The 72089-nt window shown below is 39.1% G+C and overlaps 1 protein-coding gene across 2 annotated transcripts; it reads right to left on the bottom strand.

Annotated features, from left to right (window-relative positions):
• Nucleotides 1-27591: 27591 nt before the first annotated feature.
• tmem39b (transmembrane protein 39B) lies at nucleotides 27592-60471 on the bottom strand. Of its 2 annotated transcripts, XM_039739484.1 has the most exons (10): nucleotides 60298-60471; nucleotides 52762-52842; nucleotides 51270-51443; nucleotides 49729-49948; nucleotides 49474-49557; nucleotides 49248-49402; nucleotides 38054-38390; nucleotides 37737-37924; nucleotides 28234-28354; nucleotides 27592-27943 (listed from the first exon to the last, which is right to left on the bottom strand). In XM_039739484.1, exons 3-10 carry the CDS (start codon nucleotides 51395-51397, stop codon nucleotides 27707-27709), a joined length of 1470 nt encoding a protein of 489 aa, XP_039595418.1. In that variant the 5' UTR covers nucleotides 51398-51443; nucleotides 52762-52842; nucleotides 60298-60471; the 3' UTR covers nucleotides 27592-27706. The 2 variants fall into 2 exon arrangements, with proteins under 2 accessions (XP_039595418.1, XP_039595419.1); XM_039739485.1 differs by lacking the exon at nucleotides 52762-52842.
• Between the last annotated feature and the right edge of the window lie 11618 nt (nucleotides 60472-72089).

Raw genomic sequence — 72089 nt, 5'->3', positions numbered from 1 at the left:
TAGCTAAAATGCTCCCATTTATACACCCCTATGATTGCTGTACCTACATTTTTTGTATTAATTGCTTTTTACATTGTCTCTTTAAACAGTAAATCCACTTGAAAACAACAGCCATACTCAATAAATATATATTTACCCTCAGCTGAACTGAATGGTTTATTTACAGAGATGATTTTGATAAGATTTAGAGAAATCTCACCCATGTGCTGTATTTCCTCCTGGGCATATGCACATGCGCGAAATTAATTACTTCATCAAGAAATCGTTAATGAAATATTTAGGCTAAAAAAGATAATTGAGTTTACACAATAATATTAGGTTAAAGAATGAATGAATTATATTATGTTTAAGGAACAATTGCAGATTAAGTTAGTAACTTGACTTATTTACTGTAGATAAATAGCTAAATCTAATTTTCAGTTGTTGAATTTATAGTCGCAATTGTGCTGTATTTACAACTTTTCAGAATCATTTTTTTCAGTGTAATTTACTTTCAAATTATTACGTTTTACTATTTTTTAATATGGTTAATTACTTGCTGTAATGTAAAATATTTAGTTCTGCAAAGTATTATGCATATGTAACAGAAAAGAAAAATCTGTTTAAATCGTACATCCTCATACGTGAGCAGCAGAACCGCAAACAGGCTAGTGCTGGCCTGGGGGTTGGCGAAAGAAGCAAGCAGAGGGCAAAGCCCCCTAGTATATATATATATATATATATATATATATATATATATATATATATATATATATATATATATATATATATATATATAGTGGGAAACAGCCCGGACACAGACAGACGGACATTGTTTTTGTCACCCAACACACGTTTATTTACACTATTTACAACTGTTAACAAGTGCACAACCCAGTATCGCAGCACCAATCACCCCAAAGTCCAGGCATTTTTCCACAGTGCCTTTCCTCTCTTCAGGCTGCCTCTTTCCTCTCCCAGACCTCATCCTCTTCCACCTGACTCCAGCCCTGAATGAAGGGAGGCAGCCCCTTTTATTGTCCCCCAGATGTGCTCCAGCAATCTTCCACCGACATGTGCCAGTGTGTCCCGGACAAGCACTCTGGGTGTCCCTGCTCCTCTTCCCCCCAAAACTTCCTGGTGTGGCGGAAGTGCTGAGGTCCAGGGCTCTTCAGGCATTGGGGCGCCCCCTGGCGGTGACCACAGGCCCCCACAGGGTTGAGCTTCAAAGCTTTGTACCCATGGTCCCACAGCAACCAGGGCAGCGCCCCCTCATGGTCTGGAGGATGCGTGAGCCCTCCTCCGGTCCTCTTGGGTGTCCCAGCTGGGTACCACCTCAAGCAATGTACCACTATCTATATATATATATATATATATATATATATATATACACACATATAAATGACTCAGGCGCTGCCGCAAGTGGCAGCCTTTCCAGAAGCTCTGTGTATGACTTTATCTTTCTACCTTTTTCTCTATTTTTCTCTATTTCACTGATCACTCCTACCATTTTCTTTTATGTGGACTCATTCCCTGGACACTTTTTACTACTTGGACATTTATTTTTACACACCGAGACTTGTCTATTCAGGTAGTTAACTTCTAGCGCTTAGAACAAAGGCCCGTGCCAGTGTGGTTCCCTATTTACCCGACGAGGTAAGAAGATCGTATCGCGGCAGCAGAGCCGGCGCTAACCTAAAAGCTAAGTGGCTAACGAGAAAGTGGCGATATAAGCCTTCAATGCCTTCTGTGATCTTGGGAAATGTGAACTCACTACCAAATAAGATCGACGAACTGGCTGTGGTGGTGAAAAATGTCAGGACCTACAGAGAATGCAGTTTGCTGTGTTTTTGTGAAACGTGGCTAACAATTAACATCCCAGATGCTAACGTGGACCTACCTGGGTTTAGCACAGTTAGAGCGGACAGAGACGCAAATACCTGCGGGAAGTAAAAAAGAGCTCTCTATGTGAATACAACGTGGTGCAACTCTGGACATGTACACGTCAGAATCTCCACTTGCTGCAGGAACATCGAACTGTTGGCCATAAGTCTGTGTCCCTACTGCTTGTCCAGAGAGTTTGGACACGTCATTGTTGTTATTGCTTAAATCCCTCCTCGGGCAGACGTGGAGATAGCGGGTGACATCATCCATTCCGCTGTTGCTAAACTACAAACACAGCACCCTGAGGCGCTTGTTCTAATCGCTGTAAACTTTAACCATGTGACACTGGGCAAAACATTACCTGCCTTCTCCCATTATGTGGATTGTAACACCCGGGGAAATAGGTCTATTGACCTACTGTATGCAAACGTTAAAGATGCATACAGCACCACCCTGCTGCCTGTGCTTGGGAAAGCAGATCATAACATGGTTCTGCTTTAGCCTCACTACAAACCAAGAGTGAGGGAGCTACCTACAACCACACGCTTATTCAGGAAGTGGTCCCCTGAGGCAGAGCAGGCTCTGAGAGACTGTTTTGATACTACAGACTGGGATATCCTGCAGGGATCATATAGTGAGAACATTGAGGAGGTTGTTGACTGCTTTACTGACTACATCAACTTCTGTATGTACATTGTAGTTCCAGTAAGAACAGTACGCTGCTATGCTAACAACAAGTCATGGATTACAAGTGACATCAAGGGCCTTTTGAACCAGAAGAAAAGGGCTTTTAAAGGTGGTGATCAGCATGAGCTCAAGCACATGCAGAAAGAACTCCGAGTCCAGCTCAGGGCGGCGAAAGAGCAGTACAGGAGAAAGCTGGAGCAGAAGTTGCAGAATAACAGCATGAAGGAAATGTGGAATGGGATGAAGATCATCACTGTCTGCAGCTCAAAGCAGGGTGCCACCATCGAGAGAGACGTGGAGAGAGCAAAACAGATGAACAACTTCTTTAACAGATTTGACCACCCTAATCCACACTCACCTCGGAATACTGCACCCTCCACCCATCCTTCTGCTGATACCTGCATAGGAGAGAGTTTCTCCCCACCCACAATTACAGCAGCCCAGGTAAGCAGAAAGCTGAGGAGACTTTGTGCCAGCAAAGCAGTGGGTCCAGATGGAGTATCGCCACGACTGCTGAAGGCCTGTGCATTGGAGCTGGGGAATCCTCTACAGCGCATCTTCAATCTGAGCCTGGAAAAGGGGAGAGTCCCAAGGCTTTGGAAAACATCTTGCATCACCCCAGTCCCAAAGGTTTCACGTTCTGATGAGCTGAATGACTTTTGGCCTGTCACTCTGACGTCACATGTGATGAAAACCATGGAGCGGCTGCTGCTTCACCAACTGAGTCCACAGGTCTGTCACGCCCTCGACCATCTGCAGTTCGCATACCAGGAGAAGGTGGGAGCGGAGGATGCTATCATCTATATGCTACACCGATCCCTCTCCCACTTGGAAAGAGGCAGTGGTGCAGTAAGAATTATGTTTCTGGATTTCTATAGTGCCTTCAACACCATCCAACCTCAGCTCCTTAGGGACAAGCTGACAGAGATGGGAGTAGATTCATACCTGGTGGCATGGATTGTGGACTATCTTACAGACAGACCTCAGTATGTGCGTCTCGGAAACTGCAAGTTTGACATTGTGGTCAGCAACACAAGAGCGCCGCAGGGGACTGTGCTTTCTCTGGTCCTGTTCAGCCTATATACATCGGACTTCCAATACAACTTGGAGTCCTGCCGCGTGCAAAAGTTCGCTGACGACACTGCTATCATGGGCTGCATCAGGAGTGGGCAGGAGGAGGAGTGTAGGAACCTAATCAAGGACCTTGTTAAATGGTGTGACTCAAACCACCTACAACTGAACACCAGCAAAACCAAGAGGCTGGTGTTGGATTTTAGGAGGCCCAGGCCCCTCATGGACCCCATGATCATCAGTGGTGACTGTGCGCAGAGGGTACAGACCTATAAATACCTGGGAGTGCAATTGGATGATAAATTGGACTGGACTGCCAATCCTGATGCTCTGCGCAAGAAAGGACAGAGCCGACTATACTTTCTTAGAAGGTTGGCATCCTTCAACATCTGCAATAAGATGCTGCAGATGTTCTATCAGATGGTTGTGGCGAGCACCCCCTTCTACACGATGGTGTGCTGGTGAGGCAGCATAAAGAAGAAGGATGCCTCACGCCTGGACAAACTGGTGAGAAAGGCAGGCTCTATTGTAGGCATGGAGCTGGACAGTTTGACATCTGTGGCAGAGCGACGGGCGCAATCATGGAGAATCCACAGCACCCATTGAATAGTATCATCTCCAGATAGAGGAGCAGCTTCAGCGACAGACTGCTGTCACTGTCCTGCTCCACTGACAGACTAAGGAGATCGTTCCTCCGCCACAGTATGCGTCTCTTTAGTTCCACCGGGTAAACATTAACATTATACAAAGCTATTGTCTGTTATACCTGCATTTTTATCACTCTTTAATTTAATATTGTTTTTTATCAGTATGCTACTGCTGGAATATGTGAATTTCCCCTTGGGGTTAATAATGTATCTATCTATCTATCTATCTATCTATCTATCTATCTATCTATCTATCTATCTATCTATCTATCTATCTATCTATCTATCTATCTATCTATCTATCTATCTATCTATCTATCTAGCTAGCTAGCTATCTATCTATCTAGCTATCTAGCATTCTAAATGAAATGTGGTGTCCTTTTTATTGTAAGCCATCTTCAAAGCTGGTGGATTAATTATAGAGATACCCGATTTCACAATTGTACATATTGTCATGTAGTCTTGATGTAATTTTTCACTTGTAATATATGTTCAATTCTACAAAAATGTAAAATGAAAAAAAAAAGAAATTATAATAATAATACCAGTTTCTACATTTTTTCCAAAATGCCAGGCCACAAGGGTGTAAATTTCATTATACAAAGCATAATGGCAAGAAAGGGTTAGACATTCTAATTCTAAATGTCTGCATCTCTGATGATTCCATTGAAAATATCTTTGAATACTGCTATTGCATGCTGACCAATTTGCAGACATTCAGCGCTGTAAAGAATATGAATCCATCATGTAGCTACTATTCATGTTCATAAGGTCACATCTGTCTGATTAATTATATTTTTTTTAATTTTACAGATTTAGGCTAGATAATCAGGAAAATGGATGCTAATACAATGGCCTGGGCTGTGGCTTGGAAATGTGCATTTGCTTTTTTGATTCTTGTACACTCTGACTGTAGTTGCCAAACATGATCATAGATCTTTTATCCAGTATGGGATACCTCCTGTCTTTCATCTTTATTGCACCTTTTTGGTTGGTGGCACTATTAGCGTGTCCTGTTAATCACTCATGCTCCTTCCATCACTTGCATAAAACACACTGAATGTGAAGTGCAGGGAATGCTAAGTTAGCATACCTGTACAATTAATAAATATTGACAAATAAAAACACATGTCAATTGATTTCTTTTTTCTATAAAGTTCCCACATTTCAATCAAATTTGTCAAAGCATGTTTGAGATTTTGGGATTTTTAGTTTTGCTATTGTAATGTTTTTTTAAAGACTAAATATTGATAAATCAATATGACTTTTGCCTACTGCATTAAATGTACCAAACTGCCTAATTTCAGTTTTTTCAATAAACAGGAAATATTGTTTTTGTTGATGGATGGGTCAGTCAACCTTAAATTATACTGTACTAGCAAAATACCCGCGCTTCGCAGCGGAGAAGTAGTGTGTTAAAGAAGCAATGAAAAAGAAAAGGAAACATTTTGAAAATAACGTAACATGATTGTCAATGTAATTGTTTTGTCACTGTTGTGAGTGATGAGTGTTGTTGTCATATATATATATATATATATTTACACACACACACATAAACATATATATATATACATATCTATACATATACACATACTGTATATACATACATATATATATATCTACATATATACACATACATATACACACATATAAATACATACACACATACATATATACATACACACACATATATACACACAAATACATATATATATACATACATACACACACACATATATAAACATATATATACATATACATACATATCTACATATATACACACACAGCTATTTCGTATCAGTGCAATACGCTGCTTGTTAAAACGGATAACTCCCGCTCTTACGTGAAAGTCTGCGTGGATATTATGAACTATCGTATTTGTTCAAGTTCTATTTAAATTTTAAATAGAAGGAATTTTTATTTAGTCGACAGAAATATCTTTGGTAGGAATGGTAAAAACAGACAGGAATATTATTCGTGAATAAATCAACTCAAACCTTAAACAACTTATAATATTTTGCTCTCCATAAAAATATATCCTGTCTAAATTATACAAGTTAGAAATAAAGTAAACGTTAAAAGAACAAACATTCAAATTTCTTTACTCTTATGTACAACAACAACAACAACATTTATTTATATAGCACATTTTCATACAAACAGTAGCTCAAAGTGCTTTAAAAAATAAACTTAGATTTTAAATATCCCAAAAGATTTTGCTCTCCATAAAAATATATCCTGTCAAAATTATACAAATTCAAATATGAACATGCTGCATAACAAAACCTGGAAATATAAATAAAATGTGTTCCTTTCAGCAATAACAAATCAAATCATTCAGTTGTCTTTGCTCATATGTCATTTTAGAGCTGGACGCCTGGCATCTTTTTTTGGCCACAGGTTCGTTTCTGTTTGCTGTGAGGTTCTGTGTTGTGGAGATTCTCAGGATGGATTGCAGGTGCTCATCAGTGAGGCAACTCCTGTGTGCTGTTTTGTTAGTCTTTATCACTGAGAAGAGCTTCTCACACAGATATGTGCTACCAAACATGCACAAGGTTCGAGCCGCATGTAGACGGACTTTTTTTGTTCTTCAAAGTCACCAAAGCGCCGTGCAAACTCAGTGCGCTCAGTTTATCAGCAAAGTGCGTATTTGGGAACACCGTAGTGACGACTTGGTTTAACATTACTTGGCAACAGGGAAAGTGGGGCAAGGTGAACTGGTGCATTTGTGTCTCCCATAAAAGCAGCTTCACTTGAAATCACTTTGTGATTGTGCACTGGTTAAAACGTCCGCTGAAGTGTCAGATTCTTATTTAATTCTTCTGCTTTCTGTATCTTCTGCATTGCATTCAGGTTACCCTGATGTTTTGTCTCATAGTGCCGTCTTAGATTAAATTCTGTAATTACAGCCACATTAGCTCCACAAATGAGACACACGGGTTCAGTAAACATATACTCAGCCTCCCATCGGTTTTAAAGGCTCTATTTTCAGAATCAACTTTTCTCTTCAGCATCGTGTGAGCTAGCTTCGCAATAACTTGCAGCATCATAAGGTAGACTTGATTAACGCGGTAAGTGTTCGGCAAGGCAGCTGAAGCGCTGCATTATGGGATCTGTAGTTTATTGTGTTACCAGCGCTTCATATACCCGGGCTTTAATAACAATAATACAGTATATAAAATGATCTCGCGGCCGGATATAATTACATGCCGGGCCGGATGTGGCCCCTGCCCTTGAGTTTGACACATATGGACTAAATAGAACTTGAAAAGATATATTTTTTCAAATGTGATCGCGCAATTCAGATAGAGTTGACGCGCACTACAGCCTGCATGCCTCAATAAGTCATCCTCCCCTCGCTCTTACTTTTTTACCGTTCATCTAATGAATACACTGAGTATGGCTTTACCAAAACAATCATTGATGGCGAATAAAGTATCCATTATTCGAGTATGTAGATCGGGATATATATATATACATATATATATATATATACCCGCGTATCAGCGAGAAGTAGTGTGTTAAAAAGCTAGAAAAGAAAAGGGAACATTTTAAAAATAACGTAACATGACTGTCAATATACAGTATTTGTTTTGTGAGTGTTACTGAGTGTTGCTGTCATCAAGGATTTGATTATCATTATTTCTTTCAATCAGGTTCGTATTTGTAGGATGTGTTGTGTTCAAGTTACATTCCGTGTTTGTCAATCGTTGTAAAGATGACAGGTTTCATTCATCGATTCGTTTCTTACTGCATCAATAAACAGCTCGTCTTCTTCTTTATCTGAGACCTGACACACTGCATGCACGGGTTTTTTTTACACTGTCTTCCTTTAGCGGGACATTGACTTTTTCCAACGTGTGCTTTGTTTCCGCAGTAGTTGGATTTATGAATATGCTTGTATGTATCAGGCGCTTCATATTTTTGCTGCCTTTTCAATTGTGTAATTCGGTTTTGTTCAGTGCTCTTTGGAACTGTTGCTTTTATCTGTGCACTCGCGCCAGTTCACGTGAGCCGCCGGTGTACATGCATCGAAGGTTCCCAGCTGTGCTGGTGCCATCTCGTGCTATGTCCATGGCTGTATTTAATGTTACCTTAGTCCTGGCACTTAAAACTTTCTCTCGCAGTTTCGCTGAGTTTGTGTCAAACACCACCCTGACCATCTCATCTTCCTCTCCATAAGCACAGTCCTTCACCCGTGAATATTTAGTGGCAGTTTGCTATTGGATTGCCGCTGACGGACGGCCTTATATGGGCAGGCACTAAATTACAAACGCCAGCGCAGCCTGTCTATGAACTTAATTTAAAGTGTAGGTTTACATCGTGCTTTGTTTCCGAAGTAGCAGAACTCATGAATATGGTTGTATATGTCACTCGCTCGCTTCTTATTGTTTCGCTGCCTTCTCAATTATATAATGCATGTTTTGTTCAGCGCTTTTTTGAGGTCTTCCTGGTTTTCTATGTACTGCGTGATTACGTGGGAGGCGTGATGATGTCACACGAAACTCCGCCCCCAAGGCGTTGAAGCTCATCTCCATTACAGTAAATGGAGAAAAACTGCTTCCAGTTATGACCATTACGCGTAGAATTTCGATATAAAACCTGCCCAACTTTTGTAAGGAAGCTGTAAGGAATGAACCTGCCAAATTTCAGCCTTCCACCCACACGGGAAGTTGGAGAATTAGTGATGAGTCAGTGAGTGAGTGAGTCAGTGAGTGAGTGAGTGAGTGAGGGCTTTGCCTTTTATTAGTATAGATATATTGTGATGGATGGCTGGGGACCTTGCCGCACTGGGAGGCCTGGAGAAGCAGTGGACTGGGAGAGGGGCAATTTCTTCCCCAGGCAGTCATCCTGGATTGTGTGGGAGCCACGGAAGTGGAAGGCGTGTCACCCCTTTGGGGATCCATGGCCACCACCAGGAGGAGCCCGAAGGTCTAAGAAGCCTTGGACCGCAGCACTTCCGCCACACCAGGAAGTGCTGCTGAACCAGGAAGCTGGTACACCCGGAGTGTTTCTGGGCATAGACATAGAATTACTAGGCATCGCATGACCAGCAGCATCATACATCAGCATCGCCACCATATTGCGAGTGGCGCTGCTGTGGAGTGAAGAAATGAATAAAGATACCTCAAGTATGTGCTGCTTGGGATTTTACAAACCGCTGTACGCTCCAAACCAGATCCCAGGGGATTACATTTCATAGGTAAGGCTGAACAATTATTTTGGTTATATTTGGCCATTTGAAAATCCCATTTTATAATCTTAACTTTAGGTATGCCAGGCTAAGATAGCAAAGCTATGAATTCATGTGCTCAAGTGAGCCTCCAAACAACGTTTTGGCTAAATGTATTTAGTCACTAACTATGTAGATTGTTGTTAGCTGTTAACATTTCTCAAACTTTGAAGGTTTCCCAAAGAAAACCCCCTCAGGAAGCAGTGGGAGGTAGCCCTTAGACGGGATTTTGAGAAAGCTGTCCTGTGATGTGTGCCATGCTACTTTGGTAACAGATGCTGCACTGGTATCATATGATAGATAGACAGATAGATAGATAGATAGATAGATACTTTATTAATCCCAAGGGGAAATTCACATAATCAAAGCTACCACTTGCTCACATTAAAAAAGAGGGTTGAAGATTCCTTCTGAGGGTACAGTCAAGGTGGTCAAAGTAGCTGAGCGTGTTATCTGACAGTTGACATTAGGGCAAGCTGTCAGTGTATCTTTGATCAATCAGTTTGTTCGGGCTGAGAATGATTCAGATGATATGTTTTTTCTCAAGGAGCACATCGAGGAAACACAGTTTGAAATTGACAACCATCATTTTATGCTCATGTCTTTAGTTGTGTCTGTCTTCCACAAACTAAGGCTGCACCATATTGCCAGACTGAATACTCTCAAATTACAGAGTGGAAACACATGGAAAAAGCTATGCAAGACAGTTCTGTTTCAAGGATTTTAGATCCTATTCTGTATATATTTAATTAACTACATTGTGTGTGTGTGTGTGTGTGTGTGTGAGAAAAAGAGAGATTGAGAGAGGAATGAGTGAAATGTTTTCAGAATTTTTTAAGCCAATTTGTATACAATAAAATTGTTTATTTTTGTCATTGAGTGTATCATTTCACTGTTAAAAAAAGACCAGACTGCCAGTTGCACTCTTACTATTTTGACCTTCAGACATTGGTCAAGTTTTCTTCTCAATAATTAATAATAATAATAATACATTTTATTTAATAGGTGCCTTTCTTAGCACTCAAGGTCACCTTACAATAAAACTGAACAACATTAGTAAATTTAAAACAAGAGAATGATATATCAAAAAGTAATACTTAGCAAACAAACAAAGATAACTGGCAGTAATAGTGCAAAATTCACAATTGGTATGCCAGTTTGAAAAGAGAAGTTTTGAGGGCAATTTTAAAATGTGTTATTGAATCGATCTGACGTATATGAAAGAGAAGAGAATTCCCAAGTTGAGGAGCACTAGGAGAGACGCTTGAGCTCCCATAGCAGTGAGTCTGATGTGTGGTACAGAAAGTACAGCTGCAGATGAAGATCTGAGTGAGCGAGAGGAGTGTCAGTCTGTAGGAGATCAGTGAGGTAGGGGGAGCTTTAAATGTTAAGAGCAGTATTTTGTATTATATTCTGTAGTTAACAGGGAGCCAGTGAAGTTGAGAGAGAATAGGTGTAGTATGTTCAGTGGATTTAGAACAGATTATTATCCTGGCAGCAGAATTTTGAAGAAGTTGTAAGCGATGGATACATTTTTGTGGGATGCCAGATAGAATAGCATTACACTAATCTATACGTGAGGTGACTTGGGCATTAACCAATACTTCAGTACTGTGTTGCGTAAGAACAGGACGAAGTCTAGAAATGTTTCGGAGATGGAAGAAGGCAGTCTGAGAAGTGTTACTTATATGGGAGGAATTATTTATTAATAAAGTGTCAATGCAGCACTTCTGCCACACCAGAAAGTTCTGCAGGTAGATCATCAAGTAGCACCTGGGGCACATCCGGGTGCATTATAAAAGGGGCCTCCTCACTCCATTCAGGGAGCTGGAGTCGGGTTAAAGAGGATGGAGCTTGTGAGGAGTGGAGCAGAGGCAGCAGAAGGAAAGTAAAGGAAGAATAAACCTATGAGTGTTTGGGCACAGTGGTTGTGCTGTGTTGTAAAGAAGAATAAAAGAGTGCTTTTTGGACATCTGGCTGTCTCAGTGTCTGTTGGTGTCCGGGCTATCTTTTACAATATAGATTTCACATAAAATGCATACACAAATTTAAATATTTAAATCCTAATCATTTAATCTATAATCCATTTAAACTACAAAATGTTATGTAGATAAAACTACATCAAACAGTAAAAAGCAATAATCCTACATTTACGATACTCCACAGATTGTCATGCGTGGTGCGATTAGGCAATTGTCTGATTGGTGGGGGAGCATATACAGTTTTGCCAAAGGGCAACAAAAATGCTGGCAGTGCTAGCTTTCAGTCCAAGATAGATCGGTTTAAGCAATAACTGGCAAATTTTAACCAACAGACATAGCAATGTTTAAAGCAGCAAAACAATTGCATGACTTGTGTTCAAGTTATGTGCAAGTGAAAATAAAAGTGATGTGGAAGGAAAATGGGAAGTTGGTAACAGGCAGACAGAAGTCAACAGGTTGACTAGAAAATAAAACAAAGAAATGTACTACCACTACAAGATTAAAATAAACATAGTGTGTCAAAAGAAGTAGACAAACACATTTTTATTCACACTACAATGAGCTATCACTTTATTTAAGGTGCAACCACATTTGCTGTCTTTGGTTCAAAATAAATTTTTTAGTTAGCCAATAAAAGGTGTCATTTTGCTTGGCTTTTCTCTACGTTCAAAATAGAGTAATTTAAAATTACAATTTCAAAATTATGCACATGGAAGTCATCGCTTCTTTCTGTCAGGACAGCCTGCAGAATCTGACAAGTAACAGCTTTTCTTCTGAGTAGTTATCCTTTTACAATCACAATCATCACTAGTATCCAGGTTTGTGACACTTTTCTTGTATGTCATGTATTAGTTCTTAATTTCATTTTACTTTTTTCTCTTTCTTCTTTGTATTAATTTGCTTTCCCTTTTTTTCTTAGTAAATTGTTTTACATGGCCCTGAAGAAGAGGACTTGTAGCCCTTGAAATGTATTTCCTCCTTTCTTAGAATAGATTGAATTGTATTGATATTCAATCAGAACTATTTTCATTACACTTAGCCAAGCTTAAAGTTTCATTATTCTGTACATTATAATGATGCAGTATTTCACTGCCACTATAATTTACTAGGGTGGCCAGGCCTTCAGGTGACAGGGACAGTTCTGATTTTCAGGCAATGTAAACTAAAGAATATCAAAATGCCCATCTGCGTGGTCAAAACTGTGACGGGGAATGCTTAATTAAGAACTTGTGTTAAATTTGAACGGCATTGGCATGATGATCAAGAAGCATACAGAAACAGACAATACTGTAATTTATTTGTTTCCACTTCAAGCACCGTGTGGAATCATATATCTTTATTTGTGAAAGTGTTTTTTTTTTTGTGCCCTGAACCCTTGGAAGATGATGCTGAGACAAAGAAGAAATGAAACAAATGAGGATGGACTTTATGCATTGGTATAATTTGGGACCTTGAACATCTGGTCACCCAATAATTTACCATCAGAATGCCACATTCACCTGATGTCCATAATTGTCTGTCATTGTAATAAAGCTTGCCTTTCACTTCTGTTTTTTTATTTTTATTTTGATTTGGTATAATTTGTTAATAGTCGAACCTCGGATTCAGGAGGAACAGTGTGGTTTTCGTCTTGGTCGCAGAACAGTGGACCAGCTCTTCACCCTTAGCAGAGTTCTGGAGGGTGCATGGGAGTTTGCCCGACCGGTCTACATGTGTTTTGTGGACTTGGAAAAGGCATTCGACCGTGTCCCTCGGGGAATCCTGTGGGGTGCTCCGGGAGTATGGGGTACCGGACCCCCTGATAAGAGCTGTTCGGTCTCTGTACAACCGGTGTCAGAGCTTGGTCCGCATTGCCGGCAGTAAGTCGAGCCCGTTTCCAGTGAGAGTTGGACTCCGCCAGGGCTGCCCTTTGTCACCGATTCTGTTCATAACTTTTATGGACAGAATTTCTAGGCGCAGCCAGGGTGTTGAAGGGGTCCGGTTTGGTGGACTCAGGATTGGGTCACTGCTTTTTGCAGATGATGTTGTCCTGTTTGCTTCATCAGGCCGTGATCTTCAGCTCTCTCTGGATCGGTTCGCAGCTGAGTGTGAAGCGGCTGGGATGAGAATCAGCACCTCCAAATCCGAGAGCATGGTCCTCAGCCGGAAAAGGTGGAGTGCCCTCTCAGGGTTGGGGGAGAGATCCTGCCCCAAGTGGAGGAGTTCAAGTATCTCGGGGTCTTGTTCACGAGTGAGGGAAGAATGGAGCGTGAGATCGACAGGCGGATCGGTGCGGCATCCGCAGTGATGCGGGCTCTGCATCGGTCTGTCGTGGTGAAAAAAGAGCTGAACCGTAAGGCAAAGCTCTCAATTTACCAGTCGATCTACCTTCCTACCCTCACCTATGGTCATGAGCTATGGGTAGTGACCGAAAGAACGAGATCGCGAATACAAGCGGCTGAAATGAGTTTCCTCCGCAGGGTGTCTGGGCTTTCCCTTAAAGATAGGGTGAGAAGCTCAGTCATCCGGGAGGGGCTCAGAGTAGAGCCGCTGCTCCTCCGCATCGAGAGGAGTCAGATGAGGTAGCTCGGGCATCTGATCAGGATGCCTCCTGGACGCCTCCCTGGTGAGGTGTTCCGGGCACGTCCAACCGGGAGGAGGCCCCGGGGAAGACCCAGGACACGCTGGAGGGACTATGTCTCCCGGCTGGCCTGGGAACGCATGGGATTCTCCCGGAAGAGCTGGAAGAAGTGGCCGGGGAGAGGGAAGTCTGGGCCTCTCTGCTTAAGCTGCTGCCCCCGCGACCCGACCTCGGATAAGTGGAAGAGAATGGATGGATGGATAATTTGTTAATCCCAGAGGAGAAATTACCTTTTCACATGACCTTTGGGGGGGTCAGCCATTGTGCAGCACCCCTGAGTAATTTTCAGGTTAAGGGTCTTGCTCAAGGGCCCAATAGAATAGGATCTCTTCTGGAAGTAATGGGATTTCCCTAACATTTGTCATAACTGAATAGCTTTGCAGGTCTAATTTCATGAAAATTACTACAGTAATATGCTGAAGCAAACAAAGAATTCATTATAAAGCTTTCCTGTTTATTTATTTATTTATTTTTAATCTTTGTTAATTGCCAACTGAAAATTGTCTCTGTGTGTTTATGATGTGTGTGAGAGTGGTCCTTGTGATGGACTAGAGTCCTATCCAAGCCATTTCCTGATCCTGGTGAGATAACACTTGGTCCCTGAAACAGACTGAGAAGTTTGTAGACTCAGCCCACTAAAGGATACATTGTCTGAATAGCTCTCAAATGCACATGAATGCAACACCATTTGTATATTTTCTTACTTGTTTATTATTATAATTTAACATTCCTGTGTTCCTTTGTCACCATCTCTATATTGTTGTATATATGTTTATTTTCAATATATATTTTTGTGGTTTTCAGTATTTTTACATTATTATTTATCTTTATTTAAATTTTTTTCCATCTATTATGTCTGATTCATTTGTGCTTGCTTCATTTGAATGTGAATAATGAACTTGTTTCATGCATATTTATGTAAATATAGTGTTTGTTTATTGTCTTGTAACTTTTTCACTATTTTAAATATATATTCACTGTCCACTGTATTAGGTACACCTTGCTAGTCACGGGTTGGACCACCTTTTGCCTTCAGAACTGCCAAAATTCTTCATGGCATAGATTAAAAAATGTGCTGGAAGCATTCTTCAGGGATTTTGGTCCATATTGACATGATAGCATCATGCAGTTGCTGCAGATATTTTGGCTGCTCACTGCGAATCTCCCATTCCATCACATCCCAAAGTTGCTCAATTGGACTGTGATTTGGTGACCGTGGAAGCCATTTGAGTATATGGAACTCATTGCCACATTCAAGAAATCAGTTTGAGATGATTTTAGCTTTTTGATAGGGCATATTATTTATGTAGTCTTTCATACACTCAAGATTTTTCCTTGCGAAGACTGAGAGGAAGAGCATTCCAAATTTTAGGGGCCGTCACACTGAAAGCTCTGCCACCCATAGTTACTAACCTTTATTTAGGTACAGTGATTAACTTAGCGTCTGATGATCTTAATGCACGGGCAGGAGTGTAAGGAAGCAGTATCTCAGACAGATAATAAGGAGCCAAACCATGAAGGACTTTAAAGGTGATGAGAATAATTTTATATTTGATTCCTGAAGAAACTGGTAACCAATACAAATCATAGAGAATAGGAGAGATGTGAGAAGATTTTTTAGTGTGTGTAAGTAAACAAACAGCAGAATTTTGAACATATTGCAATCTATTGATATATTTAGTTTGGAGGCCATAAAACCATGCATTGCAATAGTCCAGACGGGTAGTGATGAAAGCGTGAATGAGTGTTTCAGTATCTTTCACACTGAGGAAAGAATGCAGATGAGCAATGTTTTAGAGATGAAAAAAGACTGTCTGTACTATTGAGCTTATGTGTGGTTGGAAAGTAAGGAGCTGATCAAAGATGACACCCAAATTACAGACTGATACAGTGGTTCAACTAGGATCCCATCGACATCGATTTTTAGTCCATGAAGGGTAGAGAGGACAGATTTGGTACCAACCAATAGGATTTCTGTTTTATCAGGATAAAATTGTGAAAAATTATCTGTCAATGATTGATTTTCGGAATGCAATCAATCAGTGTAACTGGTGAGGATGTTATATAGATAGATAGATAGATAGATAGATAGATAGATAGATAGATAGATAGATAGATAGATAGATAGATAGATAGATAGATACTTTATTAATCCCAAGGGGAAATTCACAAATAACAGGAGTTTGCTTAATGCCCGTCGCTCTGCCACAGATGTTAAACTGTCCAACTTTACTCCAACAATAGAGCCTGCCTTCGTAACAAGTTTGTCCAGGCATGAGGCGTCTTTCATCTTTATGCTGTCACCCCAGCACACCACCTCGTAGAAGAGGGCACTCGCCACAACCGTCTGGTAGAACATCTGCAGCATCTTATTGCAGATGTTGAAGGATGCCAACCTTCTCAGAAAGTATAGTCTGCTCTGACCTTTTTTACATAGAGCATCAGTATTGGCAGTCCAGTCCAATTTGTCATCCAGCTGCACTCCTAGATGTTTATAGGTCTGCACCCTCTGCACACAGTCACCTCTGATGATCACAGGGTCCATGAGGGGCCTGGGCCTCCTAAAATCCACCACCAGCTCCTTGGTTTTGCTGGTGTTAAGATGTAAGTGGTTTGAGTCGCACCATTTCACAAAGTCTTTGATTAGCTTCCTGTACTTCTCCTCCTGCCCACTCCTGATGCAACCCACAATAGCAGTGTCATCAGCGAACTTTTGCACGTGGCAGGACTCTGAGTCATATTGGAAGTCTGATGTATATAGATTGAACAGGACCGGAGAAAGTACAGTCCTCTGCGGTGCTCCTGTGTTGCTGACCACAATGTCAGACCTGCAGTTCCCAAGATGCACATATTGAGGTCTGTCTGTAAGATAGTCCACAATCCATGCCACCAGGTGTGAGTCTACTCCTATCTCAGTCAGCTTGTCTCTAAGGAGCAGAGGTTGGATGGTGTTGAAGGCGCTAGAGAAGTCCAAAAACATAATTCTTACAGCACCACTGCCTCTGTCCAGGTGGAAGAGGGATCGGTGTAGCATATAGATGATGGCATCCTCCGCTCCCACCTTCTCCTGGTATGCGAACTGCAGAGGGTCGAGGGCGTGGCGGACCTGTGGCCTCAGGTGGTGAAGCAGCAGCCGCTCCGTGGTCTTCATCAGATGTGACGCCAGAGCAACAGGCTGGAAGTCATTCAGCTCACTAGGACGTGATACCTTTGGGACAGGGGTGATACAAGATGTTTTCCAAAGCCTTGGGATTCTCCCCTGTTCCAGGCTCAGGTTGAAGATGCGCTGTAGAGGACTCCCCAGTTCCAACGCACAGGCCTTCAGCAGTCGTGGCGATACACCATCTGGACCCGCTGCTTTGCTGGCACGAAGTCTTTTCAGCTCTCTGCTCACATGGGCTGCTGTCATTTTGGGTGGGGATGTCTCACCTATGCTGGTATCAGCAGAAGGATGGTTGGAGGATGCAGTACTCCGAGGTGAGAGTGGGTTAGGGTGATCAAACCTATTAAAGAAGTTGTTCATTTGGTTTGCTCTCTCCATGTCTGTCTCAATGGCGGCACCCCGCTTCGAGCTGCAGCCAGTGATAATCTTCATCCCATCCCACACTTCCTTCATGCTGTTGTTCTACAACTTCTGCTCCAGCTTTCTCCTGTACTGCTCTTTTGCCGCCCTGAGCTGGACTCGGAGTTCCTTCTGCATGCGCTTGAGTTCATGCTGATCACCACCTTTAAAAGCCCTTTTCTTCTGGTTCAAAAGGCCCTTGATGTCACTTGTAACCCATGGCTTGTTGTTAGCATAGCAGCGTACTGTTCTTACTGGAACTACAATGTCCATACAGAAGTTGATGTAATCAGTTGTGCATTCAACGGTCTCTTCAAAGTTCTCACTATGTGATCCAAGCAATATATCCCAGTCTGTAGTTGCAGTTATATCAACACTACTATAAAGTTGTGTGTCATCGGCAGAGCAATAGAAGCTTAGACCATACCAATGAATAATGTTATATAATAGGAGCATATAGATGTTAAAGAGGATTGGACCTAGAACTGACCCTTGAGGGATACCTTGTATGAGTGAAGTAGTGGCAGATTTGCATTCACTAATGATGACATAATACTGGCAATCACTGAGGTATGATATGAACCAAGTAAGAGCAGTACCAGAGATACCAATAGCTGAAAGTTGGAACAGTAAAAAGTTATGGTTAACTGTATCAAATGCTGCGCTTAAGTCAAGGAGAACTAGAATAGTGGCCATCCCAGAATCTGCGGTTATAAGAAAGTCATTGGTTACCTTAAGTAAAGCAGTTTCAGTGTTATGTAGGGCTCTGAATCCAGATTAAAAATGCTCAAGCAGGTTATGCAAGTTTAAATAATCATTTAGTTGAGCAGCAACAACTTTTTCTAAGATCTTAGTCATAAATGGCAGATTAGAGATTGGGCGATAAAATTTTACCTGTAATGGATCTAAGCCAGACTTTTTTAAAACAGGGGCTACAGCAGCGGTTTTTGAATCACTTTGAAAAACACAGGTGCTGAAACTACAGTTAATAAAGTGAGAAATAGGAGCAGAAAATTTATCAGTACAAGCCTAAATCAGTGGAGTAGTGGCAGCGTCTAGGTCGCAAGTAGCTTGATTTAATTTAGATATTACCTCAGCAATGTAAGTTGATGTAGTGGGGTTAAATTTAGATAAATAAACTGAAGATTTAGTAGCTAAATCGGTTGACGGAGGTGAGGAATGGTTAGTGGAGAAACTTTCATATATGGTCATAATTTTTGACTGAAAATAATCTAGAAATAGACTACAGTGCTCAACAGAGGAATTAGTATTTTTAAAAGCAGGTTGACAAAGTCTGTTAACTGTATTAAAAAGAGATCTAGGGCGACAAGTATCAAAGTCAATAAGGGTGGAATAGTACTTTGAATCTACAGCCGATAAGGCGCATCTGTATTCCTCCAGGTGTTCGGTGTAAACCAGGGCGTGAACAGCCAGATCATTATTCTTCCATAGCCTGTCCAAGTGGCGACAAATTTGCTTCATGGTACACAGTTCTGCTGTGAACCATGGGGAAGTATGGGTAGTAGGAACAATCAAGGATGTAGTAGGAACATAATGATCCAAAATTTGTGACATTGTGGAATTATGTAGAGACAAAATCTGCATAGGGCAAGACAACCCAGAAACATCATGGAGACAGGAAGCACAGACAGACATAGAAAAGGATAACTGATCAATATTCTTGATATTATGACAGGCTATTTAAAAATTTTGACTTATTTTAGGTAGGGGATAAGTGAAACTAAATTCAGTCAGCTTGTGATCTGAATACCAATAAAAGAACAAGATGTACAACATTCTGCAGACCAGTGGAACATACAAGATCCAGAGTATGGCCCTTAGCATGTTTTGAGAAACCAACATGCTGCACAAAACTGAAACAATCCAGTACCTAATGCAGCTTACAAGCAGATGGACAGTCAGTATTCACATGAATATTAAAGTCACCAAGCAAAATAACAACAGTAGACATGCCACACACAAGAGTGAGTACTTCATTAAGATGGGAGAAAAAATCCGGGTGAAGCTTAGGAGGCATGTAGATTAATATAATGTGCAGCGAAGCCTTTCCAGTGATTTTAACAACCAGGTATTCAAATGATGTAATGTTATGAAAATCAACAGTGGCTGCTTTAAGACAATCAAATTGAACCACCACCAATCCACCACCTTGACCCATCAGATGGGGTTTAGACAAGTAAATATAACCAGCGGGGGTAAGCAGATTTATTTGTAAGTAATCACCAGGATTTTGCCATGTTTTTACAAGGAACAGCATGTTCAGATTTTTACAAGTAGGTAAGTTGTTAAGGAAAGTAGTTTTACTTGTTAACGATCTGCAGTTCAGGAACGCAACAGTGGAGAATTGAATCAGATTGTACTGTGATCCCTCGCTATATCGCGCTTTGACTTTCGCAGCTTCACTCCATCGCGGATTTTAAATGTAAGCATATCTAAATATATATCACAGATTTTTCGTTGGTTCACGGATTTCTGCGGACAATGGGTCTTTTAATTTATGGTACATGCTTTCTCAGTTTGTTTGCCCAGTTGATTTCATACAGTGGACGGTATTGGCGAATGGGTTAGAAGCTACCCAATCAGAGCATGTATTACGTATTAAATAAAACTCTTCAATGATATACGATATGCTTCCCACGCGGTGCTTGATTGTTTGTTTTTCTCTGTCTCTCTCACTCTCTCTGACATTCCCTGTGCCTGACGGAGGGTGTGTGAGCAGAGGGGCTGTTTGCACAGAGGCTGTTTGCCTAGAGGATACGGACGCTCCTCTAAAAAATGCCTCTTTATTGCGGTACTTCGGCATACTTAAAAGCCCAAAAGCACGTATTGATTTTTTGATTGTTTGCTTTTCTCTCGCGCTCTCTCTCTCTCTCTCTCTGACATTCTCTGCTCCTGACACGCATTCTTTGAAGAGGAAGATATGTTTGCATTCTTTTAATTGTGAGAAAGAACTGTCATCTCTGTCTTGTTATGGAGCACAGTTTAAACTTTTGACTAAAGGGTGTTATTTCATGTCTAGAGGGCTCTAATAATGTTAACAGTGTGGGAGAGTTTATAAGGGCTTAAAATATATAAAAATAACCATACAAACATATGGTTTCTACTTCGCGGAGGAGGGATTACTGTAATCCTTGATTACTCCAGTCCGGTGTCTGCGGCAGGAGTCTCAGTCAATTCATCTGTCTACTCCATCGTCCAGCAGATTGTCTTTTGAGAAGACAGGTCTAACAGACCAAATTGTGGAAACAGTGTCAGCAGATGTAGAGGTAATATTAAAATGACGCCGAGAGGAGCGGTGTATATACCACAGACGAGAAATACCGAGCTCCATAAATAAGCCGGATTAATAAAATAACAGTGGGAGGGCGAGCTTTTAGTTACAGGGCCCCTAAACTGTGGAATGGTCTGCCTGCTACTATAAGAGATGCCCCTTCGGTCTCAGCTTTTAAATCCCGGCTGAAGACTCACTACTTCAGTTTAGCATATCCAGACTAAAGCTGCTGATTAACTGTACAGACTGCATGTCTGTTGTTAGTCATTAGCACTAAAATATAAGTAACATGATAGTTAGAATTGGATACTAACCCTCACCTATTCTGTTTCTCTTCTTGGTACTCAAATGTGGCACTTGGTGCCAAGTTGTTTTGCCTGCCTAAGGTAAAGTCATCCCTGATAGAGGATCGCAGGAATAGTGGGAAAGAGGGGTCCTTTCATCAGATTAGCGCTATTTCAGCTGTGGAATGGCCAAATGGGCGAGGCAGCTTGATGGATGAGGTCTCCAGGACTCTAAACAAATCCAAATCATATTATGTGATATCATCTACAGTTAAATTCTACTCCACACTTCTAAAATTTTTATTTTTATACTGTATTGATGATTTGTTCTGCTCTGTATATTGTATTGTATTGACCCCTTCTTTTTGACACCCACTGCACATCCAACCTACCTGGAAAGGGGTCTCTCTTTGAACTCCCTTTCCCAAGGTTTCTTCTATTTTTTTCCCTGCAAGGGTTTTTTGGGAGTTTTTCTTGTCTTCTTAGAGAGTCAATGCTGGGGGGCTGTCAAGAGGCAGGGCCTGTTAAAGCCCATTGAGGCACTTCTTGTGTGATTTTGGGCTATGCAAAAATAAATTGTATTGTATTGTATTGTATAAGCCATATGTCTCTGCATCCAATCTGAAGTACATACGGTAAGCGCATAATTGTATTGAAGAGTAGGTGATCATGATCAGAAAAAGCAGTATCAGCCAGAACCCATAAACTCACCAACTATGCTGGCTCTGGGAGAGTATAGGAGAGGGGGATGGTGGAATATAGACAGTGAACAGAATAAAACTTTGAAAAAACTTCAGCATGAATTCAATAAGAATCCATCCATAAAATATAAACAGCACGAGCAAGGCAGAGGATGTAGTGACAGCAACAAAACAAAACGACACCAGTGAGAAGCAGCAGCCAGATCGTACATAGCATATTCTCATCCGGAACTGGAAGAAACCGTTCGTGTTGTGTACACCAAATATTGACCCTGTCATTCGAATTTCACAGCAGAAATCGAGACTCATTAGACCAGGGAACATTTTTCCAATCTTCTGTTTTACAATTTTGGTGAGCCCATGCGAATTGTAGCCTCAGTTGCCTGCTGTTCTTAGCTGACAGCACTTGGTGTGGTCTTCTGCTTTTGCAACCCATTTGCTTCAAGGCGTGATGTGTTCAGGGATTCTCTTCTGTATACTTCAATTGTAACGAGTGGTTATTGGACTTACAGTTGTCTTTCTATCAGCTTAAATCAGTCTGGCCAATCTCCTCTGACCTCTGGCATCAACAAGTCATTTTTGCCCTGAGAACTGCCACTCACTCAATATTTTCCATATTTTGGACCATTCTCTGTAACCCTAGAGATAGTTGTGTGTGAAAACCAAGTAGATTAGCAGTTTCTGAAATACTCACACCAGCCTGTCTGGCACCAACACCTACGCCATGTTCAAAGTCACTTAAATCACCTTCTTCCCCATTCTGATGCTTAGTTTGAACTTCAGCAGGTCATCTTGACAATGTCTACATGCCTAAATGCATTGAGTTGCTGCTATGTGATTGGCTGATTAGATATTTGCGTTAACAAGCAGTTGAACCTAATAAAGTGACCAGTGAGTGTATGTAACTATATGTTAAACATTTGTAAATATACATCAAATATAATGCCACCTATAAACAGATAAATGCTATGGTAAAGAGGACTTTTTTTCTGCCTCAGGGCGATCAATAAATCTAAGCCATTTTTGTGATTCAATCACCTACAGAAGCTCATTCATGCTTTTGTTATGCCTCGTTTGGATTACTGTAATGCCCTGTATGCTGGGGTACGACACGCCTGCAAATGGTGCAGAATGCAGCTATTAGAGTTTTGAAAAGAAGCAAAATAACAGATCACATGTCTCTGGTCTTGGCCTCACTTTGTTGGCTCCCTGTTAGTGACAGGGTGAATTTTAAGATTTTAGTGTTTGTTTTTAAACCCCTACTTGAGTCAGCTCCTCCATACTTAGCTGATTTTATTGTTCCAAATTTGTCAGCCAGGCAGCTGAGGTCTTTAGATCAGCTATTACTTACTGTCCCGCACACATGGTTGAAGCTGATCGCGCTTTTGCGGTGGCTGCCCCTTGTAATAAGGTTGGCTACCACACTTCATAGTTTTAAGTTTTTACTAAAAAAAGCACTTTCATTCACTTGCTTTTAGCTTTTTCTTTTTTAGCTTTTTCCGTCTGGAGATTTTTTTGTCCACCCTGGCCATCAGACCTTACTTATTCTATGTTAATTAATGTTGACTTATTTTTATTTTTTATTGTGTCTTCTATTTTTCTATTCTTCATTTTGTAAAGCACTTTGAGCTACATTTTTTCTTGTATGAAAATGTGCTATATAAATAAATGTTGTTGTTGTTGTTGTTGTTGTTGTGAGTTTGAGTGGTCAATTTTTTCTATTTATATTTTTATAGTGTGTTCATCTTATGTATATATTTTTATTTTGCATAATTTTACATAAGTTATTTATGTTTGTGTGTTGGTATATGTGTGTTCATGTATGTATAATGTTTCCTTTTTATTTTTTTTTATAATAATTCCTTATCTGGCTTTAATTTCATATTGTTATCTTTTACTATGTAAAGCACTTTGGTCAATTTCTAGTTATTTTAAGGTGCTATATAAATAAATAAAAACTAAACTAAACATGTTCACTATGTTAAATATATGACTTTATTATTACTATTTATGTTAAATCCCCACTTATTTTGATTATTACTCCAATACTCTAACAAAAGCCAAGGGCTTGTTTGAAAGTCTTCCCTTGCCGAGTCACAAATATGTCAGTCCATACTTGAAATTGCTTACAATGAATGAATTTAACCTGAAAAAACACAGCTCGATAATTAACTCCCATCAATAATTGCTAAATGTCATTAAACATCAAAATAGCTTCAGTGAGATAATGCCCAAGCTTTATTTCAATAATTACTAATGTTTATTTATAGACAATGACAGCTAAAATCTAAAAATAAATCTATAGAAAAAGGCACACAACCTTTGAATTCTGGTCTTTCATGTGTTCAAGATAGATAAGTTCTTCATCTTAGTATTACCTTTCAGTAACATTAATACCAATACCATAATACATTAGCTGGCTTTTTCCTATCTATTAAATTACAATTCAGAGTTTTTGGAATCAATATACGTGTACTTACACAGTAGTTCTGGTGTAAACAATGCTTTGGTCCTTTCCTGGTTAGCTTTCTCCAGAAATGTTGAAAGAAATTCTTTGTTTAGGAGTTTGTCTCCTTTTTTTCGCCTTGATGCACCTCCTGGTTGTGGGTGGTACTACAGTTTCTCTCCAAGGCGTTTACACTCACAGTGTCCCTGTTTGCTAGTATTCACTGTTGGTGACTCAGTTGCTGTTATCGCAAGACAAACATGTGGTCATGCATATAGATTCTCAGTGTCTCTGCACTATCCTTCAGCAAGGCTTGCACTAATGGGAATCTTATCCAACCCCAATAAAGACAAGTCTCCCAGTCTTCCAGTCCAGCACAGTTGCCCTTTGGAGTTAAAAAATTGCTCCAACGTCTGTCATGACAACCTATCAGCACTAAATCTCTGTTATACAGCGGATGTTAAGGCCAGGTTGAGAGTTGTAAGCTTGATTAGAGATCAGTTAAGGTGTGTTTGAGGTTTTTAAAAACAAGGGGTTGAGGTCCTGTCATTTCTTGTATGCACATAAGCCCATCCTTCAGGTTGACCATTGGTGTAAAGTTCTCCCTTTCCAGGATTTCAGTTTTTGGTTTATAGCTCTTTGTTTGAGTGGAATGTTTAACTAGCACCATATGAAAATGGCTCTATGGTGCCACTTGGTGATTGATCATTTTATCAGATAAGCCACGGTGTCTGCATTCTGAAGTGGGGCCCTTCCATTGAAACTGAGACTTTTTAGCTGGCAAGAAGAGTTTCTGGTTGCAGCTTGTTAAGTCAGGACTTGCGTTCTGGCCATAGCAGAAAATAGATTATGTCAATCTGTCCTACATTGTTTTCTGTTGCACAGAACTGGTAATTTGCAAAATGTTCATGGATGTAAATAACCAGGAAACCAGTACAGGAAGACAGGACTCTTCACCAACGAATGACAGAGGATAGTTAAAGACAAGTGGATTATGCAATATGAGTAACGTGAGATTTATTTTTTTCAGACTTGAAGGGCACCTGCATTAGAAGTCTTTTAGGATGGACTAAAGTTAAACCTTATTTGTTGGCTGTAATTGTAGAGAACACTTAAGCACCATGTTACTGCTTCTGAATTAACACCAAGATCTATTTTGTTTAATTTTTTTACTGTTTGGCTAATGCCTTTATCCAAGTTGACCTAAAATGTATGAGATACAATTTGTTACATTTCTTTTTCCTAGTGGAGGAAAGGCATAGTCACACAGTATCAGTAGTGGGATTTGATCCCACAACCTTAGGGTTTGAAGTCCAAAGCCTTAACTGCTACACCCCACACCTACATCTTAGTCTGAAGATATTGACAAATAATTGGTAAAGTCTGTAAAAAAATATCACTACATTTTGAGTTTGCTCCTTATGTTCAAAGATTTTACATGACCAAGAAAGAATCTCCAAGAGTGTACCAACATTTCTCCTTTCTCTACAGTGCAACGGAAGGCAAGATAAGCTAAGCCCTAACCAACTTCCTCATTCTTCTCTAAACCACACCCTCCTACTGACCTCACTTCCGCCCCTACTACCTTTTGGACCAGCATCTTTCCAACACCTATAAAAATCCAATCTCTGCCCTTTTCTCTCAGTCCCGTTTTGGACACAGTCTCTTGTGGCTGTTGTGTATTCCTGCTATACACAGTGTGGATCCCCAAACCTTTTTCGTTCTTGTTTACTTGTATTTACAGAGCTCCACGGATCGTGTGGTGCACCTACATTCGCTGTGTATAAAAGGGGTCATTCAGTGATAGCAAAAAAAAGGAAGGGATGAAAGAGAAACTGAGAGAGAAACAGAAACAGAGAGAGAGAGAGAGGGGTATCGGGGGAATGGAGCAGGGCCATGGTGTGGAAGCAGTGCAATTGGGAAAGCATTGCAAGAGAGAGAGATACGGGAAACACCACTCCCAAGGATGCTCAACTATGCAGAACGGACACAGCATGGGAGATCATGAGCTACTAGGGATCCTGCAGACACCAATAATTGCATGTGGAAGATAGAGCTGGGCTTGGTATTAGTACTGACAGACACTGAAGGATGGTGGCTGGGATATGAACATAAATGGTTTGACTGCAAATTGCCGGGCGTCTCAGCCCAGCTAAAGCAGACCTGCGTGAGCTGAGTGAGGCAATGTATGTAGCATTGGGGCAGTAATGAGTGCACTGGTGCTATATGTAAGCCTGGGTACCCCCAACCCCCCAGGTTTAGTTTACATTTATTTTTAATGTACTTTTTCATTAATTTCATTTATGTTTATTCTGTATGTTAATTATGTATGTTTTGTCACTTTTGTTAATTGTTTTGTTTTATGTGTGAATCAATTTTCTGCCATGTCCCTTGTGTTTTGTGGTTGGTTCCCCAAGAGCTGGTGCAACCTTTCAATCTCTCAAAGAACCATGGGAATTGCAGTCCCTCTGTGATGAATTTGTATGCATTTGGCGGTTGCTCAGTGTTTTCAGCTTGCAATTGTTCTGTCTTTGGATTCAGCTGCATTTTTGGTATTATACCAGTTTATGATTTCTGGATCTCGTTTTGGGACTTGTTTGCCTTGGATTGCTTTTTGCAGGCAACTCTTTCTTCCTCTTGTGCTCTGTTGATCTTTGTTAGAGAACAATTTTGTAAAGTTAATCTTTTATTTACAGATAATTGTTTGTCCTTTTTTTCACTTTCTACGTAAGGGTTCATGATCATCCCTTCTCTATTTTTGACATATAGTCATGTCCATAAGTATTTGGACAGTGACACAATTTTTATAATTTTGGCTCTGTACGCCACAATAGATTTGAAAGTAAGCAATCATTATGTGATTTAGAGACTTAGCAATAAAAAGCACTTTGCACGGTTTTGGACCTGCTCTTCTTCTGTGTGTCCATATTCACCCTAGTGCTTCTTGGTCTATGACCATCGACGTCTTGGGGTGAATAAGGAGTATGCTAGTTGTGGCTACCCAGGTATCACAAGGATCTGACCCCAGTGGAAAATGTTTTAATACCAACATCATTTAAGTTGATGCAGTTGGGCACAGATTTTTATTTTATAATATTACTCTTACTATACTATTAATCATAGTATTACTATTTTTTAAATAGATTTTTTTTTAAAGATAACACTGGAAAATTATTTCAAAAATAGTTGATAACAATAATACTGGATTTCTGGTGACATATAAAAATATTTATTTTCCATTCTGGCAAAAAGCAAGACTGCAAAAGAAACTACAGAAAAATACAAAACCTTCATTTTTTAAAAACCACATTCAATAATTTAGTTTAACTTATGTTCAGAGTTAGTCTGCGTTGAGTAAGAATAGGCTTTTCCCAAAACAATCCTATCTCTAAGCAGTTTGAAGAAGTCATAATAGTTACTGAAGAGAATCAAAGCCAATGATATCGTCTGGTGCCACTTTTCTGTACATATTAAGGAATACAGCTGGTAGAATATCATGGCTCCTTCAATAATAATAAGAATATTCAGAATCCTTAGAGGCTTGTTGAAGAAGAACTGAAAATGTACAAAAATACAAGAGTTACTTTTTACATCTATATAAAATACTTCCAAATTTAAAACTGCATCTTGCCAATGAAGATTTCTTATTAGATGCCTGAGAAACATTGCATATCTAACCAAATTCCTTTGTTTGGCAACTCACTACAAAAAAGGCTGAAATTTGGCAGCATGCACAAAAAGAAAACAAGACTGCTGTATAATTTCAAACAAAATCATTCAATGTCTTCTGATAATAGACTGGAATGTTATCTTGAAAGATTGTATTTAATTTTTTAGCTACTCACATAAAAGCGATAATGTGAAATATCGGATGGAACAGCAACATTATAAGGGCCCACTGCTTTATACACATTTTTGTTGTGCTTTACCAAAACTCCTTGGGGCCACATGTATTCTTCTGCCCACCTGCAAACATGAAAGAAAAAGTTAAACACAATGCAAGTGTAAACAGAAGGCATGATTCACTATTGTTGGTCCCCAGTTTTGAAAATTTCCTGGTAACTTCTACTGTCCATGCATCTAGAGTTTGGATTAAAGCTATACAAATCATACTTATGTATGCAGAGCGTTAAGCCAAAGAGAAATCTTGGAGGTCATTAATCCAACGAAAAATAGTGACCCCTGATAGACTCCAACCACTAGCCTGCCTTCTGTCCACTAACAGTGCCTCTGTTATCAAATGTTAACATTTTGCTTGAAGAATTCATGTCTTGATTTTCATAATAATATGGCTTCTGTTACTCAAAATGTAATGTGTTAAGGGTAATTAATGTTGGAAGAATCCATGTGAAACCTACAGTTCTCTTTAAAAAATGGAATACAATCATACACCTAATTAATAAGCCAAGTCAATACACTGTGACGGGCATTCTTGTTGTTTTCAATTGTCAATATCCCTTACATGTATATAGCCTCCTTAGGATTATGTTTACCCCCAGACAAATAAACCAAAAACATTGAATTTTTTTCAAAAACAAAATTTGTAATGGAAATATAAATACCAAAACAATATTTTCCCCATTCCTCTGTACTGTTGATCCCAAGTATTTAAACTCATCCACCTTCGCTAACTCTACTCCCTGCATCCTCATCATTCCACTGACCTCCCTCTCATTTACACACATGTATTATGTCTTGTTCCTACTGACCTTCATTCCTTTCCTCTCTAGAGCATATCTCTACCTCTCCAGGGTCTCCTCAACCTGCTCCCTACTATCGCTACAGATCACAATGTCAGCAGCAAACATCATAGTCCACAGGGCCTCCTGTCTAATCTCGTCTGTCAACCTCTCCATTACCATTGCAAATAAGAAAGGGCTCCCCTTATTCTTAATATATTGGCACCAGTACACTTCTTCTCCACTCCTCAGGCATCCTCTCACTTTCCAAAATTCTATTAAACAATCTGGTTAAAAACGCCACTGCCATCTCTCCTAAACACCTCCATGCTTCCATAGGTATGTCATCTGGACCAACGGCCTTTCCATTTTTCATCCTCTGCATAGATGTCCTTACTTCCTCCTTGCTAATCCGTTGCACTTCCAGATTCACTATCTCCACATCACCCAACCTCTTCTCTCTCTCGTTCTCTTCACTCATCAGCTCTCAAAGTACTCTTTCCATTTGCTCAACACACTCTCCTCGCTTGTGAGTACGTTTCCATCTTTATCCTTTATCACCCTAACCTGCTGCACATCTTTCCCAGCTCGGTCCCTCTGTCTACCCAATCGGTACAGGTCCTTTTCTCTCTACTTAGTCTCCAACCTGTCATACAACTCATCAGAAGCCTTTTCTTTAGCCTTCGCCACCTCTCTCTTCTCCTTGCGCCTTATCTCCTTGTACTCTTGTCTACTTTCTGAATCTCTCTGACTATCCCACTTCTTCTTTGCCATCCTCTTCCGCTGTATACTCTCCTGTATTTCCTCATTAAACCACCAGGTTTCCATTTTCCTCCTTCCTCTTTCCAGATGTCATGCCAAGCACCCTTCTTGCTTTCACCCTTACTACATCTGCTGTAGTTCACCAGCTGTCTGGTAACTCTACACTGCCACCCAGTGCCTGTCTCACCTCCTCCCTAAACTCAACCTTGCAGTCTTCCTTTTTCAACTTTCATTATTTGATCCTTGGCTCTGCCCTCACTCCTCACTCTCTTCCTCTTCTTGATCTCCAACATCATCCTACAGACCATCCTATGCTGCTTAACTACACTTTCCCCTGCCACCACTTTGCAGTTTTCAGTCTCCTTCAGATCAACTCTTCTGCATAGGATGTAATCTACCTGTGTGCATCTTCCTCCATTCTTGTACGTAACCCTATGTTCCTCCCTCTTCTTAAAATACGTATTCACCACAGCCATGTCAATCCTTTTGGCAAAATCCACTATCTTCTGACGTTTTTCATTCCTTACGTTGACACAATACCTACCCATCACCTCCTCATCTCCTCTGTTCCCTTCACCAACATGCCCATTGAAATCCGCTCCAATCACCACTTTCTGTCCCTTGGTTACACTGTTCATCACTTCATCCATCTCACTCCAAAAATCTTCTTTCTCACCCATTGCACACCCAACTTGCAGTGCATATGCACTAACAACATTCATCATCACACCTCCAATTTCCAGCTTCATAATCATTACTCTTTCTGACACTCTCTTCACCTCCAAAACACTCTTGACATACTGTTCCTTCAGAATAACCCCTGTTAAAGCCTGTCTAGAGTTAGTATTTTGTAATTAATAACCAGGATAGAATTAAAGGTAGCACAGATGTAAAGACTAATTTTGGAAGGGCAAATTTTGAACAGTTGTGGCAAGGTCTAAAAGGGATAAACTGGTATAAGCTTTTAAGTGTACAAAATGTTGAGGACCAATGGAACAGGTTTAAAAACATTTTACATATAAATCAAAACATGTTCATCACAAAATTAGGAATTAATATGAAATTTTAAAAAAATCAGCAGTGGGTAAATAGGGAGATAAAAAAGAAACTGCAAAGGAAAAAAAAACTGCTGTATAAGACATACAAGACTGATAACTCCAATACTAACTGTAGGACATTAAAATATGTTTACAGTGAAAGAGCAAATGCTCTAAACTTGCATTTTTGTTTTGAATTTAATTTTGTTTTGCTTTATTATTTCTGTGCTTTTGTTTTTCTTTGTTGTATTATTTCAAAGTAAATGATTGTGTATAGTATGTTATTATTATCTTTTTTTAAGTAGCAATGGCATTGTAATAGTCTAGTAAAATTAGCATAAACAAACAAAACAAAACTTGCATACTTCTCAAGTTTTCACATGTGAGGAAATGGATAATCTCTCAATGGTAACAAGGACTACTAAGGAGGTATGTAAGTGATTTGGACATTGTAGAAGGAGGAGCACAGCTTAGATTAAATAGGATGAAATCTAACAAATCACTAGGACCAGAAAACATTTATCATTAATTACTTAAGGAGGTTAGTGAGTACATATATAAACTCTTCACACATATTTTTCGAAAGTCACTTTACACTGGGCAAATTCCTAAGGACTGGAAAATAGCAAATATGATTATTTCATATAAAAAGGTGATCCAACTAGGCATAGGCCATTAAACTTTACTTGCATCACAAGTGAATTCATGAAAAAAATTAGACTTCAAGATCAGGCTATTTCTAATGAGTATGCACACAATTTGTGTGAGGAACTTGCTGACTTGGGTGTGAGTGCCAATTCTAATGTGATGTGGGAGACCTGAAGGTTGCAGAGAGATGTGTTGGTGTTACTGGTGTTCCCAGAAGGAGGTGTTTCACCTTGAAGAGCACCCTGGATATCACCATCTATGGTCTAGTGACCCACATCCTGCTTACGGAGGAATCAAAGCATTATGCACATACAAATCTGTTCCTTGTAGAGCTGCAGTCAGGATAGGTGCTGGAAGGTCCTTATGGATGATGCTGCAATTGTGACCAACTGGTTTGGCTACTTTTAGAAGCTTTTTAAAACTGATCCTCTGGCTAGGACGCTGGACATCTCTGGGTCCAAGGTTCTTGAGGCTAATCCTCTAATTAGCTATGAACCACCCAACCTCACTGAGACTGCACAGATGGTGAAACAGCGGAGGGTAGGGAAGGCTGCAGGGATCTGTGGTATCTGGGATAACATTTCCAGGTTGGTGGTAAGGCTGTCCTCCTGGCAATGTTTGCTTCCATTTGGGAGATGGGTATCATCCCAAATGACTGGAAAATGGGATTTGTCGTCCCTATCTGGAAAGGGACGGGTGATCGTCTGGACTGCGGCAACTAGAGGGGGATAACTCTGCTCTCAGTGCTGGGTAAGGTCCTTGCTAGGGTCATCCTCAATAGGATCTGTGATCACTTGCTCACCTACCAGTGACCAGAGCAGTCTGGTTTTACACCTAAAAAGTCTACCATTGACCGCATCCTGGCACTGTGCAAAAGCAAATATCAGCGGTTTCCTTGCAGGCTTTATTGATTTTCATAAAGCGTTTGACTCAGTTGATCAAGCTGCCCTGTGGGACATCCTGAGACTTTTCAGATTCCCCCAAAGTTGCTGGATATCATAGCAGGGCTGTACACTGGTACAGTGAATGCTGTGCAGAGTGAAGGCAGAACCTCTGTGTTTTTCCCAGTTGATTCTGGTATCCCCCAAGGGTGTGTTTTTGCTCCTACTCTGTTCAATAGTTCAATGGACTGGATCTTAGGCAGGGTCGTGGGGTCCAGTGGTTCTGGGGCATCTGTTGGTGAAGTAAGAGTCACTAATCTTGCCTTTGCCAACGATGCTGTGATCTTCCAAGAGTCAGTGCAGGGTCTGATTAGGGCTCTCGGGAGACTGAGCAATGAGTCCAAGAGTCTGGGCTTGTGAGTGTCCTGGATAAAAACCAAGATCCAGGCCTTTAATGACCTCTTGTGCACAGCCATCAGCAATGTGTCAGTCTCTGGAGAGAGAGTGTCAATCTCATTAAGAAGTTTAATTACCTTGGTAGTAACATTTATGTCTCTGGTGACTCTTCTATGAAGTCAGTAGATGGATTGGGAAAGCATGGGGATCATGAGGTTGCTGGAAAGGGGTGTGTGGTGCTCCTGATATCTATGCAAAAGGATGAAAGTCCAACTCTTTGGAGAATACTTGGGTACCGCTGGTTTGATTTGGTGTTGAAGAGCAGTAGCTCACGCAGTCCCAAATGAGGCACATTACCTACATTTTGATGCAACATTAGTTACGGCACTACGGCCATGTGGCACTATTCCCCGAGGTTGATCCAGCTCACAGGATCCTCATTATTGAGGACCCAAGCATCTGGACCAGGCCAAGGGGATACCCACGTAACACCAGGCTGTGGCAATAGATGGCCATTTCTGGGGAGTGGAAATGGACTATGTGTCTGCCTGGGGGGTTGCCAATTGGCATCCTGAGCTGTTTTGTCATGTATTGGGTGTAGCAACACACTGTACCAGTGCATGCTCCCCAACCTCACCTGACTTGACCAGAATATTGAACAGCACGTGGCAAGAACAGGAGTTTAACTAAATAGTCAGCATCGGTTCAGATGAAGGAGGTTATATTTTACTAATATGTTGGAATTTTATGAGGAAGCAACAAAAGGAAACTTTTTGTCATTGCCATACAGTGAGCTAGAGATACCTAGAATGGTACACGATAGGACTTTAGAGACATTCAAAATCTGACTTGATTTAATTTTGAAAGACTTACGTAGATAGTACTGGCAAGCATTTTTGTTTTGGAAAGTCCGGATATCGCCCAGGCTGAAATTTAGATGTTGTCAAGAGATGCAAGGAGAACTTTGAGGAAACCATTAAATTCAGTGGATACATTCTCAACAAAGAAATCAGTCACTGAAGAATTGGCGAGGATTACATCTACCTTAGATGGCTGAGGTCATTGGAGTGATTAAAATGCTCTGTAATGGCAAGGCCACATGACTTGATAAGATGCAACCAAAAATCCTGAAAGCACTGGATATCGTGGAGGTGTTTTTGATAACATGTCCCCTTAGTATTGTGTGGACAGAGTGGACAGTGCTTCAGAACTGGTAAAGTGAAGTGGTAGCCCTGATTTTTAAACAGGGAGGCACGAGGATGTGTTTCATTGACCAAGGGATGACATTGCTCAGTCTCCTTGGAAAATGTCTGTGGGAATAGTGGGCAAACTGTTCACATTTTCAAATATATTTGAGATGTTATTGGAATTTGCTAATCCTGATTAAATGTATTTTTTGGATTAGGAAGGAAAAAAATCTTAAGAGTATGACATAGTATTTTCTAAGAGACACTTCAAGAATATGGTGCCCCAGTTCCAGGGCCACTGCTGTGCGCAATGTGGTCCTTGTATTTCCAGAAAGATGCTTGGGTAATTCTTGCTGAGACAAGTCAACTCAATGGCAAGGAATGTGCCTTGTCCCCTCCTGTTTAAGATTTTCATGTTGACGACATTAAGGCACAGCCAATGATTTAGACAGTCAAGTATGGAGATATGATGACTCCGTGTCTGCTATTCACTGAAAAAACTTTCCTCTTGGCCTAAAGAAACTTTGGTTTCTGGTGTTCATTGGAAAGGTGTTCTCCATCAGTTGTAATGCAGCTAGGTTTAGAAGCAGGACCTCCAAATCTGAAGTCATGGTTTTTGCCTGAAAAAGATTAGCTTGTTCATTTCAAGTAAGAAGTGTGGGATTGCCCTAACAGGAATTGTTCAGGTACCTCAGGGTCTTATTCACAAATGAGGGAAGAACTTATTGTGAGATTTCCCAATGAATTGGTGCGGGAACAGTGGTAGTGTGGGCACAATACCAGACAGGGATGGCATAATGGGAGATAAGTCTTCAGAGTATTACTGGCAACCTTGAAAGGAAGCCTGTTTACTTTGTAATTAAATGCTGTTAAAATTTGTCATAATCTAAGGAAAAATAATTGGATTGCATTAGGCCTGGCTTTGGCAGATTATTAAAAACATGTAAAAGTACTACAGATAATTTTTCATAATTTAATTCAGTATTTCAAGCTTAATTAGGCATTAAAACATAAAACTGTTGCAAAAAGAAGTGTGCAATCTGAAATGAGACCAGTATATTCAACAATAATTGCCATCTATGTGTACTGCTTTAGACTGTGTTTAGTGTACTGCTAAAAGCCTAAAGCACTCAAACTATTTCAGACATACCATTACAAGGACAACCTCATCCCACTATTTTCACTGTAAATAAATATAAACTAACTTTATAACAGATTACCATGTTTTTTTCTCATTTTTACTTTTGCCTGGAAACTGTCTTTAGTTACATCACTGTCTAAATTTCACATCTGGGTTTACAGATAACCATGTCTATGATGCACATGTGTTTTTAAGGTATACATGCATCATTAGGTCTGTGGTTCACAGCCTTTTGTAGTTCACAGCCTTTATCACCTGGTGCTTTCAACCACAGAATGCTTTATCCAAGTCACTATATGATTATGGCTTTTCATAGGCTATCAATCTGATTCCTAAATCTGCTTTATTCCAGACTGGACTGTAGGGAGCTGGGCTTATCAATGTATTTTTGTGCACCTTACTTTTTAAGACTTGCATACATAAACACTGATGGCTACTAAAACAACTTAAGAAGTCTCAGATCAACCTGACATCATTGCTTTAAACTGTATGTGTAAACTGTTGTATCTATCGGGAAACATTTTACATTTTTGACTGAAATGATGTTGAGACTGTATACAGAAAAGTGCTACTAGTATTAAAAAGGCTATATTCCAGACAATATTTACTCACAAGTGCTTAAAAAAACTAGTGATTATATAAACAAACTATTAAAACAAATAAGAAATCACTGATTACTAGGAACGTTCATAAAGATTTGAAGCTAGTTAATTACAGAATTAACTAAAAAGGACAAAACCTCTATCCAGGACATGTGTGTCTGTAAGAAATATGAATTTAGACAATATTTAATTAATCCAGACATTCATCCATTTCATTGTTTCAGACTGCTTTCATCTTAAATCCTTACGCTGTCTACCAGTTAAGTTTAGGGGAGATTTTAAAATCCTCCTTTTAACATATAAAGCATTAAATGGCCAAGGTCCGGCTTACTTGTCTGAACTTATCATGACTTACTAACCAGAGCACACATTAAGATCTCAAGATGTGGTCTGCTTATGATACCAAGGATTAATAAAATAACAGTGGGAGGTCGAGCTTTTAGTTACAGGGCAACTGTGGAATGGTCTGCCTGCTACTATAAGAGATGCCCCTTCAGTCTCAGCTTTTAAATCCCGGCTGAAGACTCACTACTTCAGTTTAGCATATCCTGACTAGAGCTGCTGATTAACTGTACAGACTGCATCTCTGTTGTTAGTCATTAGCACTAAAACATAAGTAACATGATAGTTAGAATTGGATACTAACCCTCACCTATTCTGTTTCTCTTCTCGGTACTCAAATGTGGCACTTGGTGCCACGGCCCACCTGCCAAGTTGTTTTGTCTGCCTAAGGTAAAGTCATCCCTGATGGAGGATCGCAGGAACCATGGGAAAGAGAGATCTTTTCATCGGATTGGCTGGCCCAGCACTGTTCCAGCCATGGAATGGCCAAATGGGGGAGGTAGCTTGATGGATGAGGTCTCCAGGACTCTTAACATATCCAAATCATATTATGTGATCTGTAAATTCTGCTACGTACTCCTAAAATTTTTATTTTTATACTGTATTGAGGATTTGTTCTGTTCTGTGTATTGTATTGTATTGACCCCCTTCTTTTTGACACCCACTGCACGCCCAACCTACCTGGAAATGGGTCTCTCTTTGAACTGCCTTTCCCAAGGTTTCTTCCATTTTTTCCCTACAAGGTTTTTTTTGGGAGTTTTTCCTTGTCTTCTTAGAAAGTCAAGGTTGTGGGGCTGTCAAGAGGCAGGGTCTGTTAAAGCCTATTGTGGCACTTCTTGTGTTATTTTGGGCTATACAAAAATAAATTATATTGTACTGTATTGTAAAATTATATTCTAAGACTTAACCAATTGATTAAATCACTTGGAATAAACTAGCTCTTTAATCATTTTAGTATTCTATTGGCATGCCCTGATGAACACTAATTAGTGTACCTCAGTGTTACCTTCAGATTGTAAAAAGAGGGTACTGTTTGTTAATCTTGAATATGTAAAACAGTGATTTATTTTTGCATATTTCTACTGCAAATATATTTTTCTCTGAAATAAAAAAGTCTACCAAAACCTTAAAAATTTCTATTCAGCGGATTAAGTTCAGGTTGGCAGGGAGCCTGTGCCATCCTGACAGCACTGCCACAAGTGACGTAAGTGGCATAAAGTGACTTGTGTTTCTCAAAAATTCAATTGGATTATAGCGAAGCATATGATATTATACACTCATTTTCCAAAAGATTCCTATAAGGCACCCGAGTAGAGAACAGTCACTAAACTAGAAGACTGGGAATCGAACTGCAATGTGCAGAATGTTGAGCACAGACAAAAATGTATTATCGTACAAGAAAACATTTTTGAATTAGTGGAGGTCAAAACTGGGATTCAATAGGGAAAATATAACAAAACTACTTTGTGTACAATATTTTTCAATGCTATGATCTCATTCATCCACCCATGATCTAATTTTCTTATCCAGGGCAAGAAAGGGTGCTAGGGCATCGCAAGGTGAAAATACACACTAGGGCCAAAATAACATTGCCAATTGACCATGGACCATAGAAATCTTTAAATTTATTTGCAACGGAATACAATTTGAACTGATTAATGAAGTCTACTTACAGATGCTGAAGAACATTGGAGCATAAGGCTGGGTCAACCTTCTGCCAGCAGCCTAGGTGGACTGCAGCCTTGTGTAGGAGATCGCAATAGCGTGGTGGAACCAGATGTCGGATAAGGATGACCAATGAGCTTACTGAGACCAGGATAAATAGTTCACAAGACCATCGCTTGTCATAGTATTGTGAGCTCTGAAAAGGGAATAAAAATGAAAGCATGACAAGGAACATATAAAGTAGGAAATGAATATAGTTTAAAAAATAAGATAATCAGCAAACACAAAAGCCTCTGTAAAATTTTGCTCATGTACAAGAACCAACCTTAACAAACCAGACTGGAACAAAGGCCACATAGTATGCACTGAGCATAGAGCTGACCAGAACTTCTTTCATCCTGCAGTTAAAATCCATTTTTAGGTACTCCACTTCTTTGCGAATGAGATCTGGTGATAAACAGCAGGCATGAGTGGGCATGACATCAACCCCATACAGAATTCGTGAATGCAACTTCCAGGTCTCCTTTAGCACACTCAGATAATAACTGCTCTGTCCACTGGCTGCTCCAGAATCTTTGGTGCTGATGTTAGCAACAGAGGATAGAGAACTACACCTCCGGAAATCATAGTTCAAGCGAAGAAAAGGGATATACATGCCAAACCTGAAACAAGACCAACAGATCACTTCAAGTAGGATAATTTTAACATAATTTTCACTTCACCAGGAAACAATCAGGTATAGGATACAAAATGTTCACTATTTAATATGTGACTTATGGGTTAAATTTATCAAAGTAACTTTGATAACTTGAAAATGTAATGTAATGTTATTTATATAATAAAAAGGATGACTTATGATAGACTTTTCTTAACTATGGGTATTTACCATTTTTTTAATTATATGTGGTTTTTATAGCTTAAGAAAATAATACTTCTGCCAGAGAAGCGCAACATCTTTTAATAATACATCAATATTTGAAAACTGCAGTTTTTTTTTTTCTCAGCTGTCTTGTTTTGTCTGCCTTGCCATTTTATTAAACGTATACTGTACTGTATATTCCAGTAATGTTCTTATGCGTAAGCAGATTTCCCACAAACCAAAAGGGCAAAATACAGGTAAGTTGCAAGAAATGTCAGTAAAACCTACAGAACCTGGACAGTTGGAAACATCTTTAAATACTGAGGCCTTGCAGTACGAGAAAACATGAATTCAAGAACTTCTCTCAGGATTACACAATGAAGAATGAAAAAATATAGTCAACTAAAAACATAAAATGGATTACTACTATTTGTATGACTTTAAAGGGATGTTTATAATCATTTAATATAATAACTCAAGGTATGAAACTGTGGGAGCTCACCTCAGAATCAGTGGATGCAAAGCAGGAACCTACAGTGGACAGGGCAGCAGTCCACTGCAGGACATGCTCATTCACACCAGACTACTTCAGTGTAACCAAAGTGCATTACCACATTTTGGTACATTACCGGAAATCAGAGAGAAAACCCACAAAAACAAAACAGAGAATTTATGAGCTCAACGTAGACAATAACTAGTCCAGGGCATGAGTTCAGCAGTCTAGAGCTATGAGGAAATAGCACTCCTGAATTCAACACCATACTTCTTTAAGGCCCTGTCCACATGGGTGTTGAAATCTTGGGTAAATGAATGAGCTATGAGCGACCTAGGTGTTTATGTTGCATTTTACAGTGGTGCTTAATTTACTTCAATATGACATTACATTTGCATCTGGTAAATGCAAACCTGCAATCCAGATTGTAGTTTTGTGTGTTTTCCTGTGGGGTTTGTGGTTCTTCCTTCATTGGATTGGCATTGGCGAAATATAGATCAGTTGGCTTTATTAGACCTGAACATTAACCTCCTTGTGTTAAAAATCCTCCTGATACGGTGACATAGGTAGAGAAACATTGCCACCACTACTGGGTTCACGCTGATTGCACAGCGTGTGTGTAAATCTATGAAGAAATCCGAAAAAGAAAAGATGGTACAACACCATATTACACGCCAGTCAACCAATATATGTCAGTGTTAGCCCTGAAGAGTGGTTACTTGTCATCTTCAAGTAACCAAATATACAAACAGTACTTGCGTAGGCACTCACCCACGAGCATTAATAATCCATAGCAGCTAAAGCTACATCACTAGCAAAAACTTACAAACTGTTTCGAATTCTCTATTACTACTTTGATGAGAATACGTATGTGTGTTTAAATTTATATATATATATATATATATATATATATATATATATATATATATATATATATATATATATATATATATATATATATATATATATATATATATATAATAAAAAAGGCAAAGCCCTCACTCACTCATCACTAATTCTCCAACTTCCGTGTGGGTGGAAGGCTGAAATTTGGCAGGTTCATTCCTTACAGCTTCCTTACAAAAGTTGGGCAGGTTTTATATCGAAATTCTACGCGTAATGGTCATAACTGGAAGCTGTTTTCTCCATTTACTGTAATGGAGATGAGCTTCAACGCCGTGAGGCGGAGTTTCGTGTGACATCATCACGCCTCCCACGTAATCACGCAGTACATAGAAAACCAGGAAGACCTCAAAAAGCGCTTAAGAAAACATGCATTATATAATTGAAAGGCAGCGAAACAATAAGAAGCGGCGAGTGACATATACAACCATATTCATGAGTTCTGCTACTTGAAACAAAGCACGATGTAAACCTACACTTTAAATTAAGTTCATAGACAGGCTGCCGCTGGCGTTTGTAATTTAGTGCCCACCCATATAAGGCCGTCCGTCAGCGCAATCCAATAGCAAACTGCCCCGGGTAAATATTCACGGGTGAAGGACTGTGCTTATGGAGAGGAAGATGAGATGGTCAGGGTGGTGTTTGACACAGCACGAGATGGCACCAGCACAGCTGGGAACCTTCGATGCATGTACACCGAGTGGCTCACGTGAACTGACGCAGTGCACAGATAAAAGCAACAGTTCCAAAGAGCTGAACAAAAACCGAATTACACAATTGAAAAGGCAGCAAAAATATGAAGCGTCTGATAAGCATATTCATAAATCCAGCTACTGCGGAAACAAAGCACACGGTGGAAAAGTCAATGTCCCGCTAAAGGAAGACAGTGTAAAAAACCCGTGCATGCAGTGTGTCAGGTCTCAGATAAAGAAGAAGCGAGCTGTTTATTGATGCAGTAAGAAACGAATCGATGAATGAAACCTGTCATCTTTACAACGATTGACAAACACAGAATGTAACTTGAACACAACACATCCTACAAATACGAACCTGATTGAAAGAAATAATGATAATCAAATCCTTGATGACAGCAACACTCAGTAACACTCACAAAACAAATACTGTATATTGAGAGTCATGTTACGTTATTTTTAAAATGTTCCCTTTTCTTTTTCTACCTTTTTTAACACACTACTTCTCCGCTGCGTCTGGGGTATATATATATGTATATATATATACCGATCTACATACTCGAATAATGGATACTTTATTAGCCATCAATGATTGTTTTGGTAAAGCCATACTCAGTGTATTCATTAGATGAGCGGTAAAAAAGTAAGAGCGAGGGGAGGATGACTCATTGAGGCATGCAGGCTGTAGTCTTGCGTCAACTCTATCTGAATTAGCGATCACATTTGAAAAATATATCTTTTCAAGTTCTATTTAGTCCATATGTGTCAAACTCAAGGGCGCGGGCCACATCCGCCCGGCGTGTAATTATATCCGCCCGAGATCATTTTATATACTGTATTATTGTTATTAATGGCCGGGTATATGAAGCGCTGGTAACACAATAAACTACAGATCCCATAATGCAGCGCTTCAGCTGCCTTGCCGAACACTTACCGCGTTAATCAAGTCTACCTTATGATGCTGCAAGTTATTGCGAAGCTAGAGTTATTGCGCACTGAGTTTGCACGGCGCTTTGGTGACTTTGAAGAACAAAAAAAGTCCGTCTACATGCGGCTCGAACCTTGTGCATGTTTGGTAGCACATATCTGTGTGAGAAGCTCTTCTCAGTGATAAAGACTAACAAAACAGCACACAGAGTCGCCTCACTGATGAGCACCTGCAATCCATCCCGAGAATCTCCACAACACAGAACCTCACACCAAACAGAAACGAACTTGTGGCCAAAAAAAGTTGCCAGGCGTCCAGCTCTAAAATGACATATGAGCAAAGACAACTGAATGATTTGATTTGTTATTGCACGTAAGAGCGGAGTCAACCGTTTTAACAAACAGCGTATTGCACTGATCTGAAATAGCTGTGTGTGTATATATGTAGATATGTATGTATATGTATATATATGTTTATATATGTGTGTGTGTATGTATGTTTATATATATATATGTATTTGTGTGTATATATGTGTGTGTATGTATGTATGTGTGTGTATATATGTGTGTGTATATATGTAGATATATATATGTATGTATATATGTGTATATGTATAGATATGTATATATATATATGTTTATGTGTGTGTGTGTGTGTAAATATATATATATATATGACAACAACACTCATCACTCACAACAGTGACAAAACAATTACATTGACAATCAGGTTACGTTATTTTCAAAATGTTTCCTTTTCTTTTCATTGCTTCTTTAACACACTACTTCTCCGCTCGAAGCCTTGGTATTTTACTAGTATATATATATATATATATATATATATATATATATATACACACACAGTGATTCCTTCTCGATCGCGGGGGTTGTGTTCCAGAACCCCCGCGAAAGGTGAAAATCGGCGAAGTAAATATGGTTATTTTTATATATTTTAAGCCCTTATAAACTCTCCCACACTCTTATAAACATTTCCCGCACAATTACACACTTTGTATTCTCTTAGATATTAGAATGAATCTTACATTCATTGAAATTACGTATGTAAACACAGTGTAAGTACAGTAAAACCTAAATATTATTTTAAAGATATCGAGTGTCTCCGATATCACATATGTTACAGCCATTACGATAAACAGGCCACCGGCAATAAATATGTATAATGCAAGAAAAATTATATACAGTAAAATGTGTGTACAGTGACACTAAACGTACATACATGTACTAAGCACTGTACGTAGAAAATCAATTATGGTTACTCACCAACAATGACACAACGACTTGTCCGATAATAATGAGTTTAATTTTACTACACAACAAAGGAGAGCGTTACAGCTGTTCTAAAGGAGCCTCTTCAGGTGACTGTGTAGCAACCGCCGTTGTTCTTCTTCCGGCAGTCTTCAATCCAAATCCCTAAAGCAGATTCCATCCAGAATACTGCCTTATTACTTCCATTTACAACTTGTTTTGCGCCCTGGTTAAAGGACACTGCGGCCGTAGATCTTATATTCTTTTCCTCCTTTTTAAATAAAAAGAACCGTGGACTCATTGATGCCGTAATGGCGTCCAACAGCGGTGTAGCTGTTCCCTTCCTTCAACACATCCAAAACTTTTACCTTTTCGGCAATTGTTAGCATCTTCCGTCGGCACTTGGACACGGTCCCTGAAGCAGTAGCAAGAGCAGATCTTTTTGGAGCCATAATGAAGGGCTTGACTATGCACAAAGATAAACACAAAAGTTAACTCTTTACACAGCGAAACATGTTGTTGCTGAATGAGCGAGATGAGATTTCCTGGTTAATGCAGCGGAATCAAATTCATTGCTCCGTTGCTGAGCCAATCAGCACACAGGAACTTAACTGCGTGCTCTGATTGGGTAGCTTCTCAGCCATCCGCCAATAGCGTCCTTTTTATGAAATCAACTCGGCAAACCAACTGAGGAAACATGTACCAGAAATAAAAGGACCCATTGTCCGCAGAAATCCGCGAACCAGAGAAAAATCTGCGTTATATATTTAGATATGCTTACATACAAAATCCGCGATAGAGTGAAGCCACGAAAGTCGAAGCGCAATATAGCAAGGGATTACTGTGTGTATATATATATATATATATACTAATAAAAGGCAAAGCCCTCGCTCACTCACTCACTCACTCATCACTAATTCTCCAACTTCCCGTGTGGGAGGAAGGCTGAAATTTGGCAGGTTCATTCCTTACAGCTTCCTTACAAAAGTTGGGCAGGTTTTATATCGAAATTCTACGCGTAATGGTCATAACTGGAAGCAGTTTTCTCCATTTACTGTAATGGAGATGAGCTTCAACGCCGTGGGGGCGGAGTTTCGTGTGACATCATCACACCTCCCACGTAATCACGCAGTACATAGAAAACCAGGAAGACCTCAAAAAAGCGCTGAAGAAAACATGCATTATATAATTGAGAAGGCAGCAAAACAATAAGAAGCGAGCGAGTGACATATACAACCATATTCATGAGTTCTGCTACTTGAAACAAAGCACGATGTAAACCTACACTTTAAATTAAGTTCATAGACAGGCTGCCGCTGGCGTTTGTAATTTAGTGCCTGCCCATATAAGGCCGTCCGTCAGCGGCAATCCAATAGCAAACTGCCACGGGTAAATATTCACGGGTGAAGGACTGTGCTTATGGAGAGGAAGATGAGATGGTCAGGGTGGTGTTTGACACAAACTCAGTGAAACTGCGAGAGAAAGTTTTAAGTGCCAGGACTAAGGTAACATTAAATACAGCCATGGACATAGCACGAGATGGCACCAGCACAGCTGGGAACCTTCGATGCATGTACACGAGTGGCTCACGTGAACTGGCGCAGTGCACAGATAAAAGCAACAGTTCCAAAAGCGCTGAACAAAACCAATTACACAATTGAAAAGGCAGCAAAAATATGAACGTCTCATACATACAAGCATATTCATAAATCCAACTACTGCGGAAACAAAGCACACGTTGGAAAAAGTCAATGTCCCGCTAAAGGAAGACAGTGTAAAAAAAACCCGTGCATGCAGTGTGTCAGGTCTCAGATAAAGAAGAAGACGAGCTGTTTATTGATGCAGTAAGAAACGAATCGATGAATGAAACCTGTCATCTTTACAGCGATTGACAAACACGGAATGTAACTTGAACACAACACATCCTACAAATACGAACCTGATTGAAAGAAATAATGATAATCAAATCCTTGATGACAGCAACACTCAGTAACACTCACAAAACAAATACTGTATATTGACAGTCATGTTACGTTATTTTTAAAATGTTCCCTTTTCTTTTCTAGCTTTTTAACACACTACTTCTCCTGCGCTGGGTATATATATATATATATATATATATATACCGATCTACATACTCGAATAATGGATACTTTATTAGCCATCAATGATTGTTTTGGTAAAGCCATACTCAGTGTATTCATTAGATGAGCGGTAAAAAGTAAGAGCGAGGGAGGATGACTTATTGAGGCATGCAGGCTGTAGTCGCGTCAACTCTATCTGAATTGCGATCACATTTGAAAAAATATATCTTTTCAAGTTCTATTTAGTCCATATGTGTCAAACTCAAGGGCCGGGCCACATCCGCCCGCGTAATTATATCCGCCCGCAGATCATTTTATATACTGTATTATTGTTATTAAAGCCGGGTATATGAAGCGCTGGTAACACAATAAACTACAGATCCCATAATGCAGCGCTTCAGCTGCCTTGCCGACACTTACGCGTTAATCAAGTCTACCTTATGATGCTGCAAGTTATTGCGAAGCTAGCTCACACGATGCTGAAGAGAAAAGTTGATTCTGAAAATAGAGCCTTTAAAACCGATGGGAGGCTGAGTATATGTTTACTGAACCCGTGTGTCTCATTTGTGGAGCTAATGTGGCTGTAATTACAGAATTTAATCTAAGAGGCACTATAAAACAAAACATCAGGGTAACCTGAAAGACCTGAATGCAATGCAGAAGATACAGAAAGCAGAAGAATTAAATAAGAATCTGACACTTCAGCGGACGTTTTACCGTGCACAATCACAAAGTGATTTCAATTGAAGCTGCTTTTATGGGAGACACAACCACTTGCCCCACTTTCCCTGTTGCCAAGTAATGTTAAACCAAGTCGTCACTACGGTGTTCCCAAATCGCACTTTGCTGATAAACTGGCGCACTGAGTTTGCACGGCGCTTTGGTGACTTTGAAGAACAAAAAAAGTCCGTCTACATGCGGCTCGAACCTTGTGCATGTTTGGTAGCACATATCTGTGTGAGAAGCTCTTCTCAGTGATAAAGACTAACAAAACAGCACACAGGAGTCGCCTCACTGATGAGCACCTGCAATCCATCCTGAGAATCTCCACAACACAGAACCTCACACCAAACAGAAACGAACCTGTGCCAAAAAGATGCCAGGCGTCCAGCTCTAAAATGACATATGAGCAAAGACAACTGAATGATTTGATTTGTTATTGCTGAAAGGAACACATTTTATTTATATTTCCAGGTTTTGTTATGCAGCATGTTCATATTTGAATTTGTATAATTTTGACAGGATATATTTTTATGGAGAGCAAAATCTTTTGGGATATTTAAAATCTAAGTTTATTTTTATATAAAATTACATAAGAGTAAAGAAATTTGAATGTTTGTTCTTTTAACGTTTACTTTATTTCTAACTTGTATAATTTAGACAGGATATATTTTTATGGAGAGCAAAATATTATAAGTTGTTTAAGGTTTGAGTTGATTTATTCAGAATAATATTCCTGTCTGTTTTACCATTCCTACCAAAGATATTTCTGTCGACTAAATAAAAATTCCTTCTATTTAAAATTTAAATAGAACTTGAACAAATACGATAGTTCATAATATCCACGCAGACTTGCACGTAAGAGCGGGAGTCATCCGTTTTAACAAGCAGCGTATTGCACTGATATGAAATAGCTGTGTGTGTATATATGTAGATGTGTATGTATGTGTGTATGTATTTATGTGTGTGTGTATATGTATGTGTATATATGTATATATATATATGTATGTATATATGTGTATATGTATAGATATGTATATATATATATATATGTTTATGTGTGTGTGTGTAAATATATATATATATATATATATATATATATATATATATATACATATGACAACAACACTCATCACTCACAACAGTGGCAAAACAATTACATTGACAATCATGTTACGTTATTTTCAAAATGTTTCCTTTTCTTTTTCATTGCTTCTTTAACACACTACTTCTCCTTTCGAGCCTTGGTATTTTGCTAGTATATATATAAAACACACACACACATACACACGTGATCATGGGACATATCCGGTCCTTGAAAACATTGAGTAAACAACATGTAAGCACAATACAGATGTTGACTTCACACTCATTGGGATTTTGGCACAAATTGATGTCATGAAAAAGCTGCATGTAACATTTTTTTGATACCATCTGAACACGTATCCAACCGAACGCAACTGGTAGAAGCATTAGTAAAATTATGTTAGATTCATTTTTTTTATATAAAAGAGGTATGATATGATGTTATAACATCATCATCACAATGTCTTCCCTATTATATTTTATTTATTTGTACAAAGTTTATGCTTGGTGTCTGAGTTCTTTGTTGATACGTTTTCCACGAGATACCGTGGTCTCACTGTACAAACCAGCTAATTTGGTATTGGCTCAATAAATGTGCATGAAATTGAACTTTATAAATGTATAAGATGTCCCAGAAGGGTAACAGACAAATGCATCAGCAAAAAAGAAAGACAGCTGGAAGCTGATTCAAAGGATACTATGTTTCCTCTGGAAAGTAAAGCGCTGGCATCCTAGCAATTGAAACTTTAAAACAGGGGTGGGCAAACTCTTTTGGGGCTGGCTGAATAATTAATAATATATTAAAAATTGTTCCAAGAAACAATGTAATTATAAAACTTTTTTATTAAAAACAATTAAGGCCAATGCTCAATCACCAATACAACAGCAATTTTAAAGCACAATGATTTCGCCATGAACATGAAACTGCTTACTTCTGCACAAATTTAGAATCTGGTTGTTGCAACAATTAATTCATTGGAAAGACTTTTTATTTGTTAGTTCTCTTATACCCTTGCTGTAAGAAATTTTCATTATTGTAAAGACCTACTTTTAACTGTAAGCATACCAAATAATGATGCCCTGCATATAGTACATTTGCAAAGCCTTGGAAGCAATTCCTTAGCTATGTACAGGTTCTTAGAATTTAAGCAAAGAGACTTTGTTAAATTTATTTTAAAGTTCACCATTGCATTAGAGTTCAGTTACTTTCATCTACCAGACTTCTGGAACATTGTCCGCAATAAAAAAAAAAAAAAATAACAAGGAGAGAAAAGATGGCAAAATCTGTCTCATGGCATGTAAAATGCTGAAAACAATACTGAAATATACCATGAAGGAGGACAACCCGAGCTGCATGTCAAAGTTCTCACTTCTGTCTCAACACAAATCCTTTAAATTAGGAAAACAAACAGGTTTTGTTTGTTGCGGTTGAGTCAGATTATTGTCTGACGAATGTAGGAAAACATGAAATTAACAACGCTGGATCAAAACTGAAAGGAGCCCATGAGGAAAGTTTCAAACACATGAGCTTGGGGTGTGTCATTTGGGGTTTGGGACATCATCTGTTACAGGGTAGGATTTGGATGTTAACACAGCAAATAACCGTTTGGCCTAAAATGGAAAAGAACAATTCAGAGGAATCCTGATGTCACTTTCACCCTTCCACTTCTGCCTCTCTGTATAAAGTCACTTGATAAACAGACCTCCACCAATCCAGAGCACAGGCTCAGGAAGATAGGACCTCTCTGTTCTAATGAGACAAAACCTAAGTCATTCTGATGCCATTTCAAGAATCTTATTTTCCTATGCAACCAAACCAGGTCATTAAATGGTACACCTGTGGTGCCTCAACTTTTTTCTGTTTATGTTGTCTCTTTTTACAAAAAGCCATTAACTATTTTCCTCTCCCACTTTATGATGGAAGCATCTAAAAAATGTACAAATACCCTGAAGGCATGGCATGGATGCAATTGTCAGTATGTGCATCTGACGTCTTGTCTTACCAAACACACACAATTCAATTCGCGATTAATCAACTTGCTACCAATCAAACTGCTACCAGAATATTGCTCTCCATCTTACTTCTTTTACATTTGTAAATGACACTCTTTATAATGATTTGTGCTAAGACCAGGAGTTGTACCTGAAGCCCTGCCTTGAAGGGTGCCATTGTCAATCAATCTGTCAATCTGATATAATCTGTCCCTTTGAATAAACATTGAGACTCATTAAGTGAGCAAAAACTAGGATTTCTAGATGGTGATCTCAGAGAGACCCAGAATGAGGTATAGTATAAAGAAATCCCTAGGTTTTATAGGCCCTCTTGGAGTTTGCAGGGTAAACTGGCAGAAAGATAATGTGGCTACTGGGTAAAGAGAAAGAGTGAGAGAAAGGAATGTTCTTCTACTGCTAGTACACAGCTGTTGAAAACAATTTTGAACATGTGCTTTAAAAACTTTGAAAGAAATATTAATTAAAAAGCTACATACGGGTAACAAAGAAACAGCAGATTAAAGATGGAATATGTCCGAAATAAATGAATCATTGACCGGCACAGACTCCACCCTGCTCCAGTCAGGATTGCAAATCGAGCTATCATCAAAAACAGGGAGTATGGGAAGGAGAGTTTGTCAGTTTTTGATGCCTGGGAAAGCAAACAAAGTAACTTTAGACCAGGAATTACATGTAAACAGTAGACAAATGTAAACATACTACCTCTTTGACCATGGCAGCAATTAGTCTTCGTGCTAGCATGATGACTGTGAACAGCAGCAAATTGTAGTCAATGAGGTGAAAATTCTATTAAAAAAAAGAAGGTGTCTCAAGAAATGAAACTAAGAGGTACAACTGAACTAAACAGAATAAACACACACGCACGTGCACACACACACACACACACACAGCACAAATAACAGAAACAACTGTATATAGCCCTCATGAGTAAGAGATAAAACCACTGAGAATCCATACTAGGGTGGTATGAGAAGGTGGATGGTTGGGTGGGTACCACCAAACTGTCCGGTAGATGTTAATGTAGTGGACAAAGAGTGCAATAAGATGACAGAAGAATAAGTTCAGCTCAAAGAGTACATTCCTGTCCACTGGCAATTCTGGAATCTTGCAGTGCTTAAGGGGAACCACAGTCTGTGCCGCCAAGGGTGGGCTAGACATACCAGTGCCCGAGCCACTCCTGACAAGAAAATAAAGGTACAAGCATAATATTAAAGAACTGTTCTAATGGAAAATGTTATCCAAGATTTTTTAGAACTGCTATTATTTTAAAGCAAATTTTTGAAGCTATCAGTGGTTTACCAAAAAACGTAAAAAACTGTGTTACTCCAGCTAGTGAAAAAAGTTATGCAAAAATGACAACAAGAGTCAGGGTTAATATATCTTAATTCTATATGGAAAACCTATTCATCACTTCCAAACTATTAACATATAGTGTGTTTAAATGCGCACACACACATATTCAGATTAATAGAAACCAGGTTTCTTAATAATCTGTGTTTACATGCGCAAGTAATCCTCTGGATTTCTCCTTTTTCAAAATGCTGTGATGTTATTAAACTGTGCAAAAAAGAGATACCATGAATTAAAAAATAAGCATGATGTCTGTGATATTTTTGTTGTGGTTTATAAATATGTTTAATTAAATTGACAATTTATTTAGACATCTGTTACCTGATTGCATTCAGAAAACTCCTTTCTGCGTGGATGTATGATTGAGCCCTGGAAAGGATCAGTATGTGTGCTTCTTGTCTTACACCCAGTGATACTGAAGTAATAATGATGCAGGTGTTTTTACTTCAAAAAGTAAGTATTGCGTTAGGTTACTCGTTATTTTAAAAAGTAATTGGACTACTTAATGCATGTTACCTATCCAACTGCTCTCGAGGTTGTGTTGCTGAGTTTTGACTGTACATTCAGTTATAGCGATTGCTGAATTATTGAGACAGATTGTTTCAGACAAAAGAAGGAATAATGCAATTGCCCAAACATTTGCCACTGGAAATGTATTTTGTGGACTCTGCTACACATGGCTGCTGACAATGTGTACCAAGCAAAAACAGGTGTAAGCTTACAGAATCCAACAAATATATGCAGACTACAAAATCTTTAACAGTATCCTGGTTAAGGGTTTACATGGCTACATAATCTGATTATTCATGAAGAAATCTATCTCTGTTAATCAGGTTTCTCAGAGGCCAATAACCCAATTTTCCTAATCTGAATAGGGGTTTACATAGCATTTTAGAAATCAGGTTTCTGTGAATAATTGAGTTATTGAAGCAAATATAATCACACTAATATTTTAATGCTCTATAGCATGTACTGAATAGAAACTGTTACCATGGTGTGCATTTGTCTGTTGTTCATAATTGGATACCAAATTTATATTAGGATGGTTTTAACAATTAAATACAATAACTACATTTTGCTAGGAACAGTCAACCTTAAAAAGAGTAACAATAAAAAATTATTCCTTTACCATGTGGCAGAAATCTCACCTTGTGCGTGACCTCACCCCACTCAATGGTGAACCAGAAGTATGGTTAGAATTGGTCACTGAGCCATTTTCACTTAGGGGGGATCGGCAATATGATGTCTTGCTGGATCCTCTTCTTCCCCCAGCCATTCCAGCAAAACAAAGATACTTAAGTGATCAAAGTTTGCCCTCCAATCTAAGTAAATAAACAGAAACAGTATAATAAATACCAAGATCAGAAATGTCACAAAGGGTCCTGAAAATAACTAATTAAATAATAATAATTTGAATCTAATTATTATTATTAAAATGTTTATGATCATAAAAGGTGTAATTGGCCAATCCTGAGTAAAGATGTCCTATAACCACTGAATAAATAAATGCAAAATATTAGTAACAAAACTGGACACCGTGTTAACTAAGGAATCAAGACCTGTGGATGAAAAAAACCGAGCAGGCATTATACACATAATAAATACCTTCAGTAAGAAGAAAAATATGATAAAAAAGAAAGCTATCAGACCACAATTATTTTGTAGAAGAGTACATATGATAAAATTAAAAGGGAGAAAAATCACTAATAATAACAACATATACTGTATAATAAAAACAAAGAGCATCTAAATCATACACAGAAAAAGAAATGTAATCTTCTAAGTATTGTAAATAAAAACACTTCTGTTTGACATAATTATTGTAGAGAACAGCAAAAAAGCACAGAAAAACCTTACCCAAATTTTTAGAAGATCAACTGGTACTTATTAAGGTCTACAAAGATAAAGTCTCCGTCTCTGTTCATATTAGATATTTTGTATTCTTTCATTTTCCTTTTGATGGAGTCACAGCTATTACTTTTCTTTTCATAGATTTTCCCTCCCACTGCCACCTTCTTCCAATAATCAATCTCCCCACACCAGTCCTACTATATCAACAACTCCTATCACATCAATGGCCAGTGACAAGTCTACATCCGACCAAATAATGACTAAAACCCATCTCTGTGAACAACAGAGCTTTTACATCCTTCCTTAAAAGCGTTGCTACCTAGGAAGGGTAAACAGAGCAAGTGTATGAAGTGCAGAGAACTTGCTCATTTAATAAACACAAGACTGTTCCAAAATTTTGATAGTTTACAATAAATATGATAGTTTACAATGGAATACAATAAAGAATATTGGAATTCTGGACAAAGTCACTAGAATTATCAAGTCTCTACACATTAATGGTTCTTGCTGAATGTCACACAGGAAAAAAATTCTGTTCTCAGTTGCTTTTGATTAAGTGACGAGTAAAGTGACATCTTTTAAGCAGTGGTAAAATAATACATATGTTACACAATCTGGACTATATTTTACAGCTCCATCATACAATGATATGTGCATTAAACTAGCCTGATTTGAAGAAAAAGCTAGAAAAATTGGACTTGAAAAGACTAAGACTATGGATAGTGATATCAACAATCAGGCAACATAGCATATCCAAGGAAAAGAAAGAAGAGGACGATTTTTTTTTACCTTAGCAGCTCTGTTACCAAAAATGGTAAATCAGTAGATATTCTGAAAAATAATCAAAATGACCAACCAAGCCTTCAGAACCTTGAACAAGATATGGAAATCATTACAATTAACCTTAGCGACAAAAATTCAGTTTAATACTAATGTAATGAGCATAATATTTATGGTTATGAAACTTGAAAATACATCAAAATAACAGCAAACAGAAAAAAATGCTTATATGAAATCTTAGACATATTGTTCCCAAAAACAATTACTAATTCAGAATTGTTAAGAAAAGCTAGCAAAAAACACATCTTGATTCTTATAAGGATGCATAAGTGAAGGTGGATTGGATAAATCCCTAGAGTAACAAATAAAAAAGCAAAAGAAGCTTTTGATTGGAATCTGCAAGTAGAAAGGGAGGAAGTGCAAAAAGCCTGGAGTGGAATAAAGGCTTTGGAAAAAAAGATTAATTTCATGGGGGGATTTTAAAGATACCCTATGTGCTCTACAGGTGTAAGAGGATTGTACTTTCTGTTTTAAAGCAAATGCTGCCATAGAAGTAAATTCTTCCTTGTTAAACTGATAAAAACATTATTTTCATTGCAATGTATGAGAACATGAGGGCAACCATTAAGAAGTATATCAAGAAGACTAAAAGACAGTTGGAGAGGAATATAGCAGATAAGGCAAAAGAAGGCCCTAAGAGATTCTTTCAGCATTTTAGTAGTAAAAGAACAGTCAAGGAGGAGGTCAAGTGCATCGGAAATAGTAAAGGAGAATTAAAAGATAGTGACAATGAAATAGCGTATGCCCATAACTTATATTTTTCTGAGGTGTTCACAAGTGAGCAAGTGGATAACTCCCAGAGGTAAATGGGACTACTAAAAATGTACTGAAGGATCTGGAAATTGTAGAGGGAGAAGTACTGCTCAGATTAAACAGGCTGAAATCAAACAAATCACCAGGACCAGATAATATTTACCCTCAAGTTCTTAAGGAGGCTTGTGAGTACATATATAAACCCTTGACACATATTTTTAGGTGGTCACTGCACACTGGATAAATTCCAAAAGACTGGAAAATGGCAAATATCATCCCATTATGTAAAAAGGGTGGCAGGGCTGATCCAAGCAACTATAGGGCAGTAAGCTTAACATGCATCACAGGAAAATTAATGGAAGGAATTATTAAGGATAAGATTGAGGAACACCTGGCAAGGACAGGAGTTATTCTGAACAGCCAGCATGGGTTCAGCAGAGGGAGGTCATGTTTTAACAGCATGTTGGAATTCTTTGAGGAGGCAACAAAAGGATACAATCAAAGTGGAGCATATGATATTATTTATCTTGACTTTCAGAAAGCATTTGATAAGGTGCCACATGGGAGGTTGGGCATCAAACTAAAAGAAGTGGGAGTTCAGCGTGATGTTTTTAGGTGGGTGCAGAAGGCTCAGACACAAGAAGTAGAGGGTGATGGTGAGAGGAACCTCATCAGAATTGGCTGATGTTAAGAGTGGTGGATTGGATAAATGCCTAGAAGGGTCAGTGCTAGGGCCGCTACTATTTTTAATATATATAAATGATTTAGATAGGAATACAAGTAACAAGCTGTTTAAGTTTGCTAATGAGACCAAGATAGGTGGATTAGCAGATAATCTGGAATCCATTATATCATTACAGAAGGACATGGATAGCATACAGGCTTGGGCAGATTTATGGCAGATGAAATGTAATGTCAGTAACTGTAAAGTATTACACATAGGAAGTAAAAATGTTAGGTTTGAATACACAATTGAGAGTACACCTTATGAGAAGGATTTGTAAGGAACTAAGGAACTAAGAGTCATAGTTGGCTCTAAACTATCGACTTTCCGACACTGTTCAGAAGCTATTAAGAAGGCTAGCAGAATGTTTGGTTATAGAGCACCATGTATGGAGTACAAGTCCAAGGAGGTTATGCTCAACCTTTATAATGCACTGGTGAGGCCTCATCTGGAGTACTGTGTGCAGTTTTGGGTCTCCTGGCTACAAAAAAAGGACATTGCAGCACTAGAAAAGGTCCAGAGATGAGCGACTAGGTTGATTCCAGGGCTACAGGGGTTGAATTATGAGGAAAGATTAAAAGAGCTGAGCTTATATACAGTTTAAGCAAAAGAAGATTAAGAGGTGATATGATTGAAGTGTTTAAAATTATGAAGGGAATTAGTATAGTGGATCAAGACTGTTATTTTAAAATAAGTTCATCAAAAACACCTCCCTGTGACACTGTAGTTAGAATATAGTGGGTTGGATGGATGGATGGATGGAAAAACACATGGACAAAGTTAGAAACTTGTTAAGGGCAAATTTTGCACAAACATCAGGAAGTTTTTTTTTTTTTTAGACATTGGGAATAAGCTACCAAGTAGTGTGGTAGACAGTAAGACTTTAGTGACTTTTAAAACTCGACTTGATGTTTTTTTTTTGGAAGAAATAAGTGGATAGGAATGACAAGCTTTGTTGGGCTGAATGGCCTGTTCTTGTCTACATTGTTCTGATGTTCTAATGAAAAATGATGCTTAGCAATGGCTGACAAGTACTTAACAACAGCGTGAACGAAGTACACTGCACTGTTGAGGTCCCAAGATGTTTAGTACCATCGTTTTACAAAATATAACCAACTAACTAAAGATGTTTAAGGGATATTGGCCTTAGAGGCAAAGTTTCAAAGAAATAATGATGTGAAACTGGCAAATAAGAAAAAAAGGTTAAAATGGGAAAAAAGAATACAGACATTGGACAAAAGATAACTGGAAAAGTGTATTAGGCTCTGCATCCCAGAGTCATCTTTTCTGTTTTGCAAATGACACTGATCTATATTATATAAATATATTTGGTGTGTATTTTGTGAAGAAGACAACCCAGGACCCAAAAGGTGTTTTTGTTTCTCAGAGTATGGAATTGCCCATCTAGACCACCCTTTTATTTTTCTGTCCTGGTTTGATCCAGTTTGTTCTCTTCTCTCAAGAGTTTAACAGACAATTTTGTAAGAAACCTGCAATTTCTTAGCAATCTGTTACATATAATAGCCTTCAAAAAACCAAAGTCTGACATGTTTCTTGAGAAGGTTGATTCATTTTGGGCATTTGTGAATCTAGAACTGAACTTTAGGAATGCCACTACCTTGTAACACAATTGAACAGGATAACAGGTTTCAGTGGGGCTAATGTAATTACGAAGGTTTTTCTAATAACCATTCAGCATGTAAACATGATTAATTAAGATTAAATAAAGGGAGTTTACCATTGGGACACTGAAGGCATTGCTCATGAAAATGGAGCTTTGCAGCTACATATGAATAATAAATTAAGAATCAGTCATTTCAGGCAGCAATAGCCATTATACACACTTACAATGCCTTGGCAACAATTTTAAATCAATTTAGCAGTATATTGATAAAAAAGTATGAATTTCTATTAAAAACATGAACATTTCTGGCTGCCCTTTGTCACCGATTCTGTTCATAACTTTTATGGACAGAATTTCTAGGCACAGCCAGGGTGTTGAGGGGGTCCGGTTTGGTGGACTCAGGATTGGGTCACTGCTTTTTGCAGATGATGTTGTCCTGTTTGCTTCATCAGGCTGTGATCTTCAGCTCTCTCTGAATCGGTTCGCAGCTGAGTGTGAAGCGGCTGGGATGGGAATCAGCACCTCCAATCCGAGACCATGGTCCTCAGCCAGAAAAGAGTGGAATGCCCTCTCAGGGTTGGGAGAGAAATCCTGCCCCAAGTGGAGGATTTCAAGTATCATGGAGCCTTGTTCACGAGTGAGGGAAGAATGGAGTGTGAGATCGACAGGTGGATCGGTGCGGCGTCTGCAGTGATGCAGGCTCTGGATAGGTCTGTCGTAGTAAAAAAGGAGCTGAGCCGTACGGTAAAGCTCTCAATTTACCAGTCAATCTACGTTCCTACCCTCACCTATGGTCATGAACTATGGGTAGTGACCGAAAGAACGAGGTCGCGAATACAAGTGGCTGAAATGAGTTTCCTCCGCAGGGTGTCTGGTCTTTCCCTTAAAGATAGGGTGAAAAGCTCAGTCATCTGGGAGGGGATGCCTCCCTGGTGAGGTGTTCCAGGCAAGTCCAACCGGGAGGAGGCCCTGGGGAAGACCCAGGACACGCTGGAGGGACTATTTCTCCCAGCTGCCCTGGGAATGCCTTGGGATTCTCTCGGAAGAGCTAGAAGAAGTGGCCGAGGAGAGGGAAGTCTGGGCCTCTCTGCTGAAGCTGCTGCCCCCGCGACCAGACCTTGGATAAGCGGAAGAGGATGGATGGATGGATGGATGAAATTTCTGGGTGACCCCAAACTTTGGAATGGTACTGCGTATTGGCATACATTACAAATGGAAGAGTCGAAGTTGAAACCATAAATTGAAGAGTTGGGGGTCAGCGTCAAAGGTTTTGGGTACCAACTCCACAGCACTGATGAAAAGTGTGAGATTTCACTGTTGACGGTGTTACCCAAGTGATTAATTTAATTTTATAAAGTTATTGATTGTCAATTATTGTATTAGTTGCCATATAGGAGGTGATAAATTGAGGCTGTTAATTTGTTAAAGCTGTGCTGTAATTTTTTTTTTTGAGCAGCATTTCAATATAGAGCAAGTGTCCATCCATCCATTTTCTAACCCGCTGAATCCGAACACAGGGTCACGGGGGTCTGCTGGAGCCAATCCCAGCCAACACAGGGCACAAGGCAGGAACCAATCCTGGGCAGGGTGCCAACCCACCGCAGGAGAGCAAGTGGACAATTAAAAATAAGTTCTTGTGCAAACAGTATTATCCTTTTGTGGAACTGCACAACATCTTGTTTGTGACATTGTTTCGTGTGCATTTCCTAAGTTGTTTTCTCTTTTGTTTGTGATTCCAGGCTATGTTTTGCAGTATGTTTGCCCACTATTTTTGTTTTAAGTACATCCTTCTTAGTGTTTTAATCATTGGATATGTGGATATGTACAAATACAAGTAAGAATTTCACTGTGCTATGTACCTACGATAATAAACTTGAACTTTAACCTGAACTTAAAGAAAACTTATAATGCACATGTTGCGTTTTGGTGAAAAAAAAACCCCAAAAAAACACTTTTTCCTGGGAAATTACAGCTCGATGTATCAAGTATAAACGAAGAAAGGTTTTTCTTGAACTATACAACAACAACAATACACCAAATTAGCAGGATGGTAAATGGTTGTACATTGAAGCCATTCAAAACTTGTTTTGATGACATTTGGGAATGAGTAGGTGTTGATTTTGGGCAATTACTCATTTAGATATCTCAAACATTTAATATGAAAAGTATCTGCTTACAAAATAAATAATTATTAAACCTAAATACTTTTGAAAAATATATGAGTGCTTCTTTTTGAAAGCATGCATCTGCATTTAATTAATACAGTTTGAATATGTGCCAATAACGAATAACGTGAGTTAGAAAATGGTTGGTTGAAAGCATGCCATGGCATCTTTCCATAGTCTACTATTTCATTTAGCCAGAAATTGAGCAGGGACATGCGGTCAAGGGAGTCAGGTGAGGATCTCATCATGAAAAGTAAAATAACTGATGATAACATAAAATAAATGTGTCCACTGGTCTGTGCTACAAATGTGTTTTTTGTATGATTCCGATCAATTTGATTATTTTCACAGTCAAAACCGCTGAATTGGCGCCATTTCCTGTACAAATCCAGGGGAGAAACGCAAGGTGCAGCAGAGATGAGCCTCACCTCACCTTGGACTGCACTATTCCTCACACCCTGGGTTGATGCATGCAATTGACGCGTTCCTGTAGTCGCCAATATAACGTTTGCAGACACGTTTATTATACACCCTGACATTCCACAGTCTGGCTAATATCTTTAATGAATGTGTGTGACATATTTAGTCTTGCAGATCGGACATAAAACCGCAGTGAAAAGGCACAAGGCCAGGCAGACAGTACCATGCCGCACAGAAGGGGGTGGATGTGAGGCAAACAGGTGCTTGTTGCTGATGTTCTTCTATGCAGAGGTTTTAGACGCCAAAAAGTTATCAGATATCAGAAGGTCAAGTGCACTGTAGCGTCCCTTTATTTTTATGTTTTGTTCCGACTGAATGCCAAAATGGAAGATTAAGATTTTTAAAACTAAAGGAAAATAAGGATTACTTTTACAAGAAAGTGACGGTGATTTTCGTGGAGAAGGACAGGCGCATGGACTTCATTTACAAATAAAGATATGACCAGAAACGGTTTTCAATTAAAAAAAATGGGATCAGACTAAGAAAAATAAATCCAATCTTTAAAAACTACATTTTGACCTTAAAATATTCTTTTGTTTTTCTTGTTATCCTTTTGTTGAACAGTCTTATTAAAACTAATTAAAGCATCAGAATTAAACAACTACATATTTCAATTAAGGTCAAAATTGAAATCCGTTTTTTAGTATCCCACTCAATACTTTCATTTGTATTAAATGAGTATTAATTGTGGAATTGCAACGGCAAACTTAGAACACATGGAGGATGCAGAGCAAATACGCTCACTCCTCTCTCGCCTCTATAAATGTAACGTTCTTAGCCAAATATGTGCCTTGCCTATGTATGCTGCCAACTGAATAGTGAATATGCTACTCTTTTGGGTTCCAGCCATGAACGTCACTGCAATTAAGCTATGTAACCCCAAATACAGATAACCGGTTATTTTGTTTTTAGCGATATATGTTGGTAAAACGTACTTCTCTATTTCCTTATTTGATTACAGAAAAACATAAACGTTACAGCTCAAGAGGGGCAGTTGGCTGACATAGTGCCAGACATATCGGCAGGCCCGTAAAGGACTGCATTCTACGGCTGCCTTGCGCGCGTCTGCTCCATTGTGAGTCCCTCCTGCTGGGAATCTGCACGCGGTCAGTTTGGCTCCATGCAAATATAAAATGACAAAAACGACAGTGCCCTTGCAGTGCCTACATTACCCATACTATTTGGGAAATTTGCGTCGTATTTGTAAGTTGATTTGCTTAAAAACAGCACTATATCCCGCCCATCTGTGACAGGCGGCATGACGTTGATTGACTAGAGCCGTTAACGATGTGTCTTATTACAGTAGCGCATCAGTTTTTTCCTTAAACCTTGCAAAGACCTTCATGACACCGGTGTAAGTCATCCACATTTACTAGCTGCAACAAGGTTGAAATTATCAAACGGCAACTTTGATGTGTGATCGCTAATTCGTGTCGTTACAAGTTCCGTCCCTGATTTGGCAGATACACGCGCTTTGGGCAGATGCAGGTCATTTTTAAATCTCAGATATAATCAAGGCATTCGTCCTAGTGATCATGTATGTATATATTTATATTCCCCAATTGGTTTTCGGACTTTAACCCCGTTGCCCACTTCTCAGGCTTCGCTGCCCATCTATTCTTCCATCATTACCACATCCCATCTCAGCCACATGATGCTGTTCTTTAAGAAGCATCTTTTTATAGCATATAGCCTTCTAGGCCTAGCAGTGCGGATCTCCTTATCTCCGTGCAACTTACCGGCACCTCCAAGCGTATTTCCTGGCTAAGTGTGGCTGCACACTGTAAACACGATGACCGACCGATGCTGAGTGACGTCCAGCTAGGCGCTGTCCTATCGGGGCTCGGATGTTGAGGCTTGCTGGAGCCCCATCCGCTCAAAGCGGTTAGCAGGAAATGGGAGAAAAACTCAAGACAAGTGACGTAAAAATAGGGGGCGGGTCGGCTCTTAAAGACATAGAGTATTTAACGGGAATAAAAACCGCCTTGCTCGAGTCGGAAGAGAGAGAGAGAGAGAGAGAGAGAAAAAAAAAAAGAAAGAAAGAAAGAAAGAAAGGGCAGACAGACCGACAGACAGACAGATACACGCAGGCGGCATAAGCCACTCGGTTAACTTGCACTGAAGGCTGCTCTTCCGGAGAAGTGCGGGAAGAGGCTGTGCTGAGCTGTGGCTGCTTGGAGTGAAAATAGAAGGAAGTGACGAGGATGAAGAAAAGGTGTTTGAAGGAATGAGAATGGCAGACTGTTTGGAACAAGACAAATAACAGAACAATAGAGTGTAGTCATGCATCATTTAGTGGTGAGGACAGTAGGCAGGACTTAAACAAAAGAAGAAAGTAAGAGTTTATAGAATTGTCAAATTTTGAATTTGTGTTGTTTCTGATATTAATCCGAAAAATTTGCGAAAGATTTAAAGAAAGCGTTAGAGGGTGTTGAGGGAGCTACACCTTTAAGATACGAATCACAGTTAGTGTTTTGTAAAGATTAATCAGTGTGAAAAAGCTGCTGGAAGAAATGCTCATATATCATATGCTAAATGTCTTCAGAGAGTATAGAATAGTGTTTCTAAGGGATAGAGTAATGTTAAAAGTACTGACAAATCTGAAATTATTAATAAAGTCCATAGTTTTTATAACAAAGGATACATTAATTGTAGAAAAAGTGAAGTTTGTTTCTTTAATAGTAGATGTGGCAAATTGTACAGCATAAGTTAAATAGAACAGAGAAAATTAAGATAATTTTAAAAGCTGTGGAAAAATATCTAGAAGTAAAGGACTTAACCGTAGGCATTATTAATGATGTTTTACGGGGAGGAGGGAAAAGGTACCTAGACAACAAAATAGGATTGGTAATGGTAATTTTAGCAGTGCAATGGAATGCAAGAAGTGTGTTAGCAAATGGACATGAATTTTAAGAAATCAGTTGATGGGTTATCAAAAACAAAACTGATATAATATATATACAGAAAACGTTTTTGAAATTTCTTTTATGCTTTACTATATGAGGACATATTGATGTAAGATAGTAGCCACATTTTTTAGAAATGGGATAGGAAATAGAAATGGTCTGGAATCCCTGCAGATTTTATTTCTTTCTCCAGCCATCTGGAGTTTTTTGTTTTGTTTTTTTTCTGTCCTTCCTGGCCATTGGACCTTACTCTTATTCTATGTTAATTAATGTTGACTTATTTTATTTTCTTACTGTGTCTTTTATTTTTCTATTCTTCATTATGTAAAGCACTTTGAGCTACATTTTTTGTATGAAAATGTGCTATATAAATAAATGTTGATGTTGAAATAGAGTTTTGGAAGTTGGGGTGGGCAATGAGTCAGTTACAGTCGAAATATGGGAAAGAAACAATATAATTCAAATAATTTATTATAAATCCTGTGGAAAATTAACACATGAAGTATTGGAAGAAGTGGGTGGAAGTAAGAAAAATAAGAATATATAGTGTGGGGAAGTCAATGCTCATAGTACAATGTGGTGTGGTAGTAGCACAGATAAAAATAGGGCAGTGATAGCTCATTATTGTGAAGGATGTGCCAAGCCGTACCTTATGTTCCAGAGAAGCGTAATAATACACAGGCCCATAAGGTTCTCTCCTTAATAACTTCACCACATCCAGAAGAAAAGGAAAAAGATTCTCTCAGAAATGAACCTTGGTTTAACTTATTTTTTCCAGCAAGTAGTGCAGCGTTCCCTCTTACTTTTTTTGGTGATTGACTTCTGTTTCTGCTCTGGCACTCTCCTCCCTTCTCTTTACCTTTCTCCCACCACAGCTTTAAGTATGGCTAGCTCTTCCCCTCACAGTTTAGTTGGCCCTCTGAATCAGGTGCTCCTTTTCCACTGAACAATTGGCCAGCATTACAGATCCAGCCATTCCACCCTTATCTGGGCCAGGGGCAGGTGTAAACTGCCAATGACACCATATACATTGTGAGACTTGCCCGGACACCACCAGTCTGAGACCACATCTTTATAAAAAGACACACGTTTATTATACACAAGAATAAAGCCCCAAACACCACACAATGCACACAGCAATTAATCTCCCCAATAAACCTTCTTAATGTCAGTCTTTTAGCTGCCAATCTCCTCCTGGGAGCTTCGTCCTGCTCCCACTCCCAACTCTAGCTCCCAGATTACTGGGAGGCGGCGCCTTTTATTCCCACCTGGATGTGCTCCAGGTGGCTGATGACGATCTTCCAGCAGCACTTCCTGGTGTAGCAGAATTGCTGCTCTTTGCCCCGGAAGCACACCGGGCGTCCCTGGCCGGTTCCTCCGCCATCTTGTCAAGTGTGGCGGAAGTAATATTCTCCCGGGTTCTAGGAGGCTTAAGGCACCCCCTGGCGGTGGCGACGGGTCCAAACGAGTTGGAAAGTCTCTCCTCCTCTCCTGTGGTCCTCTCCTGCTCCAGGGTGGTTGTGTCCTCCTGACCCGGAAGCTTTTACTGCCACCTTCCGGACCTTCTAGGCATCCCGGCTGGGTAAGAACCCCAGCCGTCTGTGACAACATACACATTACAACCGTTACAAGTTAAGTTAGGATGTTTTATGTGATGCAATTAAATTAACAGCTAAAGAAGCAATTCCCAAATCCAAAGGTAGCAACAGGAGGAAAATAGCCCCGTGGTGGACTGGTAAGTGTAAAATGGCAGTAAAAGAGAGAAATAAGGCATTCAGGAAAGTAAGGCAATGATATTTAAGTGGAGAAAATACTGTGACAGTATTAGAAACGAGATTCAGGTAGAAGAAATATAGAACATGATATGGAAGATAGGAGAAGCTAGTAAAACTAATTCCAACCGGTTCTGGTTGAGGGAGAATATGTGGCAGTAACTGACATTGAAAAAGCAGAATTTTTAGCAAAAACTTTTGTCAAGATACACAGTTCAGTACATTTAAGTAAAAAACAAATGTTTCTCAGAGAAGCAGTTCTAGTGTGCAATCTACATGTTGATCAGAAAAAAGAATTGGATGGCTCTGGTTTGGATGCTAAATTTATATTACTAGAGCTTAAATCAGCAATTAATAGTGCAAGACAGTCATCATCCGGGGAGACGACATATGTTGTAATATGTTTTCTCATTTATCACAATCTAATCTTCTATTAATTTTGGAATTATTTAATAGAATATGGGAAGAAGGGAACCTCCCCTCATCAGGAAAGCTAGCTGTTGTCATTTCTATATTAAAACCTAATAAGCATCAGTCAAATCCATTCAGTTACAGACCCATCTCACTGACATCTCATGTATGTAAGATAATGGAATGAATGATAATTGCAAGGTTAAATTCTTTTTTGGAAAGTCCTGTAAAATAGTTCTACATCAAGCAGGTTTTCAAAAAGGGAGAATAGCAGTGGACGCAACATTGTGTCTGAAATCAGATATTCATAAAGCTCAAGTTAATAAAGCGTTTGTGATAGCAGTTTTCTTTGATATAGAGAAAGCATATGATATGTTATGGGCAAAAGGAGTATTAATCAAACTAGAAAAGATAGGAATAGGTGCAAGAATGTTTCATTGGATTAGAGATTTTCTAGATGAAAGGAAGGTAAAGGTAAGGATTGGATATCGTTTTTGAAAGAAGGAAACAAGGGAACGTATGTAGTCCTGTCTTGTTTTAATATTATGATTAATGATGTCTTTGGTAGTATTAGTTCAAATATTTCAAAATTGTTGTATGCAGATGATGGTGCAATTATGGGAAAGAAATAAGAACACAAAATATATGGTAAAGAAAATGCAGGATGCCATTAAGCAAGTAGAAGAATGGGGTCATCAGTGGGAGTTTAGATTTTCAGTAAGAAGGTCAATTTGTTTTTTTTTCCTAAAAGATACATTATTCCTTCAGTAGATTTGAGGCTGTATGGTGAATCACTTAAGCAGGAATTGGTGATGAAATTCTCAGGGATGAGGATGGACAAAAAATTAACATGGAAGATAGATGTGAATAAAATAATAGAAAAATGTAAGAAAGCCATTAATGTTTTCAGGTGTTTAGTTGGGTGTAATTGGGGAGCGAATAGGAAGTACATTAAATTGCTGTATATTGCAACTATGAGATCTATACTTGATTACGGATTCATTGCATATGGGTCAGCATCACAGGCAGATTTAAAATCCCTTGATAAAATACAAGTCCAGGCACTGAGAATATGCAGGGGTGTTATGAAGTCCTCTGCAGTATCAGTAATATTCGCAGAAATGAAGGAGATATGGGGCGGCATGGTGGCACAGTGGTAGCGCTGCTGCCTCTCAGTAAGGAGACCTGGTTTGCTTCCTGGGTCCGCCCTGTGTGGAGTTTGCATATTCTCCCTGTTTCTGCGTGGGTTTCCTCCAGGTGCTCTGGTGTATTGGTGATCCTAAATTGTCCCTAGTGTGTGTGTGTATGCGCCCTATGGTGGGCTGGCGCCCTGCCCGGGGTTTGTTCCTGCCTTGCGCCCTGTGTTGGCTGGGATTGGCTCCAATAGACCCCTGTGACCCTGTTTTAGGATATAGCGGGTTGGATAATGGATGGATGGATGAAGGAGATAACCTTTGTATTTATGCAGAGTGCAATTGGCAGTGGTCTACTGGACTAACATGAGGGAGCACTAAAGCAGACATCCACTATCAACAAAACCGAAAGACTGTTGAGAATACCATAGTAATAAGATAGTCAGCTTTGGATGGTTGGGAAATGAACTGGCAAAAAATCCTGGAGTATTTAAATATGACCTTTGTCATATATGTGTCCTTATTTCAGCTGTTCCGCGGTTTGTTTCCCATTGCCTAGGGTGGATTTGAGAATTGAGGAGAAAATAAAAGACAAAACAGAATGTAATTCAGTTTTGCAAATTGTTAGTAAGTATGGAAAAGTAACATTTTGGATTCTTACAAATTTATACAGGTGGTTCAAAAGATTCAGTGACTGGTTATGCAGGAGCTTCAGTGTATGTTCCCATGTTTCAAATTAACATTAGGAAAACATTGTCAAATAACTTGTTAGTATTTACCTCAGAGATGGTGGCAAATACTTATTGCATTGGGATGGGTAGAAGAGGTCTCCTCTTATTCAATATCTAGTCTATCAAGTATTAAGTCAGTAAGTTGCAAATGTAGGCCAGATATATTACTAAACATAAAGCATTAATTGTGGAAACTGAAGATTCTGGGTATAGATGTTTATTACCTATGGGTTTCTGCTCATTTGGGTATTCTGGGAAATGAAGTAGCTGATAACTTGGCTGAGTAGTCACTTAGCATTAAAAGTATAAATGTAACAGTCCAGTGGCATAAAGGGGAAGTAAAAGCCTTAATAAAAAAATCCATTAAGTCAATTTGGCAACAGAGCTAGGATAAAGATAAGAAAGGATCACATATATATGAAATTCAGAAGATAGTGGGAAAGAGCAAAGTTGGAGATAGAAATATGAGGAAGTCATAATCACAAGAGTATGTCTTGGGCGTACAGGGTTAACCTATTCACTGTTCAGAATAAACAAGCACGACACAGGGATATATAAAAGATTTTTTTTTCCTGAAACAGTAAAGCATATACAGTATTACTGAAGTTATCTGCATATAAGGAGCAAATAATGCATCTTTTTGAAAAAAATAAATCTATTGGACTGGAGGTTATTACAATAGAAAGTATATTAGGACAGTGTTGCCAATTTATTGTCTCCAAATGCTTATTTGAATTGTAAAAAATGTTGGACATTTTGATATTATTTGAGGATTTTTTTTATTTCCCCACCCCACCCATGGTTGGGGCAGGGTATACTTCCTGAGTTTCTGCTCCACATTCCAGCTCAGTAGGTGGCGGTAATGCACCATTTATTTTATACTGCCAACCACCATAACAATCCAGAACAAGAAGAAGATAAAGTTTCAGAAGAAAAGTAGAATTCTTAAATTTCTGGGATAAGTATCATTTGTGGAACATACTTTAATGGCCCGGTTATGCAAATATTTGTGACAGACACCAGAGCAAACGTATAATAACAATATAGATTTGTTTTATTTTTTATTTTTAACAACAACAAGTGCATCTTACACTAGTGAAGTATTTCTTCTAGCAACCCCTATAGGCTGTTAAGTAATTAGCTACACTGTTATCAGTTGATATTTTTATAATAAAATTCGAGGACATTTTTACAGCTTTCTTTTATAGCACCCCAAGGAGACACGGTCGCTCCTCCGAAACCCTTTTTAAATGGTGATACAATGGGTAACAAATATATTTTTTTTAACCTCCTCTTTGCTCTATCAGCTGCTGGCTTGCTGCTGCTGCACTGCCGCGTGATCTGTATCTCATGCTGTGCTTCAAATGTTTAAAAGCCTGTACAGCAGCTGTCCTTTTGTCTCACTGCCTTGTCTCTCTTCTCCCCCAGACATCCTCAAACACTATTTGATCTCTTTTCGCTGTTCCAATATTTCACCGAGTAATATTTATTGTTTGTTTGTGCTAATGCGATTTTTTTTTTTTTTTTTGAAACAGTAAACCACAGAAAGGAACGACAACTTTATTTTTGCTTCACAGTTACACACAAAAGAACAAACTAAGAAAATCACAGTGAGCTCTCACCTGTTCTCTTCTGGACAAGTGGAAAATACTGCCAAAAGTGGTGAAATTAGTGCAAAACTCTATGACTCTAGTTACACATCTGTAACAGTAAAACAACCCGCATTCAGATATTACTAACTAGAACAGGTAAAGGATGCAGGATCTTTTTTTTTTTATTAATTTGATTGCACTCCATACAAAGCAATCAAGTTTTTACAAAAAGAAAAATAGACTCAAGAGCTTTTTATCTCTGCTACTTTCTTGGCTTCAGATTTATTTCTGTGGGAAAGATATGAGATAATCTGACCTCTTAAGAAGGCCTTAAGAGTTTCCCAGAGTATTCCTGCAGAGATCTCGGGTGATGTATTTGTCTCTAGAAAGAATTTGATTTGTTTGGATATACAAACCAGATTCCAAAAAAGTTGGGACACTAAACAAATTGTGAATAAAAACTGAATGCAATGATGTGGAGATGGCAAATATCAATATTTTATTTGTAATAGAACGTAGAATACAGATCAAATGTTTAATCCAAGTAAATGTATCATTTCAAAGGAAAAATATGTTGATTCAAAATTTCACGGTGTCAACAAATCCCAAAAAAGTTGGGACAAGTAGCAATAAGAGGCTGGAAAAAGTAAATTTGAGCATAACGAAGAGCTGGAAGACCAATAAACACTAATTAGGTCAATTGGCAACATGATTGGGTATAAAAAGAGCTTCTCAGAGTGGCAGTGTCTCTCAGAAGCCAAGATGGGTAGAGGATCACCAATTCCCACAAAGTTGCGCAGAAAGATAGTGGAGCAATATCAGAAAGGTGTTACCCAGCGAAAAATTGCAAAGACTTTGCATCTATCATCATCAACTGTGCATAACATCATCCGAAGATTCAGAGAATCTGGAACAATCTCTGTGCGTAAGGGTCAAGGCCGTAAAACCATACTGGATGCCCGTGATCTCCGGGCCCTTAAACGACACTGCACCACAAACAGGATTGCTACTGTAAAGGAAATCACAGAATGGGCTCAGGAATACTTCCAGAAACCATTGTCAGTGAACACAATCCACCGTGCCATCCGCCGTTGCCAGCTGAAACTCTACAGTGCAAAGAAGAAGCCATTTCTAAGCAAGATCCACAAGCTCAGGCGTTGTCACTGGGCCAGGGATCATTTAAAATGGAAGACTGTTCTGTGGTCAGAGTCACGATTCAAAGTTCTTTTTGGAAATCTGGGACGCCATGTCATCTAGACCAAAGAGGACAAGGACAACCCAAGTTGTTATCAACGCTCAGTTCAGAAGCCTGCATCTCTGATGGTATAGGGTTGCATGAGTGCATGTGGCATGGACAGCTTGCATGTCTGGAAAGGCACCATCAATGCAGAAAAATATATTCAGGTTCTAGAACAACATATGCTCCCATCCAGACATCATCTCTTTCAGGGAAGACTCTGCATTTTTCAGCAAGATAATGCCAGACCACATTCTGCATCAATCACAACATCATGGCTGCGTAGGAGAAGGATCCGGGTACTGAAATGGCCAGTCTGCAGTCCAGGGACCTCATGTATAACGCCGTGTGTAGAACTCGCACTATAACATGGCGTAAGCACAAAAGCCGAAATGTGCTTATGCACAGAAAAATCCAGATGCAGGAATCTGTGCGTACTCCAACTTCCACGTTCTTCCGTTACATAAATCCCGATCAGCGTGAAAACTAACCCTCGTGCACGCGCATTATGTAACGCCCCAAATCCTCCCAGAATTACGCCTCTTTGAATATGCAAATCAATATAATTCGCCCTTAAGCGCATCCTTCTGTGAAAAGACAATGGGAAAAGCACGGGGAAAATATAAGAATTTCAGCGAATACCAAGTGGAGGCAAAGGAAAAACATACTATTTCTTCAAATAAACCGTGGTATAATCAACAAAAGGAAGTTGATCGAGTGACATAGCGTGTTGGAGAAACTTGAAAGCTCACATTCACAAAATGCACAGTGCGGAAATAAAAAGAAGTCACATATCAAAGTTGCCGTGAAAAGAAGAGTTGTAAGCCCACTGTCTGAGTGTCATATGAAAGTTTATTAGGGTACAGAGAAAAAAGGCACACGGTGGGGAAAAAGCACGAAATGTCAACTTCAATCTCGACATTTCCACTTTAATCACATAGTTTATTTTGTCATTTAGTAGAACATTATAAACTTAATCTTAAAATCGTTTAATCAACCAGTTTCTCAAATCACATCGTAATTAAAGTATAGCACGTTAATGCTTTGTTTTGTATTTGATCTTCTTCTTGTATGTGATCTATGTGTGTGAATCACTACTTGCTTCTTAAACCGGCTCTCTTCCTCCAACTGGACACAGAGTCCATTACATTCGTGATATTACATCTCTCTGAATAACTAAAATACTGAGATGTATACGTGATGTCATTTTCATGATGATAGGAGCTAAAGCACATTATTAAACGTGTTTCATGAGCCTCGTGCTCATGACAAGCATTTATCTTTTGTCAAAATTTGTCGCTGCGTTTTTAGCTGTGTTGTTATTTTCTCTTTCTGTTTTATATTCAATATATATTGGCGTGGCCGCCCCAAGAGTCCTTGCTTTTCTTTCCCCAAGTAACCGATCGCCACACAATCAGCTCTGTAATAGACGTTAAGCCATCTGTAAGCTTAGCGCTGATTCTTCAAAACGTTTAAAGAACATTGAAATATCTTCGTAGTACATGTTTAATTATTCTGTCCTTCACGACACTCCCAGTGAAGAATATAGATTATTTAAATGAAGTTAAAGTTTTATCTGTATAATTTAACAAACATATTTTGCTGCATTTCACCTTAAAAATGATATTGTCATCATATGTAAATACGCGCTTTATAAAGTGGCCCAGGTTGTGAGATATTATAACTGTAGTGCAAGTTTACAGTGGGGTGATTGTAATTATAAGTACAAACAGTTCTACAAGGTGCAATTGATTGAATGCATTTAAAGTTCTTGGGGTTAAACTGTTTCTGAACCGCGAGGTCTGTACAGGAAAGGCTTTAAAACATTTTGCAGTGGCTGAAACAGCGTGTCCTTAAAGCTGTATACCGATAATTCTCTTTCCGATCAGCTGCTGCTGTGATTCACACTTAGATACAGTGATATAAATACTCCGAGTCGTGCAGTGAGAGTAATATGGAAAAAGATGATCCGCTGTGGCAACTCCTAACGGGAGGAGCTGAAAGAAGAAGAAGAAGAAGAAGAAGAAGAAGAAGTGAGAGTAACAACACTAAAGTAGTTATGGTATTTGGAATACTATGGCTATTCCCTGGACCATTATATTGTTACAAGTTAATTACAATCAGATGCGTTACACCAATAAACAATATCCGGTTAGTTTCTGTGTATTTATAAAGCCGCGTCATGAAAATAATGAGTAATCACACAAGAACAGTAGCACTGCTTTGACGCTGGGTGCCGCCAGTTTGCAAAACCGAGCGGAGAACTTGCGTACGACAAGCTATGAGGTACCGTGGAAAAGTGCGTGGATTTACGCCAAGTGCAGGTTTTATACATCGCGATTTGAACGTGGAAAAGTTCTTACGCAACATTTCTGTGCGTACGCACCGTTTATATTAGACAAGAATGGGAGAGCATTCCTATTTCTAAACTTGAGAAACTGGTCTCCTCGGTCTCCAGACGTCTGTTGAGTGTTGTAAGAAAAGGGTAGATGGCACACAGTGGTGAATATGGCCTTGCCCCAACTTTTTTGGGATTTGTTGACACCATGAAATTCTGAATCAACATATTTTTCCCTTAAAATGATACATTTTCTCAGTTTAAACTTTTGTTCCGTGATTTATGTTCTATTCTGAATAAAATATTAGAAGTTGGCACCTCCACATCATTGCATTCAGTTTTTATTCACGATTTGTATAGTGTCCCAGCTTTTTTGGAATCCGGTTTGTATATATATATATATATACACACAAACATATATACACTAGCATATATATATACTAGCAAAATACCCACGCTTTGCAGCGGCGAAGTACTGCCTTAAAATATTTATTAAGAAGAAAATTAAACCTTTTTAAACTGAGGGAAAATATACCAATAATTATTTCTTAAGGATCTCCTTGTAAATCACATTGTCAGTTCAGCCCTCCGGTTGTAATATGACCAAGCTGTGCGCTGAGCTTACTCTTGAGCATGCAACGTACAGTTGGCCATGTGAAAAGTAATCTTGTCTCAAATCTGACAGCTTGGATTGCTGTTGTCATAATCGGTTTGAGTTTAATGGTTTGTTCCAATTACGACAGTATTTGCAGGACTTGTGTTGAAGTGACATTCGGCATCTGCCTGTCCCAGTCATTCAATACATAAGACACAATGTTCCTCCGGATATCAAGAGTGAGCCTGATATGGCCGTGCAATATGTAACAAAGAGAATGGAAAAGGTAGGTGCTATCTCTGGTAATGGAAACCACTCGGTAAATGACAGTTCTTTGATCGATGGTGATCACCTCGATAGACATGTTAATGCGGGTACGGTTGGAATGATAAAGGAAATGGGTACCTGAACAATGTAAAGTAAGTCTAAAATACCTACACAATAACTACAATCGTAATAAATGAACAATAAAACAGCGGAGAAGCCGTGGATTAAATAAAAAGGCTGTAGTTATCAGCAGGGAGGCGTGAATCCGTGGCGAAGCAAGGAAGGGAATGTAGAGACCGGAGCGATGGATGGCCTTATATAGGCAGGCAGCCAACAACGTGGGAGGCATTGGGATGGGGGACCCAATGCCGCCTCACATGGTGACCGAGCTGCAGGCTATGGGCGTGTTTATATATACGTAAGTAGGATTCAGTTAGCGTTGGGAACCCGTGTACCAAATTTCTTGAAGATGGACCCATAAGTAACAAAGACCGTTGAAAACTTCAATATGGCGGCCGACAGTGGCATCATACCACTGAAATAAGTATG

This window comes from Polypterus senegalus, chromosome 17 (genome assembly GCF_016835505.1).
Source record: "Polypterus senegalus isolate Bchr_013 chromosome 17, ASM1683550v1, whole genome shotgun sequence".
In the NCBI taxonomy this organism is placed as follows: Eukaryota; Metazoa; Chordata; class Cladistia; order Polypteriformes; family Polypteridae; genus Polypterus; species Polypterus senegalus.
Note: the sequence above shows the minus strand (reverse complement) of the source record. Positions and strands in the feature narration are given on the sequence as shown.

Coding starts and splice junctions, on each gene's coding strand:
- tmem39b (XM_039739484.1), bottom strand. CDS start 51,397: ATGGCTGGGGGAAGAAGAGGATCCAGCAAGACATCATATTGCCGATCC. Junction 49,403..49,473: donor TTGCTGCCATGGTCAAAGAG/GTAGTATGTTTA, acceptor TTGCTTTCCCAG/GCATCAAAAACTGACAAACT. Junction 37,925..38,053: donor TTCCAGTCTGGTTTGTTAAG/GTTGGTTCTTGT, acceptor TTCCCTTTTCAG/AGCTCACAATACTATGACAA.